A 72,089-nucleotide genomic window follows, 5' to 3' on the forward strand; every position below is an offset into this window, starting at 1 on the left:
ACCAAGGCTGACCAGGGTGCTTGAGTGAAAAGAAACTTCAGTATTTCATGATTTTGGGCTTAAATATTGATAAAAAGAACAATACACATGACAGAACAATCTATATAGGCAGCTATATTTCTCTAGTTTTTTCACATTTTTCTCAATGTCATGTGGAATGAGAATTGAAATTATTTTTTCAATCAAAATACTTTCATTTCTAGCTATTTCTGTGTTTAAGTTCTCAGTTTGACTAGTGTAGTAAGAGTTAACTTCTTTTTTTCTCAAATTTTCCCTTGGAGCCAGTAGTACCTGTTTTAAGCATATTTTACTCATTCACATAATGGTATAATCACAGCTTGAATGAAAGTGATGTGATGATGGATTTTCAATGTTATCAGAATTCTATTCATTTATATCCCAGATGATCTTCAAAGGAAAGTCTTTCATCTTTGTCTGGAAAATTCTGTCAAATTTTTCATTCTGTGCCACGGTCAAATGATGTTTCCAATCTCCAATGGTGCCTTATGGGATAAATACAGAAAGATTGAATTAAATTTTCTGTGAATTTTTATGTTCATTTAAGAGAGAAAATTAAATAAGCACTTGAATCAACTCTTTGATACATAAAATGCTCACAAGGACCTGAGGACTAAATGGAACACCATCCTGGTCTGCCATGCACTGATGGAAGCTTAGGTCCTTGAGCCATCACTGCTGCCAGATCTGCATTTACAGCAAGTGGGGAATGGGAGCTGGAGCATGGAACTGAACACTGGTTCTCCATTGTGAAATATGGTTATCTTGGTCACTGAGCAACTGCTCACTCCTAGACTAGTATTTTTAACAAAGAAACACATAAAAATACTATTTCAAAAGTGTCCTACTAAGTGAACTGCATATGTCACATAATATTGTTCCCAATACAAGATTTCATGTGAGCGTTTCCTTCCATTTTAAATGGAAAGATGAGAGTCCTGAAGCTGAACTTACCAGGGTTCCAAAGATGCCATTGTTGTTTTACTGGTTAGAAGCTTGTGATCATTATTATGAAATTTAGCCCTTTCAAGTATCATATTCTCATATAAAACAAATGTGAGCATTAATATCAGTAGTTCAATCAAGTTATTATTGACATGAAATTACATTCCACTGATGTATTTGTGAAATTACAAGCCAAAGTTGACAATAAGTAACATGAAAGAGAAGCTATACATGATTTAAGTATGAATATCAAGAAGAGTTTCAATAGAAATTTTTCATAATTATTTATAACTTAACTTCCACCACTTAATTACAAGGTTTAATTAAATTAAATATGAGTGAGAACGTCAAATGAGTTTCTGTCAGAGCATTCCCTATGAAAGAAAGGCATGAAAAGAAATTCTTTTCGTATTAAATGTTTGCAATTTCAAAGCAAAGTTTACAAAGCAATTTTCAAGAAAAGGAACATGTGACCTAGATGGAAGTATTTATTAACAATTAATCAAAAGCAATATATGTATAGAAAAAAAACTTGCTGCTTTCCTAAGGTTCACTTTCAGTTAGGAACTTTGCAGTCCTCAACGTTAGTACATTTGAAAAAATTATTGGAAACCCTGGTGAGGTCTTCCAGGCACAAAATGACAACTTTTGGTGACTATACACAATGGAACATTACCTTTTCGCATGTAATATTCTCCTTTGTGTCTTGTTAGTCCTTGACTTTTCGGAACATGAGCATAGTTTGCTTGTGGAATGGACCTCATGTTTTCAAATGTAGCCTGATTGACGATATCATCCACATCCTCTTCACTCAGTTCTTTCCCAAGAAATCTGCTGATCTGAAGCACTGAACCTCTGAGATCCTGAAACAGTAACAGGTTTGAAAAGTTGAGTTGACAAAGAATGAATGAGTTTCTGCCTAGTATACACTGTGATTTGGTGTGTTTTTACTTTGAATGCTCAATTGATTCAAAATATGAAACCAGATCATTTCACATGTACAGAAAGAAAAAAAATGAATATGATTATTTCAAGTATCTGAGGAAAAACATTTTTCATAGAATCGAATTAGGTATGATGCAAAACACTTAATAACGTAAGAGTAGTAGAAATCTTTATCAACATAATAATCCATTTATCTGAAGTAATAATCAGTAAGGAAATCATTGTAAGACTTTTATCTAAAACTGGGAAAAGCACAATACTATTACTTCTGTTGAAAATAATTCTGAAAATATTAAACCTGGAAATCAGGACTTAGAATGAAAGATATTAGAATTTAAAATAAATAAATGAAATAATTTCTATTAGCAGACATCCAAATTTTACATGGAAAAGGTTAATGATAGTCCTAGAAAAATTTTCCTGGTTTTTGGTTAGTAAAAAAACCAAAATGCTAAAAACTAATAATGACCAAATATAAAGATGAAACAAAAATGAATTCAATTTTTTTATGTCAAAATAATTAAAATTATTTGCAGTAAGATTAAACACAACAGTGGTTAATTTTTCATGATTTTTTCAAAACATTAATGAAGACAATGAAATCCAATAGAAATGTTATTTCCATTGAGATATAAAATGCTCAAAGTTCATGCATTAGCATACAGTAACTTTGTTTCCCCATTACATCACCAAGTGATTCACAGTTCCAATAAAATTCCTCTAAATATCTCAATGATGAATTTATAGAAATTGAAAAAAATTGTCACACAGAGACATTATATACTTTACCTCAAAACTTTTCTCTCTGCTTTTCCATATCTTTTTAAATTATGAATTTTAAGGTGCAATTCCATAGGGTCTGGGATTTCCCTACCCTCTCCTCAAATTCCCACTGCCCACTGACCATCTCCATATTGTTACAATAGTTCTTCATAAGCAGTTATAAAAGCCCATTAGTCTGTTATATAAGTGTGCCCTGACATGTCTGGTACAAACAATGTCAGAGAGTCCAAGTTCCCATTATGTAGATATGTCCAACAGCTTCACTGGGAATCCATCTTTGATTTGGAAGTAGATGTGTATACAACATTGTGTCTTTACATCTGGCTATGGTAGTCTCTATTTCGCTGTCACTGTACATTCTCATGAGAAGACATGAAACAAAGTCAACAACATGTTAAAGTTAAAACAGATTAATAGCACCATGGAGCCAAAAAAATGCACCACTGAATAAACAAAGCATGGGTGAGGAAATGAAAAAAATGATGCCACTGTGTAATGTCTCTTGCACTGACCATCAGAGTTGCCCAGGAGCCCTAATAGACACACAGATACTAATATAGAGTTTGGAGCAGACAGGAAGAAGTCAGCTGCTCTGTAATTGCTCTGTCTGGCCTTATTGGTCAGATTGCCAATTTGCCTTTTCCTAGACCTCACCAGGTAGGATGTAGAGTTCAGTTATTCCTCACTTGCTAAGTTATTGAGGATTTCTCTGCTTAGCTGCCTAAGACTGTTCTACTCTTCAACTGTTAATATATGGCTTGTTAGAGTTACAAGACCGTTTTGATTGCCTAGAATGCATGAAGTTGATTAAAATCTTGCTTGAATACTATAAACAGCTAAGTTAAGAAAAAACAATTAGAAAATTTCCATTGATAGTAACATTGCTGTTTTAACTGCTTTGAAACTAGGGTGGGATTGTTTTAGGCGAAGGGGGCGTTAAGTAGTGACTATTTTGTTTGTGACCACTCACCTTTAATTTGGGGGGGATAATAACTATGTAACAAAAATAAATTACTAATCATTATTCTGTAAAAAATATGAATCCGTATAAGCATGACATTGAAATTAAAAGAACAAAACATCAAAACACACATTTTCATTAACCACACCTCTTTGAGGGCATCTGGTTTATTTCCCTGTCTTTGTTTTTTTAGTTTGTGCTGCTATAAATATATGGTTACAGATCCTCTTCTCATGCAGTTTTCCCTTCCTTTGAATCTATTCTGAGGAGTGGGACAGCTGTGTCATATCACAGGCTGAGTTGCACTTTTCTAAAAGCGTTCCATTCCCTCAAGGTCTTCTAATTTGTTGGCATATAGCTGCTTGTCATAGCTCCTAATAATTCTATGAATGTGCAGAGTATCTGTTATATTTCCTTTTTCATCTCTAATGCTGATGATTGGTATCTTCTCCCTCCATTTTTACTTTTTGATTAGTTGGGTCAGCAAGGAATCTATTGTGTTGATTCTCTCCAAGAAGCAGCACTTTCATTGATTGATCTTATGCATTGTTCTTTTAGTCTCTAGTTTGCTTGGGATTGCTTTGCTGTTGTTTTTCTATCTCCTTCAACTGTAAAATCAATTCACTTATTTGGTGTATCTTTTTTTAAGATTTATTTACTTTTATTGGAAAGTCAGGTATACATTGAGGAACAGTGATAGATAGGAAGATTCTCCATCTGATGATTCACTCCCCAAGTGGCCGCAACGGCCAGTGCTGCCCCGATCCGATGTCGGGAGCCAGGAACTTCCTCCAGGTCTCTTACGTGGGTGCAGGGTCCCAAGGCCTTGGGCCATCCTTGACTGCTTTCCTCGGCCTCAAGCAGAGAGCTGGATGGGAAGTGGAGCTGCCAGGATTAGAACCGGCGCCCATATGAGATCCCAGCATGTTCAGGGTGAGTACTCTAGCTGCTAGGCCATGCTGCTGGGCCCCTTATTTGGTGTTTTTTCCAGTTTCTTAAAAATACAGTGATTGAAATAAACTTTCCTCTTAACAGTGTTTTGATTGCATCCCATAAGTTTTGATATGTTGTGTTGATGCCTACATTTGTTTCAAGAAAAGCTCTAATTTCCCTTTTGATTTCCTCTTTACCCCATAATTTAGTACCATGTTTATTAGTCTTCATGTATTTGCATGTTTTCCTTGGTGTTTTGATTTCTTGGTCTCTAGTTTCACTCCACGATGGTCTGAGAAGATGCATGGTGTAATTTTGATTTTTAAAAATTATAGTGGGTCTTTAAATCATGTCTTTTAATTCTTGGACACTTTTTTTTTTTTAGCTTGGCCCAGCTCTTCTTCCATCTTTTTGCTTGTTTCTCCAATGTGACAAGAAATAACTTTCAATTCTGTGATTCCTTCTTCTGTCTCATTCATTCTATTATTGAGATTTTATACTGTATTTTAAATTTGCTCCACTGTTATTAACTTCTTTTTTTTATGAAAATATATATTTTTTATTATTTAACTTCATTAATTACATTGTATTATGTGACACAGTTACATAGATACTTGGGTACTCCCACCCCTGCCCAAACCCTCCCACCATGGTGGATTCCTCCACCTTGTTGCATAACCACAGCTCAAGTTCAGTTGAGATTCCCCCATTGCAAGCATACACCAAACATAGAGTCCAGCATCTTATTGTCCAGTCAAGTTCAACGTCTTCTTAGGTATACCCTCTCTGGTCTGAAGACAGAGCTAGCAGAGTATTATCCCAGTCAATTGAAAGCTCCATCATACCATCAGCAAAAATTTACATCATTATGGAATTAATTGACATAGTAATGAGTAGCCAACATGTTGAAAGTAAATGCGAGTTCCCAGCCACCTTCTGTGACCACCTCACCTATACTTCAATTTAGTTTATACACAACATATAACATTCAAAACATAACATGTTATACATAACATCATATCATCTTAAATTAAGGCAAACATGTGGTATTTAACCTTTTGGGATTGGCTCATTTCCCTTAGCATTATGGTTTCCAGTTTGGCCCATTTGGCCACAAAGAACTGCATTTTGTTTTTTTTAATAGCTGAGTAGTATTCCATGGAGTAGATGAACCATAGCTTTCTTATCCAATCCTCTGTTGATGGGCATTTTGGTTGCTTCCATGTTTTTGCAATTACTGATTGTGCTGCTATGAGCATAGGAGTGCATGTTGGTTTCTCATAAAACAATTGTTCTGGATATATTCCTAGGAGTGCTATTGCTGGATCATACGGTATGTTGAATTTGAGTTGTTTGAATATTCTCCATACTGATTTCCATAGAGGCTGTACCAGCCTGCAGCCCCACCAGCAGTGGAGTAGGGATCCCTTTTCCCTGCAACCTCGCCAACAAGTGTTGTTGGTGCTTTTATTCATGTGGGCCAGTCTTACTGGCGTTAGGTGGTACCTCATTGATGTTTTAATTTGGATTTCCCTTATTGCCAGGGAACTTGAACATTTTTTCATATGTTTATTTGCCATTTGGGATTGTTCCTTTGTGAAGTGTTTGCCCATTTCCCGTGCCCATTTCTTGAGTGGCTTGTTTGTTTTGGCATTTTGGTTGTTTTGTAGCTCTTTGTATATTCTGGAGATCAGCCCTCTATCACCTATGTCGTGTGCAAAGATCTTCTCCCATTCTGTGGGTTGCCTTTTTACTTTGTTGATTGTTTCTCTAGCTGTACAGAAGCTTCTTAGTTTGATGAGGTCCCACTTGTTTATTTTGGTCTTGATTTCTACTGCATTTGGAGTCTTTTTTAGGAAGTGAGGGCCTACCCCTAAGTGTTGCAGTGTGTTTCCAACATTTTCTTCCAAAAGTTTGAAGGTTTCTGGATGTAGGTTTAGATCTGTTATCCATTTAGATCTGATCTTAGTGTATGGTGAGAGATGTGGATCTATTTTTTTGTTTCTGCAGGCTATTAACCAGTTGTCCCAACAGCATTTATTGAACAGATCTTCCCATTTGCCTGGATTGTCGTTTGTCTTTTTGTCAAAGATTATTTGGCTGTATCTGTGTGGGTTTCCTTCTGGTGTTTCTATTCTGCTCCATTGATCTTCCTCTCTATCTTTGTGCCAGTACCAGGCTGTTTTGATAACCACTGCCCTATAGTATGTCCAGAGGTCCGGAACTGTGATTCCCCCTGCTAACTTCCTGTTCTTCAGGATGGTTCTAGCTATCCGTGGTTTTTTGTGCTTCCAGATGAACTTTTGGATCATTGTTTCCAGTTCCATGAAGAATGTTTTGGGCAATTTGATTGGGATTGCGTTGAATGTATATATTGCTTTTGGCAGTATAGACATTTTAATGATATTGATTTTACCTATCCAGGAGCACGGGATGTTACTCCATCTTTTGAGGTCTTGTTCAATTTCTTTTTTAAGTAGTTTGTAGTTTTCTTCAAATAAGTCTCCTACATTTTTGGTTAGATTTATTCCCAGATATTTCATACTTTTCTCTGTTATTTTGAATGGTATCTTGCTGGTTAAGTCTTTTTCCATCTTGGGGCTGTTCGCATACACTATGGCTGTTGATTTTTGTTCATTAATTTTGTGCCCTGCCACTCTACCAAACTCTCGTACAAGTTCTAGCAGTCTCTGTATTGAGTCTCTTGGCTCTTCTACATAAAGAATCATATCATCTGCATATAGTGAGAGTTTGACTTCTTCGTTTCCCATTTGGATTCCTCTGATTTCTTTTTCTTGTCTTATGGCCTCAGCGAGTACCTCTAGGACTATGTTGAATAGTAGTGGAGAAAGTGGACATCCCTGTCTTGTTCCAGATCTCAGTGGGAAGGGTTCCAGCTTTTCTCCATTCAGTATGATGCTGGCGTTGGGTTTTTCATATATGGCTATGGCCGACATAGGAGGAAGACTGTGAGAGAGCTCACAGACAGAGAGGCCTAGAACGCGTAAGTGGAGCAACATAGAACTACACGGAGAAGAACATGAAGTTCCCTGGACAGTGTGGATCCAAAAAAATCCACACAGCTCGGAAGAGCAACCAGGGAAAAACAAAACGAAGGGCAGGGAAGACGACTTTCCGCTCCTGACCTGCTGAGTCACCTTTGAATGCAGCCGCTGAAAGCCGCCAACCGACCCACCCGCAGACGCTGAAAGCCGCCGACCGACCAGCACACGCTGTGGCCGTGAGGACAGGCGGTGATCAGGACCTGCTGGCATCTGCTCACCCTGGTCACCAGGACCCGCCAGGACTCCCCCCGCTGCGTACACCAGGACCCTGAGCCACCGGGACCCGCTGGCATCCGCCCACCCTGGTCGCCAAGCCCCGCCGGGACCTCCGCAGCCTCCAGGTTCCACCCGCCTACACCCGCCGAGACCAGCAACAGACACAGTAGCTGAGAGACGCATCCGCGGCGAGGGTTCCCACCAGAGGAAGAGGCAAACTGCAAGAACCTGAGGTTTGAGTGAGTTGGGTGGGGACAGTGGTGGGTTGGAGGCTTCGGGAGTTGGCCCCCCAGGGGCATGCACAGAGCCTGAACACAATTGGTGCTCGTCTCCCCACCCCTCCCCCCCGAGACTCCAGCATCTAGAGACACCGGGAGAGTGCCTTGAAACTGCCAAAGCTGTGTCTGGGAGAAAGGCAAAAGGCACACTGAATACTCCCCCGTGCCTTTGCGGTGTGGCACTCAGCTGGGCGGTGCTATCCCACAGGAACCCAAGCACGCCTCTGGGCTGGGCAGTCCCGTGCTAGCGCTGGGGCGGTCAGTCCCCTGCAAGCGCTGGGGTGGGCGGGCCTGCGCAGGAGGCGCCTCCAGAGAGCACCTGGAATACCCCACACCCTATAGTCCCGTGCTCCGAGCCTTGTGATCCTGCGCACAGGGGGCGCACACAGAGAGTGCCTTCACTCCCCCACGCCCTGTGGTAGCATACCTGTAGGGGACGAGCTGAGAGTTATTAACTTCTAATACATCAGCTTTCATTTGATTCATTGCTGCTACTTCCTGTGTTAGATGTTTCTTAAACATCTTGATCTCCTGCATGTCCTTCTCATCGTTCAGAAGCTTTATACAAAGCATTATGAATTCTATATCCCCTGTTTTCTTGATGTCTTTCAGAATTAATTCCTGGAGAGCAATATTCATTGTGCCTCAGTCTCTTCTTCTATTGTGGTCATTACAACTCTTGTTGGCAGATTCTTCTCCTTAGGGCAGATATCTAAAATGTATTCCCTACAGGGCTGCAAGTCGATTTTATGTTCAAGCTGTGTCCTGGATTAGGAAAACACCAACTGTCCTAAATAACTGGTTTTTTAGCGGTGCTGATCTTGCCAACCCTTCTCTCTAAGTATCTTCCTTGCTCCTAAGCAAGATCCCAAATTTATAATGCACTAATAGGAAGGGTATTCTGAAGGTGCTATTCTATACCATTGGTAACTTTGCTACAGCTCAAAAATGCCTGCTTATTTCTTTAGGATTAAAGACTTCACTCTATAACTGCCTGCAAATCTTGGAAAATCAGATGCTTGCAAACCCCTCTATGTTGGTCTTTCATCACTCCCCCTTCAGTTCTTAATGGTGTCACATACTTTACTGTTTCTGAGAATATACAAATCCTTTTCCACTTTTTTTGTCTTATTAATGCTTATTTATTAGTTTGCTGTTTCTATGTTATTTTTAAGAAAATGATAACAATCTTACTTTTATATATAAAATTAAATATCAGAAATTAGATATACTTATGAAACATGTGTGATTTTTAGAAATCTTTTTTCTAATAAACAAATATTAAATTTGATATGATTTATTAAATGATTTATGATTTTGCTTGCTGGATATCTGGCCATACTGACATTTTGTGAGACCCATTTTTAAGGTTCAATGATTTTATCTTTCATATTCAATACCTATATTACAGTAATTAGTTTTGGAATAAATCAAGGAATTTGCTGTTTTCATTTATCAATCAATGCACCACTCAGACATTATAGAACAGTGACATTCAGCTGAATTCAGTTTGATTTAGACAGTATTTAAGACCAGTGGTAGCTGTTACTAACTTGTAATCTTGTCCTTTACAGGAAACTTTACGTTCAAAAATCAAGAGAACCTGCATCACAGAACACACACCCACACACACCAACACACACAATTTGGAACCATTAGGCCTATACCTGTAACAGTTTCTTACCCACAGCACAATGTTAATGGTTATCAAAGCATGGCTATTCCAAGGTTGCCTTTACTATTGCAGGTAAGTACATAAAACTATCACAAGGGTGATCATGCATAGGGAGAAGAGAGCCTTGAGGATAACCAGTAATGAAGGTAGAGGAAGGAAATTAGAAACTTAGAAAGAAGCCTGAGCAAGTGGGTTAGATGTAAGGACACCTGGGAGAATGGTGTTTCACTGGAACTAAATATATGTATACACATATATAGATAGATAGATATTTGAATAAAATCATTCTAAAAACAGCATTCTCATCTTACCTTCTTCATCTCCTCATACATCATGAAGAGAATATTGAAGTCATGCCTGTGTTCATACCAGCCTCTGATGTGATCAAACCAAAGACTTCCTGAAACTATCAGAAAGATTGATGTACATGGTCAAGATGTAGCATGCTATTTTTCCAACTTTTGGAATATTTAGAAATCAAAATTAACCCCCTAGTACTGGACACTTGCATCCATAAGCTGCTGAGTGCTCTGGGGAATATTTGCACGGTTTTCATGGTAACCTGCCTCAGCAATCCTATTCCAGGTTTGTAAGAAAGGATCACTACAGAACTGAGTCCAAACAGCTGTGTTTAATTATTTGCTTACTTTTCTTACCTGAAAACACAGGTTTCTATGTCTCTTCTTATTCCCTAACATCTGGAATTACAGTTTATTCTGTTATTGTGGATAAAATATATGAATATAGCTATCTAAATTCATCAGAGCCTGATCGGTCAATGCACAAGTTTCTTGTGTCATTGTTTTTTTTCTATAGTGTGGAATGGAATTGTCCACAGAGCCAATAAGGTTTTTCACAGGTATGTAAAAGTATATCCACAACCACTCAGTAGATGTACTGGTGTACCTGGCTCCAACTATGGATCTAGTTAGCGTGAATTGCTAGAACATTTGTGACTCTTTATTACTGTGATTATATCTTCTAAAAAATATCTTTGCAAACATGATGAAGGCTAAGAATCTACTAAGATGCTGACAAAGTTACTGTCAGAATTTAAGCACTTTGTGGGTTCTGCTCTTACTGCAATTTCTGTTTCTCTAAAATGTTTCCTACATTCAAGAGTTTTGCAATGTAACAGTGTGATGTCAAATAAATATTTGTTGAAAAATAACGTTACCATTTCCATCCAGAAACTTTTCTATGAAATCGTCTATGGTATCTGTAGTTTCAAAAATAGTTAGCCAATTTGAAAAATAAAAGTATGAGACCATAATATCCTTGGGATTTCTGTAGACATAAATAACCTGCAAATGAAAATACAAAACAGAATTCTCAATTATCCTTTCACATTTTTTCCTCAAGATTCACATATTATTTCATTCCATTAATGTATAGTCATTGATTTCAGCCAGTATGCAAGTGAACAATTTCTTTAAAAATTTTTTTATTTTATGGCATGGTTTAATAGGCATTGGGGTTACCCTTCCCCACCCTCTCCCACCCCGCTCCCCATTGTTCTCCTCTCCAGTCTTTCACTAGGTGACTTCCAATTGCCCTCGGAAGTCCAGCATACTGCCACTGAGGTGTCTCCCAACAAATTACAGACTTATCTGTTGTTTCACTGTGAGCCCATCCTTGTGTTGCACATACGGGAATATACTTCTCTCTGTTCCTGCCTGTTATAAATTTTGCTTGCCATTGCAAAAGTGTTTAAATAAGTAATATTATTCACATGAAATTGCAAATATGTTTATAATTCTAAGATACATTTCTAAATCTGACCTTAATTGTGGAGGCATAATTACGTTTTAGATTGCATATAATCTGCATCAACTACATTTCATAAATGTTACTTGTTGTTTTACATAGCAATGAAGATTAGTGAAACCATGCAGAAGTGCTTATGATGCTACAAATAAATACTCATATATTCAAAGGAAGTATTTCTATCTCACAACATGCAACACAGTACTTTCCTAAATGTTTTTAAAAAAAACTAACTCCTTGGTGTCCAGATAAATACATTTTTTGTTCTTGGAATATGAAAGCATTTTTTAAAGAAGAAGACACTTAAGTAAGATGAAAAAATTGAACATAAATGAATATGAAACCTCCAATAAAGGTGGCAGAGCACACAACATACATAAGCACCGTATTTGTAATTATAATATATAAAGCAAAAATTAGGACAATAGTATGAAATAATTTAAAATTGGAAATAAATGTCACTTCATTGAGTAAAATTAACTCATGCGGCTAGTGCAAATGCATAGTGGCTAAATGCTCACCTTGCATGCACGGGGATCCCATATGGCCAGTTTTGTGTTCTGGCTGCTTCACTTCCTATCCAGCTCTGTGCTAGTGGTCTGGGAAAGCAGTAGAGGACAGTCCAAAGCCTTGAGACCCTGCACCCATGTGGGAGACTCAGAAGAAGCTGCTAGCTCCTGGCTTTGGATCAGCCCAGCTCTGGCCATTGTGGTCACTTGGGAGTGAACCAGTGGACAGAAGATCTTTCTCTTTGTCTCCCCTTCTCTTTGTAAATCTGCCTTTGCATTAAAAGTAAACAAGTCATATATATATATATATATATATATAGCCAAAAAACATGACAAGAAGGACTATATGATATTGATGATTGTGCATATCCTAATGAAGATCACTTAAAAATACAAGTTTGCTTGTTCCAGATTGGCAAAGAATGAAAAAAATTTATTACGAGAAAAATATCATGGAAAAACATATTAGGGCAAAGTCAATAGCATTTCCCCTGCAACAAAGTATGCTTCAGTTTTACTTATTTGTGTAGCATATCAAATGTCAACAGTGTAATGGATCAAGAAGCTTCCTAATGAATTCTCAAATTAAAATCTTGCAATGCCATTTTCTAACAATGATATCATAATACTATAGTCAGGGGCAGGGTTCAGTTCATATCCCGAAGCCCCAAAATTAGGGCTATTGGCATGACAAACCATTACACCTGTTGTACCCCTCTAGGAGGACGTTTGAAGGTCAATCCACATCAGACAGTATGAGAGCAACAGCAATGGGTACCACCAAGCATGTATCACTTGTTAGCTGAATAGGGACAACCTTCTCTGTCTCCCTCAGCACCAAAAAACAAGGCCCTGGCTCTCATAATCCACAGGGTGAAAGGTACAAGATACGTAATCTAGGAAACCACATAGTTACTTCTCAGATAAGCAATATTTATATAATTCACTACCACAACACCAGCCTTAAAAGAAATTCTGATGGGAGTCCTACGTAAGAAATAAATATGAAAATATGAGACCACCGAATTCACCAGCAGATGGTTTATACTCAGTAACCAAGCAACAAAATGACAGGTGCTAGCTTTTATTTGTTGATAGGAGGCTTGAATATAAGTGGATTACATTCTCAAGCCCAGAGACTTTTATTGGTGTTGACAGTACAAGAAACTCACATTAAAATAAACATATTCATGGATTTAACAAAGAAAAGGCAGGAAATGAAATATAAAATACAATTGGAAGCAAAAAAAACTAGCTGTCGGCCTATCATCATATTCAAGGAAATATATACTTTTACTTAGGAACTAAAAACAGAGAAGATTATGATAAAAGTTACAATTCATCGCAAAGCTATTAACAGCCATAAATAAATACACCAGTCAAAATTCATCCCTGTACACACAATACTATTACACCTAAAGAGAGATAGGTTCCAAAAGAGTAACAGTAAGTGACTTCAGCGTCTAGCTCTCTTCAATGGACAGATCATCCACAAAGCATAGCAACAAATACACATTGGATTTGTATCACATTATTGAGAAAATAGACCAATGAACATTTGCAAGTCATTCCACCCAAAACTATAGAATGAACATTCTTCTACTTAGATCAACTATTAAGATCAATATCGAGTCTCATTAAATTTTACAAGGTTAAAATGTTTCTTCTCCAAAACAAAGAACAAAACAAAGAAATCACTAATGGGAAGAATAAGAAAGCATTCCTAGATACATGGAGTTTAAACAAAATACTATAGAATGATCCATATGTAACTGAAGAAATTACTACATTCAATTATTTAAAATATTTTTAAATCTATCTATATTTAATTTAGACTAAATTAAACTATTGAATTGAATCAATTAGTTCGATTAAATAATAATTAAAACACAACTTATAATTAGCCATGGGCTACAAAGAAGTATTCAGAGAAAAGCTAGAGCAGTAAGAACTTACAGGAAAAGAGAAATTTCTCAAACAAATGATATATCTAGACTAGAACATATTGAAAGATAAGAATAAATGAAGCCACAAATCAGCAGTGAGCAAAAAAATTCACAAGGATTGTAACAGGTGCAATTCACGTTAAGCATAAAAAACTACAAAAGATAACAATACCATGGCCTGTTTTTTTTTTTTTTTGAGAAGATAAACACAGTGTACAAATATTTATCTACACTAACAGAACAAAAAAGAGAAAACACAGATAAGTAAAATTTGAAATAATGGGTCACCTCATCTCTGGCCATTGCAGCCATTTGGGAAGTGAAGCAACTGAACAAAGACCCCTCTCATTGTCTCAACTTCCCACGAAAAATAAATAAAACTTAAAAAGAAACACAAGCCACCAAGAAATAGACTTATCGTAGGATCTAGCAATCTCATTTCTGTTTGTGTACTCAGAAGTGATGAACATGATGTATCCAAGAGATAGCTGCCCTACCATGTTTATAGCAGGCACCGTTCACAATCACTAAAATACATAATCAACAAAGTTGTCTAATGTCAGAAGAATGGATGAATAAAATGTGGTATACAAATATACTCACACACAATGAGATGTTAGTTCTAGAAAGAATGAAAATCTACAATTTGCTGAAAATATGGACATTACAATGGATGAAATAAATCAGACACAGAAAGACAAATTCCACATTTTGTCCCTTATAAGTGGATTTGAAGCCAAATAAGAAAATAATTTCAAAAAGACCAAGAAACAAAACAAAAATACTTCTTTGTATCAATACTGCTGCAAACATAGTTCTGTCAACACAATTTTTTATTGTATCTTTGCCAAACCATTGGTTAAGAAGGTCATGCCACCATGGTTTAGGTGATTTGCACTTATTTTAGATTTTACTGTGTGTGTGAGAAACGGTGATCTTCATATTTAATTCTTGTTTATAGCCCTTGAATATATTCCCACTGTTATACAGTTATTCTTTTTGTTTATTGAGCAATTCTGGCTGTGGAGCATTTTATCCTTCATTTTAATGGAATTAAAGGTTTGTTATCTCAAAATGAGACAAAAGAAAGAATAGAAATTTAAGAGAAAAGGGGGGAGAGAAGAAGAGAGAGAAAGAGGTGAGGGAATGTAATTAGATTCTTAGAATTGTTTCTGATCTGGCTTACTGCTAGTGCTTCAAAAGTCAATCGATGATGATTCAACTTGTGGTATTCTATTAAAAATACTTTGATGTAACATTTTTATTTAACATTAAAATCAAGGGCATAATATCCCACCAAGTAAAATGTTCAACAAGTAAAAAGCAGAAAGACTTTATATAAGTGGGTATATAGCAAAGGCTACAAGTAATAATTAAATGTGAAGATGATCATTTCACATGTATACAGTAAAATGCAACATAAGCACAGACCGCTCAGATGATGGTAGTATAACATTCTGAATATTGGTTTGACAAAGTTTAAACAAAGCTGACATGACTATGTTTTCAGCAATTTTGATACATACAAAATCACTTTACAAAATTTATGATACAATTCCATAGTACTGGGATTTCCCTTACCCTCTCTTCACATTCTCTTCCCTCCTACCCCCTGATTTTCCCTCGTATATTACAATAGTATAGTCCTTCATAGGCAGTCATAAGTCCATCATTCTGCTATTTAACAGTATCCTGGCATTGTCAATATTTCACTGACTCATAGGTCACACAGTAGCATTACTTTATTTTTCAGGTTCATATTCCTCTTAATTTTTCAGGATAGGAAAAATTTTCTTCTCCACACAAAGGCTTAGAAAACACATTAAGTAAAAGACACGCTAAAAACTGAGCAAAGAATGGAAAACTATGTAAAAGTTTACAGAAATGTATAGATGGCTAATCTTATTTTAGTATTGAACTCTCAAATTACTTAAAACTGAGATTATTTTATCTTGAACATTAGTAAATTTTGATATGCCCCACACTGTTGTGCACATAAGGAAAGAAACATTCTTACACATTCTCTGAGGCAGTGTTGGTTAACACAGCACATAAGACTAAGAAGATAATTTGGTAATAGTTCGAATACTTGGACAAGTTAATATCAATAATTAATTTTATGAAACATTCAACATGATAAAATGTAAAAATATCTCCAGAATTATTAATCAAAACATGCTTACATTGTAGTAATCTACATGTCTACGAAAAAGATATTGCCTTTTGGTTCAGCATACAATAAAGTCCTACTAAGTAATACAATAGTTAGAGCAAATGTACTGTTTCTGTCTGCAAAAAGTCCATGAGTTGTTTTTATGACTTACTTTAGCTTTTTTGTTCTTCAGACCTTTAGGTGCTAAATAATATGGAAGATGGGAAGCAAAGAGACGAGGGGACGGTCTGTTTCCAATGTCCGTTCCAGGGTAACTGTACTCAAAGAAGGGGACTCTGTCAACTGTGTCCACTTTTTCGGTTCTGTTCCGATGTCCCTCAAAGTAAATCAAGCTTAGAATCTGCTGCATCCACAATGTACCTGTCACGATGGAGAATCATATTTTTTTCGTATTTTTAATAATGAAAAAGTATTATCATTTATCTTATGATGATTTAGTGCTATTTTTATCTTAAACATTCCAAATGCATGAATGAGCTCACTTATTTCATGAGGTTTCTTCTGTATTTTACATTTAAGCCAGTGTTTTCCATATCTTACATTAAAGTTAATAAGATCAAGACTTGGGTTTTTATGATTTCATGATAGAAGTGATACTGGTCATTTAAGCAGCGTCTTCTGTTTCTCCCACTTTCAGTTGGATTTGTTAATACTAGGGATGGGGTACTTCTGGTTCTCCATCCATAGACTCCTTTCTAGTACTTTCTCTTTTATTAGAATCAACAAGTTAAAATCATTTGTCACAGATGTTTCAAAAGAAAATTTGTTCCGTTTTAAAGTCTCCATCTTATGAAACAGTTTTATGTTCAATTTCAATGTTGTTATTGACTCTTTGGCCATACAGGTCTGGTGACTAGAGCTTGGAAAATTCTCCATTTCTAATAACAATGTTCTGTGATTCAATAGAATCACACAGTTATATGCCGTTATTTATATAAATGATTACTCTGATTAATTTATTGTTGGCAAGGTGCACTTTAAGTCATATCCGTCACTATTGAAAGCAAAATACAGTGGCACTTTCATTTAAAATATTGTCAACATATTGAAAGAATTGACATGCCAAAGGTCACAGTCTGCAGTGTTAGTAAAGGTCCTCTATTATGCACACAGCCCATCATGAGCATTTATTATATATTCAATTTTGGCCCAGGAGTTTCAGGACTATTGTCAATGTGTTGCTGACTTTACTGAGTGCCCTGCTTCCTTTTGAAGTTAAGTAATCATATGAAGTCAAACACTTTAGTGAATCCTGTCCCTCGTAAGTCATAGCTTGGATATATGAATTTTTACCTGTTATTGGAACCTGTGCACATACATCATACAGAAGCTTTCAAACTTGTATCACCAGGAACCTTATCCCCACAAAACAACCTACTATAAAAAATATTCATTTGAATTATTGGGGCCTTGGTGTGATCACAACAAAGACCTACTGTAACTCATGTTGTACTACATATTATCTTTGGAAAAAAGCCAAGTGTAAATTACAAAATATATTTCTAGTTGCCAGTGGCAATTGATTTGTGTTTCAACAAGTGAATGAATATTGCTTTTTTGAAGGAAGATGAAGTCACACAAGTGTAGCACATTTTTTTCCTGATAAAGCAAAAATGCAGTAAGTTAATTTTTTTCAGAGGTTTATTTCTATTGGAAAGGCAGATTTACAGAAAGCCGGCAAGCTTAACTTGAAGACACAAGAGTGCAACACATTTTTTTCCTGATAAAACAAAAATGCAGTAAGTTACACTTTTTCAGAGATGTATTTCTTTCTATTGAAAAGGCATGTTTACAGAGAGAGGGAGAGAGAGAGAGAGAGAAAGATCGTCTATCAGATGGTTCACTCCCAAAGTGGCTGTAACCTCTGAGGCTAAGCTGATCCAAAGCCAGCAGTCAGAAGTTTCTTAATGGTCTCCAATGTGGGTGCAGGGTCTCAAGGTTTAGGACCATCCTCTCCTGCTTTCTGAGGCCACAAGCAGAGGGTTGCATGCAAAGTGGAGCAGTCAAGTCACAAATCAATGCCCATATGGGATCTAGGCTCCTGGAAGTTGACGGTTTAGCCACTTGAACTACTATTGGGTTGCATCCTTGATTTTGTTTGTTTTTCTTAAGGCTGGAGCTATCTGATCTGAAGACTAAGCTGACATCATTCTATACATAACTGCTACCTAGATTTTAAATACAGCCTTCTATTTATTGAATACTTCATTTGGCAAACAGTTACAGCTTTAAAAGGCAAAATAGGCTGAGGTCATATGTGAACGTGTGTGTGGGTGTCTATAATTTGCCTTGTTTGTCTTAAAACATAAAAAGTCATTTGTCTCTGTCATTGTATTAGACGATTCTGAATATTCATCAAACAACTGCCATTCAATTATGCAGGAAACCACTACTTTTTTCCTGAGATACATTGACAGTGGGAAAACTGCATTTTAAGCTTCACTGATTTCTTTACAATCACAACACAATCCTCTGTGCACCTTTTCTGTTCATCATCCTCAGTAGTTGGTTGAGATTCATATATTTTACATACACAATCCACCATTGCTTGCTAAAGAATCATCAAATATATGTGTAAAGCACTGAAACAAGAAATAGAGTCAGGGTTGTCAAACCCCAAGTGTAAACTACACCCTCCTACAGAGACAGGGGTTCTTACAATGCTTCAGGCAAAGAAGGGCCTCTGAAAGAGCAGAGGGAGCCCTTGCAATTGCTGGGAGAAAGAGCCACAGGCAACAGCCAGGGTATAGAGCATTCATAGCAGCTGGTATTGCCCTACTGAGGACAGTTACTAATTACGGTTCATCTCTTCTCTCTAGATGGCACTGAAAGGTAAAAAATGTTATTGTAATGACAGTGCTTATTTGCTTACATTTATATGGAGTTTCTCCGTATATGCTCCATATACTTTTTGTTATCTTAAGTTTTAATTGACATGTATTATTTTATTATTATATTTTTGACAATCTTTATGTAGTTAATTAGGGTAAAAATGTTCAAGGGTATAGGAAAGTGGATAAGACTATTATTTCTATATTGTTTTCTTCATGTTTAAAGGGGGGGTATTAAGGGAGAAGGCACACCCAATTTCCTCCCCTCCCCATGTCCCGGATGTAGGGCATGCTGCAAGGTTCTTGCTCAAGTGGTTTTGATAGTTCACTAGTTATGAATCACTGCTAATCTTGCCACTCCAAGCACTATGAGGTTTGAAGAGTCCACTAGTTGACATAGTCCATCATAGAGTCTCTGTTTGCCCCATATTTCACTACCAACATATAGCTGAGATGGCTGATGGACCTATTCTGTCTTCTGTCTTTTCTGGTTAGGGTTCTGAGTCCAGCATTTTGATTGGGGAGATCTCCAAAAAATCTTTGTCTGAGGTGTTCTTCTACCAGATTCTTTTTTTTTTTTTTTTAAGATTTTATTACTATTGGAAAGCCGGATATACAGGGAGAAGGAGAGACAGAGAGGAAGATCTTCCATCCGATGATTCACTCCCCAAGTGAGCCGCAATGGGCCGGTACGCGCCGATCCGATGCCGGGAACCTGGAACCTCTTCTGGGTCTCCCACGCGGGTGCAGTGTCCCAATGCATTGGGCCGTCCTCAACTGCTTTCCCAGGCCACAAGCAGGGAGCTGGATGGGAAGTGGAGCTGCCGGGACTAGAACCGGCGCCCATATGGGATGCCGGGGCTTTCAAGGCGAGGACTTTAGCCACTAGGCCACGCCGCCGGGCCCCTCTACCAGATTCTTGTATGTTCTAGTAAGTACAGGGCCCGGCACAGTCCATCGCCCTGATCAGCTGGTTGTTGCAATCATTGGGTTGGTTCTGTTTTCAGCCCCGACTTCCACTGGAACCAATGGGTGTTGCAGTCCAGCCTGGCTCTGCTCGGCACATACTTGGCCCTCACATAAAGCAATAGGAGTTGCAGCCTAGCTGGAGTGACCCACAATAGCTCCCACCATGCCCGCCCCCTACCCTGGTTTGCCAGTATGTGTAGCAGTAGTCCAGTCCAGTCTGTCCCACACCCCATTCGGTTCTCGTACATGTCAATGGGTATTAAAGCTTTGTTCCATCTAACCAGTTCCACTATGCAGCCAACACAGATGCTGTTGGGTGTCTGTCTAGCCACCCCAGCCCCTGTCCTAGTTTTCATGCCCTACCATGGAATTGGTAATCCAAGAGGGAAGAGCCCACTATTTCCCTCCAAGGCCACTCTCAATTCTGGATTGTGCACTCTCCAGGTGGTTCTGTGGTTTAACTTGACAGAAATAGACCCCCAGTGCCAGCTTCTGCCAGCTGATGCTGTGGCTAAGCCCAAACACCCCTCATCCACTCTAATTTATGCTTGCACCAGCAGGAATAATCAGCCCAGCCTGGCTTTTGCCTGATCCAGTCCACATGAAGCCTACAGGTGTTGTAGCCTTGCTTAGTCTGGTCTGTCCCCATCCCAGCTCACGCTCTCCAGTGAGAGTAGCTTTCCAGCAAGGGTACCTCCCCATATTCCCCCTGCTGGCTCCACCCCCTCCCTTCCTGGTTCTCACGCTTGCTGGTTGGGCACTGCGGTCACATCCAGTACAGGCAACCTCACGTTGGCATTCCGTATTGTGCACTAGTTTTTGTTGCAACCAAACCTGGCTCGACCCACACTGTTCTGGTGCTTGGATTTGCCAGTAGATGACGTGAACTGATTCAGCCTGGTCTGCCCCCGACCCATGCCAAATGTATGCCAATGGGTAACTTTCCATGGCCTATTCTGGGCTGTTTCCTATCATGCTTCTTGCGCTTACCTGCAGGGTCTGTGTCCTGCCAGAGGAGTTGCCCAGGTTTCTCCGTCAGAACCTCTCCCAATGCCAGATTTTGCTCATACCAGGGGGTCCATGAGCCAGCCCTACTCAGTTCACCTCCTGTCCTAGCAGGAACAGTGGCTTTTCCTGGCTGGCTTTCACCCCATTCTGGTTCTTGTTGTTGGATGTTTCAGCCCTGTCATGGCTCATCCATACCCACATATAGCTCACACATGGCTCAGTAGGGGTTGAGACCTAGCCTAGTCCATCCCACATCTACCCTGGTCCTTCAGGACACCAGAGGGTGTTGGAGTCTGGCCCAGCTCGGTGCATCCAATCCCAGTCCACACTTGTGCCAAGGGAGACTATGACTGTTTTCTAGTTAGAACGCAGCCCCCATTCCAGCACATGCACCCTTTGGTGGGAACCTCAACCCAGCTAGGGTTGTCCCCTTAGCTCCCCAACCGGGACTGTTCCCAGCCGTAGATCACATGCCTGCCAGTGGTTGCTCTGACTCAGCTTGGCTCAGCCCCTCACCTGTCCCAACCTCTGCCTTAGACACTGTGGCTTAGCGTTCCTGGCTCACGCAGACCAGTAGGTACATGAGCCTAGTTCGGCATGACCTGTGCTCCATGCTGGTTTCTAGTTTTGCTTGTGGGCTAAGGTTTGCTCAGTCCAGACCAGTACATGCCGTTCCATTACCAATTTACACATTAGGCAGCTGTTGGAACTACTTTGCCCAGCTTGTCCGACCCCCAGGTCTGGACCACATGTTCACCAGCGGGAGCTGTGACTCCCCAGGAGTGTTTCCCCCAGGTCTTCCACTTGATCCACTCCCGGACCCAGTTCTCATACATGCCAATGGGTTTAGGCCAGTGCCTGGCGTAGCCTGTCCTCCCATTTGGACTTGTATTAGTTGGTGAACATTGCAGCCCGGCCCACCCCACACCCTATTCAGGATGCACATTTGGGTGCTGCTGCCTTGAGCAGTCCAGACTGTTGCGGGTTCCTTTACCTGTGATTGATGGCAGGCTCCTTGGTCACACCTAGCTTAGTCCATCACCACCGCAACCCTCGAGCCAACCTCTGGGGCTAGAATTTCCACAGGATTTGGCCCACACATCCCTCACAGAATCTACCCCCAGATACGGTTCTTGAATGCTAGTTAATATCATGGCCCTGCTTGATGTGACCCTTCTCCTGAACCATCATCATGTCAGGTAACAGGATATGATTCTGATGGACAAGCCACAAGCCATAGGTTTTGCATGGACTGGTATGTGGTGGTCAGCATTGTTCAGTGATGACAAGTTTTTCAAAGAAATAGTTAATATCATTGGGAATCTTTATGATTGATTCACCTCATAGAAGCTCAGTGGGATCAACCTGGAGCTACCTAAGCAGCAAATTAAAGAACCAAATCCCCATAGCTGCTCGGCTGGGGTACAGCAGGGAGAGCCAGGAACCAAATCGCACACTGGCCTGGGGACAGCTCAACATGTGCACATGGTGGCTGGCATCTGGAATCCAGGCATCAGACACCCTGTCCTGAGAACCTCCAGCAGCCTGGAGGCTGCTGGAAGTTTAAACTCCCAAGCCCAAGGTCGTGCCCCTCCCCAATCCCACTCACCGCCCAATGATGGTGGTGGGTGGGCCCCGGACCTGCCCAGTCACGGAGAACTCCCCCCTTGGTGTACTCACCCTGAAAGGAGCAGCCCCCAGAGCCCAGGCAGGCCCGGGGACTGCTCACCATGTGCACGTGGTGGCAGTCGTCTGGGACGCCTGGTCCTGAGACCCACCAGCAGCTGGGAGGCTGCTGGAAGTTTAAACTCCCAGGCCCAAGGTCGTGCCCGTTCCCAGTCCCATTCACCGCCCAATGAGGGGGCGTGTGGGCCCTGGATCTGCCCAGTCATGGACACCTCCTCCCTTGGTGTACTCGCCCCAAAGGGAGCAGTCCCCAGAACCCAGGCAGGCCCAGGGACAGCTCACCATGTGCATGTGGTGGCAGTCGTGTGGAATCCAGGCATGAGGCGGCCCGTCTGAGACCCACTTTAGTTGACATTTAACAGATTGGATACTTTTCTAATATGAAAGTCCCCTTCTTCCTCCCCACCTCATCCTCTCCCTTCCTCCATTCATTTCCTTGCCTGATTTTATGTTTTTTAATTTTTGGGACAGCTTACTCTTCTTACACTCTATTCATGGCTTTAACAAGCAAGAAGCAAGAAAAAAATTTGGATGAGAATACAGACAAATAGTATCAAAAATAATTGAATAGAAAAATGATTTCACTTATATGCATTACCTTTAAAAGTAATTACAGATCATTGAAACTGCAGTAGGATAGCATGTTAACCACTGGTTTGAGAGAAGTCCAAATTAGAGTTTTACAAAACTGTATTTTTATTTGGCATATGGTTCTATCAGACTTACTTTATTATTGCTTATCTTAAAATGTATTTATTGCACGAATGCAGAGTATGATTGATTTCAGTAAATTAGATAGATAGATTGATTGATTGAAAGATGACAGATGCCTTATCTACTTCTTAAACTCCAAAATGCAGGAAATAACTTACTGAGTTACAACTGTTTTTCTCCTCTCTTAGCAATGAGCCAGAGTCAGAAACTAAAGCAGAAATCATTTATTCAATTCAAATATTACAATGTTGGGGACAAGTATGTTAACTACTAGGTTAAATATCTGACCCCTCTTATTCATTATTGAAGATTGTAAGCAGAGTTTTTCAAGATGACATTTATGGCTCAGCTGTTAATCTGCTTACCATGATGCCCACTTTCTTTATTGAGTGGTATATTAAGGATGCAATTAATGGAGTTGCTTCTGTTCACATAGGAACCTGGGACCATATTCCTAACTCAGTTCTGACTGTGATCTGGCCCAATGAAGTCACTCAGAGCATTTGGGAAATGAGTCAGTGGTTTGCACTGCTTTTCCTCTATATTTTGATCTACCTTTTTCTCAGATTTTACTCCGTGTATCTGTAGTAGTAGTACTGCAATTGTATAAGTAGTAGTAATAACCCTGTGTTCTAACAGCAAAATTTGTAACTGAGTTTTTCAAAGCATAAAATTTGAGTGGTGATTATTTTTACCTTAAATCTATCTCTTAGTGAGCCCGGCGGCATAGTCTAGCACCTAAAGTCCTCGCCTTGAAAGCCCCGGGATCCCATATGGGCGCCGGTTCTAATTCTGGCAGCTCCACTTCCCATCCAGCTCCCTGCTTGTGGCCGGGGAAAGCAGTTGAGGACGGCCCAATGCATTGGGACACTGCACCCACATGTAAGACCTGGAAGAGGTTACAGGTTCCCGGCTTCGGATCGGCACAGCACTGGCCGTTGCGGCTCACTTGGGGAGTGAATCATCGGATGGAAGATCTTCTTCTCTGTCTCTCCTCCTCTGTGTATATCTGACTTAGTAATAAACATACATAAATATTTTTTTTTAAAAAAGCTATCTCTTAGTGATAGAGAAATAAAAGCAATTAAAATTAAAAATACATCTGGTTGGATTTTCAAGGCATACTTACTTTGTCTTGTAATCTAATTTTATTGAGTATGAATCAGGTACATCAATAAAAGAAAACGATGAATCAGGAAAGAATGAATTTGCAAAAAAGCAAACATGTAAATTAATTTTACCACTAATGCTAACTACTAAAAATATACCTACAAAATTTACTTGTTATACTTTCTAATTTATACTTTTAACACCTGTCAAAAGGATAACAACATCTTACACAGCAATAAAACATTTTTGAAAACTGCGCACAATATAATAGGATTTTCCCAATAGAGGCTGGTAAAATGCTGAAACAATGTTAATTCTTATTAACTACATAAGATTCCCTATTAAATATCATTTAAAAGTAAAAAATACTTTGCCCCTATTATTGAGCATATAGTCAACAACTATATCTGCAAGAAATATATTTCTTATATGACCTTAACATCTACTTTAAGAAATTGTCTCTATCAAAATCCTACTCATTTTATAGAAAGGGATTATAAGGCCTTTTTCTCATAATATTCAAGTTTTCTTAATTTAATTTTTAGAGCAATTGATAGGCCTATGGTTTGCTTTTAATCTGTTGTTAAGTTCTGCAACTTCAAACTCTTTTTCTTGGCAGGTTCTAATGTTTCCCTACTTTTCACTTTATATTCTGTAAACTGCATTATATGGTTACGGATTTGTAACATTATAATGACAAGATACTGTTTTTTTGTCACATCCTTGTGACTGATCTTCATATATATGTATATAATGTGCATGCAGTGTTCATACATATGAACATACATGCAGTTTTATTGAAATACATACATTATTGTACATTATATGCATGTTTTGACTGAAATATATTATATATATATATATATATATTTTTTTTTTTTTTTCAGACCACATGAATAGGTAAATTTTTACCTAGCATCTCATCTGGTTCAAATTTTGATTTCTTCATATATTCCATAAGAAATGAAAATATACAAATCATGCTTTTTTCTGATCCTAAATTGTCATTTTAATGTGGGTTGGTTTACTGCTGCCTCTTGAAAATGGATTGCATTTGTACAAGTGTTCTACCAAATCAAAGTGAAGACTGTTATCAGAGGAGCATCTGCTTAAACTTACCTGATTTGGGATATGTGATTACGAAAACATCATCTTCTCTAATTTCAAAGTTTTCTGTATTTTCTACTCTGTTCATATCAGCAATGCTGTTGAAATTATAACCTTTAAAGTTGAATAAATATTTTCCTGTGTTGTTCATAATTTTCACCTGGCAGGAAAAACAGAAACAGAATGACTAACACTTTGGGACTGTTCAACAAATGCCAAGCACAATTTAAATGCCAGGTCTACCAGTTCATTTTCCACATTGCATACATGCAGCAGTTTTAATTTCATAATAATTCAATGTTGCTTTATGGCTTTTATCAATATTTTAGAAATGAGCAAACTAAGAGACTATGAGTTTATATACAGCTTTCTCTATGATATTTCAAGGAAAGTTGAGGAGACTGAGGTGAAGAGAAGTTCAATACATTAATTATGGTTGAACAGCATGTTTGAGCAGACCTGGGAAGATTTGATATTAACTATTTGGTCAGATTCTGTAATTCTAACATAGCACTGCTTAGAATTTATGATTTTATTAGTTACTTTTCAAATTGATACAGAACTAAGAATTTTAATGAATGTAATGTAAACAGTGACTGACTCTCTCACTTATTATATCATTATTGTGACAAAGAGAAGAGGGAAAACAGAAAATTGGAAAAAGAAGAGTTTTGAAAGAGGCTTTATATCTTTTGTTTCCTACTCACAGTTGTTGACATCCTGATGAAGACAATTCCTCTGGATAAAATTTCAAGGAATGATGGGAATTAGCGTGTTACTCACTGTAAATATCCTCTGAAATGTTTGTTTTGGCAAATGAATGAGTTTTTCAAACATTAACATGCAGGAACCAGCGGCATGACCTAGTGGCTAAAGTCCTCACCTTGAATATGCTGGGATCCCATATGGGCGCTGGTTCTAATCCCGGCAGCTCCACTTCCCATCTAACTCCCTGCTTGTGGCCTGGGAACGCAGTCAAGGACAGCCCAAAGCCTTGGAACTCTGCACCTCTGTGTGAGACATGGAAGAAGTTCTTTGATCCTGGCACTGGATTAGCAAAGCACCAGCTGTTGTGCTCACTTGGGGAGTGAATCATTGGACGGAAGATCTTTCCCTCTGTCCCTCCTCCTCTCTGTATATTTGACTTTCCAATAAATCTTAAACAAAATCAACATGCAGGTCAGTTTGCTAAACTAAGTAAGATTCTGTTGACGTTAGGATAATCACATCATGTCTTTGAAGAAATGTCATGGACTTCAACTTGTAGAGATCCTAAGGAAAGCTATGATTTGACATAAATTACAAATACCACATGATGGAAAATATGAACATACAAATGTATTGTATTCCAGAGGAATTACTTCCCTGCACATTTGTATGGCAAGTAAAGTCCTGTAGGTAGAACTCATGATGTTAGTGTTTTACTCAGTTATTCACTTGAACTATTCCACTTTTTAAAATTTTTTTAAAGCCATCTGATTTGTGATTTGCGTGTGAAAAACTGGTTGTACCACTGGAAGCATCCATTTACCTATATATCTTTACTTTTTAAATTTAAACTTAGCAGTGTGTAACGTTCAAGCAAGATTTTACAAAACTTAGTGCATTCTAGGCAATCAAAACAATCTTCTAGCTCTAACAAGCCATAAATAAACAATTGAAGAGTAGAACAGTCGTAGGCAGGTAAGCAGAGAAATCTCCAACAACTAAGCAAGTGAGGACTAACTGAACTCTGCATCATACTTGGTGAGGTCTAGAAAAGCCAAATCAGGAGCCTGACCAGTTAGGTTCAGGCTGAACAGTTACAACCCAGCTGACTTCTTCCTGTCTGTTCACAACTTTCTATATCAGTCTCTCTGTGTCTATCAGAGCTAATTTTGGGGGCTCCTGAGTGACCCTGATGGTCAATGCAAGAGAGAGAATGGGGAGTCAAAGCTGGAACTAAGTGAGGATCAGAGAAAGTTCCTCTCCTGAGTCCAGAAGGAAATTTACAATTCTTTTATTTCTGAGGACCAACCAGGGTTCCTCATGTTACCAGATTCTATGATGAGGGTTCTGGGCTGCTTTAATCCTGTGTGGGAAATCCAATAGGAAATTAGAGACCTCAGAGTTCTGGTTCGAAGAGCACATTCAAATTCCCTGTGGTCTCCTTGGAAGTTGGGACAAAGTCTTTTTCCACTGTTCTTTTAAGTGATCCTCTTTCAATAAAGTACTTTTTAAAGATTGCAATTATTGATGATGCAACTCCTCTCCCTTTTTTAAAGCTGTCTCACCTAATTTAATTGCATGTTAGTTTTACTATATCTTGACTAACATAGCAGTTACCTGCAAAAGGGAAAACACATACATAATCTTCTATATGGTACATACCATGCCCAAACTTGTAAGGTACATCTACTGAGGTTAATTACTCACTCATCCATTAATGGAATCCCTAAGAAGAAGTTAGAGTACATCCACATTTCAAAGAACTAGTTCCAATTACTATGTGTCTATATTGTCCACTTTCACTTATCTGTCTTTAGCAAAGAGAGTCTAAACTATAGACATATTCAGAATGATCAATTTCCTTTATGCCTATGTCAGATGAAGCAACAAATACATTTTGCATGATTCTTGTTCACAACATATTCCTGCGTGTTTTAAAATCAAAACCAGCCAAAAGCAAACAGTAATTTTAAGAACAGTCCTCTGAAACTTTTTAAATGTCCTTGCACATGCTTTATTTTCTATGAGAGAACTAAAGATGAAAAAATCATCATCAATATTTACAACTTCCAGTTAAAAGGAAAGCATCAGCACTTTGAAAGATAATTCAAAATCCTATTTGTTACCGTTTTTCAGTAAATTTTTTCATCCTTCCACAAAATCCTTGACCAACTGCACACTGTAATTCCCTATTACAGTACTTTTCAGTGCAAGCTCTTCAAAGTAATCAGTATTTTATCTTCAGCTGCACAAAAACTTTGGGAAACAATTTTCACAACAACATAGAAAGCAAGCAATATGTATAACTTAAACTTAAACCTGCATAACAGACTAAAGCTTCTTTTAATTTACTTAAATAATGGATATTTGTCTGTCCTTGTCCTCATGTAACCACTGGAATGTAAATTGGCCTTTACTCATCTGTTGCTCAAGTCTTTGGTAATGATTTTCAGATTGATATTGATTTTTGGATTCCACTATGAAGAACATATTCCTGGAAGTTTCTTAACCTTTAAAAAGTACAAATTTCCACTGAGGAATCATTCGAGTTTAATGTGGGGTTAACACAGACTTGTATTTTTGAGAATATCTCTCTTGCTTCTCACGATATTTGTAACTTGAGAAAATATTGTAAAAATGTCCATATTTGTGAGGATAATGTAATATGCAATATAAAAACCAGCTGGAGTATTTTACTTATTACAATGATTAGCTCAGCCACATATTTTGGTTGCAAAACTTATCTTCATGGGACTAACAGCTTTAAGGTTTTGGCAGATGTGTTGGATTTTAATTTTTTTCTTTTGTTTTAATGAAAAAATCTGCTGTTATTTAAGAAACAAATAACTCATTCCGTGTTAACATAAATAATATGTGTTTATGCAAATATGTACTTTTTCCAATATGAAAACTCAATGAAAAAAAGTTTTTCCATTTTTTGCAAGGGAAACAATTAAATTCTCATATCTTTTCCATAATTCACTTTTTCATGATTCAAGATAATTGGTTTATTATGTAAGTGGGATACTCTTTGACAATATGCAAATTCTCAGTCACTTGTAACTTCTTAATTGTTGATTGCAAAGCATGAGTTGAGACTGTATCAATAATCATTTTGTACTGTTTCAATAAAATCTATTGATTTACCTTATATTTTAAATTAATTTTTGTGAAATAACATTTTTTCTTGGATGTTTTTATTTATTTAAGATGAGAAAGTTTCATGTGTGTCAAATACACCCTGATTGAAGAGCATAATGGTGCTTTCCATTCTACTCTCCCTACCATTCAAGTGCCCAATACTCTTTCCTTTTTTATTTCTCTTTTAATTTTATAGAGACACATTATCAGCTTATTTCATAAGCACAAGCTTTACCCCTCCACCAAGACTTTACAGATTACGTACTAGTGACATATCTATATTCATTTTCTGATTTTGACAACTCCTTCCCATTTCATTGAAAACACATGTGCTCCAGAATAAAATTAGTAATTTGATTGTTCATTACTTACAATTCTTAAGTAAAACTCTCGTGCTTCCCCTTTTAGCTTAATTAAAGAAAACAAATTTCTATGATATATTTTGGTCCTACAAATTTGATTAATATTAAGCTGTCAAACAGTTTTGCATGTCATTCCTTTTGTACATTTTGATCAAATACCAGCGATTTTAAGGTTGTTTTAGTGCCATTGTGAAACATTTTTGAAATTATATACAACAGGGCCCGGCGGCGTGGCATAGCAGCTAAAGTCATTCTCTTGAACGCCCTGGGATCCCATATGGGCACCGGTTCTAATCCCGGCAGCTCCACTTCCCATCCAGCTCCTTGCTTGTGGCCTGGGAAAGCAGTCGAGGACGACCCAATGTGTTGGGACACTACACCCACGTGGGAGACCTGAGGTAGGTTCCTGGTTCCTGGCTTCAGATAGGCACAGCTCTGGTCATTGCAGCTGCTTGGGAAGTAATCAACAGATGGAAGATTTTCCTCTCTGTCTCTCTTCTCTGTATATCTGTCTTTGTAATAAACATAAATCTTAAAAAAAAAAAAGATTAGTTATTCCTTGGGTTCGGGCCTTGGGTTTGGGGGCAAGTGCTGCTCCCCACAGTATGGCAGGTGTGGGGGGTGCCTCTGCCTGGTAGGACCCAATGCTGGGGAATCACGCCAAAGACACTGCTGGAAGGCAGTGAACGAGTCCTCGGCCTCCCCCAGGACCTAAGGGAGCTCTTTCCTCAGGGTAAGTGCGCCATGAGGGAACTTGGGAACTGGGTTCAAATTCCTAACACCGCCCAGCTGCTGATAATATCTTGTGGCTGGGTGAGTTTGGGAGGGGTTCAGGCCTTGGGTTTGGGGGCAAGTGCCGCTCCCCACAGTGTGGCGGCTGTGGGGGGTGCCCCTGCCAGGTCGGACAAAATGCTGTGGATTCACGCCAAAGGCACTGCTGCAAGGCAGTGAAAGAGTCCTCAGCCTCCCCCAGGGAGGCCAGTGCACCATTGGTGCCAGGCTTTGCCTGCTTGCCGCCTGGTGACCTGCTCTGGGGTTTTTAAGATATGTTTGCGACCTGGGGACACCCATGAGTAAGTCCAATTTTAGTGTAGGTGAGTAGTGAATCTTGGGTGATTCCCAGTGACAGGGTCATGGAAGTTTTAGGCATGTGTGGGGACTGAGACCTGGTGGTTTGGAGGGAAGTACCCTGGAGACAATTTTGGTTAGACAGATACACCGGCCCAATTAGGAATACAGAAATGGCCTGTTAGCCTAGAACATCGCTTATCGTCACACACCAGCCCACACCAATGCTATGGATGGTGGCCTCTTTGGCAGTGATGGGTACCATTACCCAGCTGTGTGGTGGAGTGATGGAGTGGTCACATTTGGCAGGGTCAAGACTGTATCCAGCACGCGAGAGAACTTGGTCTGGGGGTAGACTCTATGGGGTTGTGTGGGCCCAACCCTGTGGAAACACAAGTTCCCCCTGGTTAGCTCGCAAGCTGGGGTTGGGATGGACTAAGCTAGATGTGACCATGCCACCTGCCATCACACACGTGTGCAGGAACCCAAAACAGTCATGGCAGGTCAAGGCAGCAGCACCTGAATGTGCATCCTTTAACAGGATGTGGGGTGGGCCATGCTGCCACTGGAAGGGGAAAGAATGGGCTGGGCTGAGCTAACCTTAACTCACAAGAAACAACAGAAATCAGGTTGGAGCACAGGTCATAACAAGTAGGTCCTTGCACCTGCTGATCTGCATAAGACAGGGATGCTAAGCCACAGCATCTAAGGGAACAGGACAAGTGAGGGGCTCTACCAAGTTGAATCAGAGCAACCACTGGCCTTCACGAGATCTAAGGCTGGGAATAGGCCCGGTTGGGCAGCTAAGGGTATACTCTAGCTGGGTTTAGTTTCTCACCAATGAGTGCATGGGCTGTAAATGGGGCTGCGTTCCAATCAGGATACGAGTGTAATCCCACTTGGCACAAGTGTGGACTGGAAATGGAAGCACCAAGCTGGGCCAGAATCCAACACCATCTGGTGCTCTGGAGGACCAGGGGAAATGTATGACAGACTAGGCTAGGTATCAGCTCTTACTGAACCATGTGTAAGCTGTATGGGGGTATGGAAGAGCCATGGCTGGGTTGAAACATCCAACAATAAGAACCAGATTGGGTTGAAGAACAGTCAGTAAACACCACTGTTCCTGCTAGGACAGGAGGTGAACTGAACAGGGCTGGCTCATGGACCCACTGGTATGCACGAAACCTGGCACTGGGAGAGTTTCTGATAGAGAGACCTGGGCAACTCCTCTGGCAGGACACAGTCCCTGCAGGTAAGTGCAAGAAGCACAACAGGAAACAGCCCAGAACAGGCTATGGAAATTATCCCACTGGTATACACATGGCATGGATTGGGGGCAGACCAGGTTGAACCTGTTCACATCACCTACTGGTGAGTCTGAGCACCAGAACAGAGTGTGGGTCAAGCCAGGTTCGGTTGTGACACATACTAGTATGCAATAAGGAATGCCAAGGTGAGATGAGCCGTACCAGATGTGGTTGCAGTGCCCAAACAGTACATGTGATAATCAGGGGGAGGAGGCAAAGCTGACAGGGGAACGTGGGCTCCCCTGCCGGACAATTACTTCCATTGGAAAGCATGAGTCGGGATGGGGGCAGATCAGACTAGGCAGGGCTGTAACACCTGTGGGCCTCATGTGGACTAGATAAAGGAAGGGACACGGTGGGCTGACTGTTCTGACTGGTGCAAGCAAAAACTAGAGTGGGTGAGGGTTGGTTGGGCTAGCCGCACTACTAGCTGGCAGAGGCTGGCACTTGGAGCTAATTGTATCAATTCAAATGCCAGAACTACCTGGAGAGTGCATAATCTGGGAGTGAGTGTGGCCTAGAAGGGAAATAGTGGGCACCTCCCTCGGGGCTACCACTCTCATTGGACAGCACGAACACCAGGACAGGGGCAGGGGTGGCTGGACAGAAGGGCACCTGCCAGTAGGTGTGTGGGCTGGATAGTAGGTTGGTTGGGTTGAGCTGGGCTTCAGTGCCCATCGACATGTGAACGGGATGTGGGACAGACTTGACAAGCCTGCGGTGCATACTGGCAAGCATGGGAACCAGGGTACGGGGCAGAACTGATGGGGGTTATGGGGAGTCGCCCCAACTAGGCTGCAGCTTCAACCGGTTTGCGTGAGGACCAAGTATGAAGTGGGCAGGATCGAACTGGACTACAACACCCGCTGGTTCACGAGGAAGACAGGGCTGGAAACAGAACGAATCTAGCAATCCCAACAACGAGCATGCGCATAAGCTGATTGGTGTGACGGATGGTGTCAGACTCTGTACTAGCAAACTCGAGCAAGAATCAGGTCTGGGATCATCTCAGACCAAGTTTCTTTGGTGATCCCTCCAACTGAACTGCTGATCTTAGAACCCCAACCATGAAGAGACTGTCAGCCAGTGGATTCTGAATACGGTTCATTGCAATTGGAACTGAGAGACTGGGAGCAATCCAGAACTGATGAACTATCAAAACTGTTTGAGCAGGACCCTCAGAGCACGCCTCGCATTGGGGATCTGGGATGGGTGGGAGGTTGGGTGAGGCTTTTCCCTTTGTTTTTTTCCCTGACCCCAGATACAGGGAAAAATGATATTGGTGTGGAAACAATGGTATTACCCACTTTCACCCTGTAGCCCTTGACCCTTTGTTCCCTAATCAACTAAATAAGATTAGTAAAAAATAATTTAAAAAAATTAAAAAAAAAAGGTAAAAAAAATAGTTACTCCTCACTGGTGTATTGAAGATTTCTCTGCACGGGCCCGGCGGCGTAGCCTAGCGGCTGGGGTCCTCGCCTTGAAAGCCCCGGGATCCCATATGGACGCCGGTTCTAATCCCGGCAGCTCCACTTCCCATCCAGCTCCCTGCTTGTGGCCTGGGAAAGCAGTTGAGGACGGCCCACTGCATTGGGACACTGCACCCGCGTGGGAGACCCGGAAGAGGTTCCAGGTTCCCGGCTTCGGATCGGCGCGCATCGGCCCGTTGCGGCTCACTTGGGGAGTGAATCATCGGACGGAAGATCTTCCTCTCTGTCTCTCCTCTGTATATATCTGGCTGTAATAAAATGAATAAATCTTTAAAAAAAAAAAAAAAAAAAGATTTCTCTGCACACCCCTCCTAAAAATGTTCACCAAAACTGTTGACATATTTCTTGTTAGAGTTATAGAGTTAGGCTACCCGAAAAACAGCCAGGTTCAGCAAAATCATGCTTCTACGCTACAAACTGCTAAATACTAAAATTTAAATAGACATTAGACAGCTGAATAGTAATCTATAGCCATTTGAAGGTATATAGAACCCAGTTGTATATAAACTAATAATTGAAATGTCAATGTAGAAGTCACAGGATGTGGTTCAGAACATGCATTCCTTTTTTCCCCCTCTTATAACATATTGGTTACTCAATACCAAGTCAACCAATTCCATAACAATATAAATTGTTACTGATGTAATGTCAGGGCTTTTAATTGATCAGGATGATACTCTGCAGGCTCTACTTTCAGACCAGAGATGGTCTCCCCAAGAAATTGTTGAACTTATCTGGACAAGAAGATGCTGGACTTTACATGCTTGGTAGACGCTTGCAATGAAAGAATCCCAACTGAATTTGAACTGTGGTAATGCAATAAGGTGGAGGAATGCACCATGGGGGGAGGTTTGGGGCAGGGTAGGGGGAATCCCAGTGCCTATAAAACTGTGTCACATAACGCAATATAATCAATAAATTAAATATATATATATATATATATATATATATATATATATATATATAAAGAAAAGAGTGCATAAAGACAAGAAGAAGCTTCTTGTAAAGGCACTCTGTTTATAGAAAGGCTGAGTTGTCGTGATCCCTTTCACTGCCATTTAACAAAAGAACAAAAATACAATTAAATCAGCACTAGGTGTAGGTGATGGTAACTAATGCAAGTTTCATTACAAGATTTCATAAAGAATGTATGATGTATGCCTTTACAAACTTCTTTCATTTATGAGCTTTCCTTTGTAATTATGCATTTTTGCTATTTGAAGTAATATTAGTTTACATTTACTGAAAATTGATTTTTGATGTAAGTAAATCACTTGTCACAATGTAACTACATGTGCTGCCAACTGTTGAGTTCCAAGCTTCAGCCAGATCACTGTAGCTTTGATGGAGTAATAGCTTGCTGAAAATACTTTCTCTGAAGAAGAATAATACTAATATTTTTAGGATTGTTGTTGCAATCATTCTTTTATAATGAAGTAAAAATGAAACAATTGGATGTTGTGCAAAACTTGGTATGATTTGTGTATAAATAAAGAAGGCACATTTTCTGAGTTGTTCATTAAGAGCATAATGCTGCAGTGGTCCGTGCCTCATCTTCTTGTCTTCTCTACGATCCATGGAACCTTAGCAAGCTCTTGAGTCAGCTGGATCTGATCTCTGGCATACACACATCCATACATATATACATATAAAAGAAAAATGACAAGAAATAATGAATATTGCAATAAATAGAAAAGTTCTTTAAGTGAAACCTCTATAATGACTCCTTATTATTATTTGTTGTTGTTATGTTTACATAGTTTTCTTCTTTCTGAACCTGAGGGAGATGGGAGAGATATGGGCGAGGTGCTCTGATAGGGCCTAGGTCTGCAGGTTCTGATCTTTGGACCACTCTGCACAGTGGATGCTGGTTGCATGAGCCAATGCCAAAGGGACAACTATCATATGTCATCGCTGATATAGGCACCTCTTTTTCCTCTCTAAATCTGATCTTCCTTTCCAATAAAATCCAAAAGAAAATTTTTCAAAAATGGTACTCCAAGTCAATTAAATAGCAGAATACAAAATCAGCATGCAAAACTCTGTAGCTTTACTGTATAGATTAATTATCAACCCGTGGAATGTGCAATCAAGAAAGAAATCTTATTTACAATAGACACAAAATCAAATATCAAAGAATTAATTTAACCAAAGAAGTGAAAGACATTTACAATGAAAATGATTAAGCATTGACAGAAGAACTCATCAAGAACACAAACATTTAGAAAGATCTGTCTTGCCTATTGCCTGGGTGAAGCTTTACAATTAAAACATCCATTCTACCTAAGTCAATATGTAAAGTCAACGCATTTTCTATCAAAATATCACTGACAATTTTATAGAATTAGTGAAGACAATACTAAAATTCATTTAGAATCAAAACAGACATAGAATAAGCAAGATAACGCTGTATAAGAAAAATTGAGCAACAGATACACAATAACTAAGGTCAAAGCATACCATAAAGCTATATTAATTAATTAAAACAGCATGATACTGACATACAAGCCACTACCTAGGTCAATGCAAAAGGACAAACTGCAGAATTTAATCCACATATATTTAGCAATAGTTTGCAACATATACTCAGGCCATACATTGGCACAAAGATAATCTCTTCAACAAATGGTGCTGGTAAAACTGACTGTATGCATAGAGAAAAGTTAAACTAAATCTATACGTCCACATATACATGAAAATCAACTCAAGATGGACCAAAGACCTAAGTTTAAGACCTGAGACCCTGAAGTTGCTGGAAGAAAATATAGGAAAATTACTCTGAGTTCTGTGTGTTGCTGAGAACTCCTTTAACATGACATTCAAAACTCAGACAACAAAAGCAATATTAAATGAAATACTTTTCTTGAAATAATTACTTTTCAAACACTTAAAATCATCGCACTGTTTTCACACAGAGACTAAACAGGCCCAAAACAGCAGACCCAAAACAAAATAAGACAAAACAAAATATATAACAAGGAAGAATAGTGATAATTAACTCTAAAAAATTAACAAAGTAGAAATAATAAATGTTAACCAACTATTGAGTTGTATGAATACGAATCATGAAAGGCTCTATCAAAAATAAAGTGGCTGAACAGAAAAAAATTAAGTCCCTGCTGAATGCTTCCCAAGAGATAGATACTTCCTCTGACAAGACAGACATAAACTAAATATGAAGGGATAGATGACATTCCATGGACATTAATCAACACAGCAGAAGTGCTATAATTCTATCATGCAAAGTAGACTTAAAATTAGAAACTTTATTGAAAGGGTTACAAGTTCAGCTCACCAGTTAGAAAGCACACCAATAAAAAAAATTCTTTCCTTTATCAGAGTGCCTGGATTTGTATCTTGGCTCTTTTAGGATTGTCACTTCTTGCTTGGGATCCTGGACCCAAGGTGTGATGACATCTCCCAAAAGAAAATGGATACAGGGCATGCAAAGGCAAATGAAGCAATGCACATTTTGTTGAGTTTACAAGCATTTTTATACTAAAACATTTTGCAGGAAAGGCCAGTAACCTACTTGTTAACTATAGAATATCACACCAGCCTCTCTAAGGTATGTTACATAGGTTGGGCAGCAATTACCAGGCTTTATGATAACAGCCTAGCAAACATGTGTTACAGCAACCAACAGGTTAACAAAAAAGGACCATTACAAAGCTCTGTCTGTACTCAGATACCCTAGGCCACAAGCACTGAAAGAAGAAGGACAGTTAGGTGCCACAGCCCCATTCTTGCTTCTGCAGAGAGACTGCTGCAGTCCCAGCAGGAAGCCTGCTTCCTGCCAGCACTCTTAGTCTGCTGAGAATGTATGAGACTTGGTCTCCTTGAGCATCTGGTGGTCCTGTTCAGAGGGCAAGACCCCCAAATATTCTGGAAACAAAAATTTGTACCTCAATTAACTGTGTCCCTGCCACCTGTGGGAGATCAGGATTGAATTCCAGGTTTCTGTCAGTAATCAGTGCAAACCTCAGCAGTGGTGAGCATTAAAAAACTAAACCAACAAATAGAAGATCTCTCGTTCTTTCTTCTTCCTCCCGCATTTAAGTCACATTAAATAATTTAATCAAACACCATAGAATTAGTGGATATTAATGCATAAGTCCAATCAAAATGTTCAAAAGGGTATATAATTATTTTAAAAATTTAGCACGAAAGTATGCCAATCATATAAAATAACTGTTGATATATGTAGATGAAAGCATGCATTTAATAAATTAACTACCATTGCATGGCTTCAATACCCAAATGCATCAACAAACATACCTTCAAAATATAATCTGAAAACTAAAATAATTAAAGAATCTGAAATACCAACAAGGCAAATAGAACCAGTCCATCTTTTGATAACATCATTTTTAATAATCGCAGAAGGCAAGAGTCTTCTTCATTGCATACGGAGCACTGCCCAAGACAGATCATGTGTTAGACTACTGAAGTCTTAATAAATTAAATAAAGCTGAATCTATACTAAGTATCATTTCTAACAATGGTGTGATAGTACTATCAAAATAATCGGAGAAATTTCACAAAATTCATATAATTTAATCATAGAATCAGTAAAAAATTTAAAGTGAGATTTAGAATTTCTTGACACGGATTATGGTACATAGACAGCATTTCACAAGCACTTGGACAGAGTAAAGCCATTAAAGAAGAAAGCATTCTGCAGTAAACACAAACATTATTAAAGGAAGATGTGCCATAAACTATGGAACATTGTGCCCTACAGAAACTTCCACATTTGGCATGCGCCAGCCCACCAATTGCGACATCTGGAGAGTGACTGACCAGTGAATGGGAGATTCTCTATCTCTCTTTCATACACACTGTCTTCTCTCTTTCTCTCTCTTACCTTCTTTCTGTGTCTATTCTTCATTTGTGATTTATAAAATATATTAGACTAATAAGAAAACTTATAGAAGTGGAGTATATAAAAATGCATGAATTCCCATTTGTCTATAGACTGCCAAGATTGAACATGAAGAAACAGAAAAGCTTAATATGCAAATAAGCTCTGATTCTTAAGAAAAACATGGTCCTCAAAAGACAAGCCCTAAACTAATGACCTCTTTAACAAATGTAACAAACATTTAAAGAATGAGTATCAGCTATTTCCAGACAGTTTGAAAGGTAGTACAAGAGGAATAAATAATTCAAAAGAGATTCTGTGAGACCAACACAATTCTGATCTCAAAACGAGACAGACACATTTTTTAAAAATAAAGTATATGCAGACTAATATTCCTGAAGAAAGTAGGAAAAAATTCAGCAAATTACTATCACATTTAGAAAAGTAGCACAGTAATGTCTCTGTGTTAAGTGTTATTTTTAATTTTCTGTATCATTATAAATTTTAACAAGTAAAGGATTATGTGTGTGTATGTGTGCCTATGTACATATAGACATATATGCATATGAAGAAATAAGAAAACAGTGTTCATCCAAAAATCAAAATTTTAGGCAACATACATAAATTAATAAACATAATACAAAACATTAGCAGAAATAAAGTAAAAGCTGTATTGTCCATTAAATATATTTGATGATGTTTGACATCTCTCCACATTAAAACTTTCAAAATACTAGTTATGAAAGTACTATAGGGTCCCAATATAACATCAACATAATTTGCAATATTATGGAATTGACATGGTTTTGAGTAACCAGTATGTTAAAAAAAAAAAAAAAAAGCAAGTCATAACCACAACCTATGATTAGCTCATTGACATTTCAATTTTAGTTTATATTGGGACTCTTAATTGACTGTGATGATATTCTACCAGCTCTAACTTCGGACCAGAAATGGTCTCCCCAAGAAACTGTTCAACCCATCTGGTCAATAAGTAGCTGGACTCTATGCTTGGTATATGTTTGCAAGGAAAGAATCTTGATTGAATTTGAACTGCAATACTGCATCAAGGTGGAGGAATCCACTGGGGGGAGGGGAGGGGAAGGGGTGGGAAGATTCCCAGAGCCTATGAAACTGTCACATAATGCAAAATAATTAATGAAAAATATATATATAATAAAAAATAAATCTTTAAAAAAAAGTACTATAGGTACACAACAAATGCCATATGCTTCAATTCATATCAAGTCATACTCAACAGGAAAGCTGACACTTTTTATTTTGAGATTTTGAAGATATAATAAGAACATGAACAAGAAAAGATACCAACATGATAAACACATACACTACTAATAATTCTATGCAAATATTGTTAATAGGAATCATAGGAAGTGAAATTAGAATAAGAAAACCAATAAAAGGCATTAAAATTATAAAGACAATTTTAATTTGCTTGTATTATATACAGAATACTCTCAGGATTTACGATGGCCCAAATAAGGAAAATTTGCTAGATTAGGGGAATGGCATTGCTAAAATAACAATATTGCTGCATCGAAAAGCCAGAATTAAACCTCTGTGTTTATAGTCAAATGATAATCAATCAAGTGCCAATCACAATAAAGTGCCAAGCAAAGGGAGGAAAGAAAATGCTTTTAATAAGTTGCATTGGGAAAAGATGAATAGTGTTATGAAGAGTAATGGATTTATTCACTTATCCCTTGTTATACTCAAAAGTTGGATAACAATCAAGGGAATATATAAAATCAGATTTGAACCTATGTAACACCTAGAGAAAATTTTGTCAGATCGGTCTGCACAATCATAGGCTGAACATGAATGAAAATGCAAAAGTATGTAAATGGCATAACACCAGATTAAAAGGTTCCTACGCTGCATGGAAACATTCAACAAGGTGTAAAGAGTCTTTGTTATTGTTACTTACATAACCGTCTTTATGCATGTGCAATGTTTCTTCTGGGCTGTACTTCCCATCCTGACAAATACCTTCCCCAACAACTTCACACAGTTTAAAAATTCCTCAAGCAGTGGGCATATCATGGAAATGAAGGTTATGTGATATTCTAAGAGCCAATTTTGAGACACATAATGAAAGACAGGATGAAGTTTGGCAGGAAATCTGTCATGTAGATCATGTCAATTTAACTCATTTTGCAGCTCCCTTTATAGCTGCCAAAACAGTAGGGTACCATGGTTTGTATTGTTCATTGACTTTTACTTGCTGTATAAAAAATGTGCTGAAATACTCAGTCTTTCCTTAGAGCAGTAATCATATCATTTTTTATTGATCAAAACAGAGTCACAGACATTGTCTTGTTTCATTGCCAAAACACTTTGGATAGCTTGGGCCTCTTTAATGTTATTCCAAAGGAATTCTCCAGAATGAGCTGGATGTTGCCCAGATAAGTGGGAGCCACATGTGAGGAGAAGTAAGATTATTGGGGTAACTTATATGAGGGATTCTTGACTGGAGAAGATGGAAATCTGAGCAAAGCTGCAACAAGATTTTTCTAGTCAAAAGGAAAGAAAGTTTGCAAGGATGTACAATCATTCAAAGAGATAGCACCTTTCTGGATATCTTTCAAAGATGATTAGAAGATAGATAGGTATCTTTCAAGGAAGAGATCAAGATACAGTTTGACAGTCAAAATGATGATTGCATATGGACAACTCTATACATTTACTGTGATCTATATTTGATTACAACCTATAGGAAGAAAGGGGTTCCATTAAGGAGGGAGAAGGAAAGAGAGAGAGGTGCAAGTGCATTTTGAGAATTGCACCTATGAAATACATGAATTCTGAAATCTGTTTTTTATATTAGTGATACTTCAATATTAAAACCAACAACCTTTGAATTTTCACCTTCATATAAAAAATAGGGAAGGTCAGGAACAGGAGAAAAAAATAAAAGGATTATCCTTCTGAATCAGAAACCTTCGGTTTGTGACTGGAGTTGTAGCACAGCAAATTTAGCCACATTTTGTGTAATCAGGATCCCCCTGTTGGATCTCAATTTCAAGGCCTTCTGTCTGATCCAGCTTCCTGCTAATGTACATAGAAAGCCAACCATTCTAGTAGTTATTCTTGCCTACCCGAGTTACAATGACATTATCATGTAGAAAGGTGGCACCAGTTATATTCCATGTCAATGCCAGAAAAAAGACTGTAACTCAAAAACATGAGAAGAAACAAAAAAAGGGAATTACATAATGCTTAAAAAAAATCAATTCTACAAAAAGAAATGACTATCCTAAATGTATATGCACCCAAAGCCAGAGGACATGACTATTTAAAACAATTGTCAATGGAGCCAAAGGAGACAGGATTCCAACACAATGAAATGGGTACTTCAACACCCCCACAGTCTTCGATACAAAAGTCAGCTAAGGTGAAGATTAACAAAGAAGTAACAGAGTTAATCTACACTATGAAAAAATGAATCCAATTGATTACTACAGACTTTTTCACACCAGAGTTGCAGAATGCACGCTCTTTCAATCAGCATGTAGAATCTACCCTATGATAGACCATGTGTTGGGCATAAAACAAGCTTCAGCAAACCTAAAACAGAAAAAAGACCATATATCCATTCAGACCACATTGGTTTGAAGCTGAAAATCATCGAATCAAGAATCTCTAGGGGTTCTGAGTCCATGGCTCAGTTGCTGAATCTTCAACTTGCATGAACTAGCATCCTTTATGTGTGCCAGTTGGTGTCCCGGCTGCTCCACTTCCCACTCAGCTCCATGTCTGTGGTCTGGGAAAGTAGCAGAGGACAAACTGAAAGTCTAGAGATCATGTGCCCCTGCTGGAGTCCCAGAAGAAGCCCCTGGCTCCTGGCTTTGGATCAGCTCAACTCTGGCCACTGCTACCACTTGAGGAATGAACCAACAGAGAGAACATATTCCTGTCTCTCTTCTCTCTGTAATTGCTGTCGTTCCAATACAACAGACAAAATGTAAGAAATGAATATGTTGGAAATACAAAAATGCATGGAAATTGAGCAACAAACCACTTCCTGGATTTGGGTCATAGAAGACTCAAATGAGAAATCATTTCAATCCTGAAAATCATTAACACACATCAGAAAAATCATTGTCCAGGGCCGAGTGGGATTTACTGTTAATATGCAGGAATGATTTAATATAAGCCCAGCAACTAATATGATGCATCATTTAAGAAGATGAAGTATAAAATCCCTATCATTTTCCCAATAGATGCTGAGAAACATTTTGGTAAAATACAATATCGTTTCATGATAAATATATAATACCTTAGACAATATGGATATAGTTGGAACTTTTCTCAAATGGATCAAGCATCTGAATGTACTACATGACATATCATATTACCAGATGATAGTATTAGAAAAATTCTGCAACGTATAGGCCAAGGCAAAGACTTTTAAGTTGCAGAGGGTCTTTTTCAGAAATCATCAAAAGCTTTCTCTGCATTTATTGAAATGATAATGGTTTTTATTGTTCATCATTCAATTCATTGGTTTATGACGTTTACATGTTTGCAAATGTTGAAACACCCTTGCATTTCTCTGAAAAATTTCATTTGTAATGTATATTCTGTTTGATATGGATTCAGATTCAATTTTGCTAATATTTTGCTCAGAATCTTTGAGTCTGTGTTCATAAATTATATAGGTAGGTTATTTTCTTGTATCTTCTGTTTGTTCAATTGAGAGTCATGCTTGCTCATAAAAGGAATTTGATAGAGTTCTATCATGTTAAAGATATTGAAACACTTTGAAAAGTGGTACAATTACTTCCTCCTTAACCATATTTTATAATTTAGTAGTAAAGTCAGCAGACCCTGGAATTTTCCTTAAGATAAGAATTTTGTTTACAACTTCAATCTCACTGCTTGCTATGAATCTGAATAGATTGTATCTTCTTCAATTCTCTTGGCAGATTATGTGTGTACAGGATTCACTTGGTTTTCTGACTTACTAGTATACATTTATTTGGAGGATATTATAATCCCTTGCATTTTAGGGATTTTATTTCAGCGTCTCCTTTTATAACTTTACATATTTGGGTTTTTTTAAAGACTTATTTATTTTTATTGCAAAATCAGATATATGGAGAGGAGGAGAGACAGAGAGGAAGATCTTCCATCTGATGATTCACTCCCCAAGTGACCAAAACATCCGAATCTGAGCCAATCTGAAGCCAGGAGCCAAGAAACTCTCCTGGGTCTCCCACTTCGGTGCAGGTTCCGAAGGCTTTGGACCATCCTCAACTACTTTCCCATGCCTCATGCAGGGAGCTGGATGGGAAGCAGTGCTACAGGGATTAGAACTGGTCGAAGAGATCAGCCACTAGGCTATCACACTTGGCCTGATTTTTCATCTTTAGCAACTGTCTTTTAAAGTTCTTTGCCAAATTCTTTTTTTAAAATAATGATGCTTGATAGTTATGATAGTTATACTATGATAATTATGATAGCTGATCAGGGTGGGAAGGATCGAGGGTTAGAAAAAACTGGGTTTGATCACTGTCTCCCAATTTTCTATTTCTTATTCCTGTATCTTGTGAAAGGGTAACATTAAGGGAAAAAGCCATACCCAGATTCCCAACTGCCCTAGCACCCAGTGTTGTGGAACATTTGCCCATTTGTTAAATGAGTGGGTTTTACTTTTGCCACTGTTGATTCTTTTTTAAGATGCTGCTATATTTTGAATAGTAATCCGTTTGTTGCATAGGTAGCATGCACATATTTTTCCCATTTTCTTGGATATCTCTTTACTCTATTGATATTTTCCCTTGTTGAGCAGCAGTTTCTGAGATTGACATGCCCCTAATGTTTATTTCTGTTTCTTTCTTGTTTTTTTTTTTTTTCTGTACTTTGGGAGATTTATTCATGACGTTGCCCTCTTCACCAAAGGTGTGTTGAAATATTTTCTGTTTTCTTCCATCAACTTTTTTGTCTGAATTATTCAATGAATGTCTTTGATCTATTTTGGCTTGATTTTTGTTTGTAGTGAGAGCTATGGATTGAATTTCATTCATTTATATTTTGTGTGGTTGTGTGTGTACTCACAATGCTCAATTTTTCTCACAGTGTTTTTGAAGACATTATTTTTATTTCACTACTATGCTCTGAACAATTTTTATGAAAAACAGCTGACTGCATTTAATTATTAATGATTAATTATGTGGAATAATTTTTATACTCTTTATATATATGTTTCATTCATATATATATAAATGTCAGTTTTTCTACTAATGGATTACTATTTAATAACTAAAGTATGCTTTGACCTTAGGTATTGAGTTGTCCATTTTTCTTGCTCAGAATAACTTTGGCTACTCTGGATTTTTGTGATTCCATATGAATTTTAGGATTTTATTCCCTGCTTCTGTAAAGAATATCATTGACATTTTAAATGGATTATATTGAATCTAAAAATGGTCCTAGGCAGTGTAGACATTTTAATCATAATGACTCTTTGTAATCATGAGCAAGAAATATTGTTCCATTTTTGTGTTCTTAATGATTTCTTTCATTGGTGTTTGACAATATTAGCTGTAGGAATCTTTGTTTGTTTAAATCCACTCTTAAATATTTGATATTTTTATGGCTTTTAATGCATGGTATTTCTTTCTTTGTTAGTTTCTCTTTCAGTGACTTTATAATTAGATATATAAAAGGCTACCATTGGGCCCAGCGGCGTGGCATAGCAGCTAAAGTCCTCGCCTTGAATGCCCCGGGATCCCATATGGGCGCCGGTTCTAATCCTGGCAGCTCCACTTCCCATCCAGCTCCCTGCTTGTGGCCTGGGAAAGCAGTCGAGGACGGCCCAATGCTTTTGGACCCTGCACCCGTGTGGGAGACCTGAGGTAGGTTCCTGGTTCCTGGCTTCGGATCGGTGCGCACGGGCCGTTGTGGCTCACTTGGGGAGTGAATCATCGGACGGAAGATCTTCCTCTCTGTCTATCCTCCTCTCTGTATATCTGACTTTGTAATAAAATAAATCTTTAAAAGAAAAGGCTACCATTTAAAATTTCTTTTCTATGTGAAGATTTACTGATTCGAGCTATGAATTCTTACTGCTTTTTGGTCTTTCCATGTATCATGTCATTTCCACACATGGATAATTCAACTGCCTGTTTTATTATGGTCTGAGGCAGCTAGTTCAGGGTCTTGAAAACCAGAGCTTGGAAGCCAGACCTCCTCTGCCAGATAATCCCTTCTGTCCACCTGTGAGTCAAACGATACTTATCATCACCTCAAATGTGAAGAGAGAGGTATTGCATTGTTGTTTAACCTCTGGCTTCTACCACCCCATAAAAGCCCATGATGGTAATGTCTAGCCTCGTGGTCTTACCCTCCTGCTGCTCTCCTGCTCCAACTTTAGGACTCCTGAGATCCTGCTTGCGCTCTTGGTTGCTGAGGATGGACAGTAATGAGCATGGTCTATGTATGTCTGAATTTTTCATCCTCTGTTCACTACATGAGAGAGTAAGCGAAAGTGCAAATACTAAAAGGCTTTGTTTTCTAATCTGTGTACTTTCTTTTTTTAATTTTTTTTTAAAGATTTATTTATTTTTATTGCAAAGTCAGATATATAGAAAGTAAGAGAAACAGAGAGGAAGACCTTCCGTCTGATGATTCACTCCCCAAGTGGCTAAAATAGCCAGAATTGTGCCAATCTGAAGCCAGAAGCCAGGAGTTTCTTCCGGGTCTCCCAAGCGGATGCAGGGACCCCTGGCTTTCGGCCATCCTTTAATGCTTTCCCAGGCAACAAGGAGGGATCTGGATGGGAAGTAGAGTTGATGGGATTAGAACCAGCGCCCATATGGGATCCGGGCCACGTTTAAGGCAAGGACTTTGGTGGGGAGCCATGCAGTTGGGTCGGATGGCATGGGTGTGTGATGAGCACTGCTCCTTGGTTAGCAAGGCTACGAGGAGTTTCTAGCAGCGAGGCAAGGCCCGGCGGAATGTCTCTGGTCACCTCATTGCTGCCTCACCACGTTGTATGGACAATCAATTACCTCTCTGATGTTTCATAGAATTCTCCTTAGGTGGTTGTTGTTTTTCTGCTAATGTGAAGTGATTCCTGTAACTAGTATGACACCTCAAATTGATCAATCATGTTATGATAAAAACATCTTTAGCGACGTAAGGCTATGACATAGAGCTAAAAGTATACAATAGTACAATTGAGCTCACAGTGTCTCCAAACATCCTGTTAGGTGCCTACTTTTGTCCTGGAATTTGCCCTCGTATAAGTAATGTTTTCCTTAAGAAATGGCTTGATAATATCTTGCAACTGATGGCAATCATGAAGGTACAAAGAGTTTGTTTACCATGCGCCTCGAACTGTTACAACATATGATATGACGCATTCTAGTTTCTCACCACAGAAAGCAAAAGTATATGGGGCATCTTCTAAAGGGAAACAAATGTGAACCCCCCTCAAAATGGCTTAAAATCTCTATCGTATATTGGCACTTATGTTTAGGGAAATAAAACAGTTTATAAAAACTTTTGTCTTATATTGGCACTTATATTTAGGGAAAGAAAACAGTTTATGTAGATAAAAGGAAGTTTCTTGTAAAGGCCCTCTGTAGATTGGCTGAGCTGCCTGGATTCCTTTCACTGCACTTTAACAAAAGAACAGAAAACAATTGAATCAGCACTAGGTGAAGGTGATGGTAATTAATGCATGACTTGATTATAAGATTTAGCAAAGAACCTATGTTATATGCTTTTATAAGATCCTTTCATTTATAATATTTAAATTCTGTACTCTTAATATTATTATCAATCTTAATTTGTGTTTAGTAGAAATTGATTTTGAGTATAAGATTACTTTTGAGTATAAGTAAACTACTTCTCACTATGTAACTGCATGTGCTGCCAACCGTGGAATTCCTGGCTTCAGCCAGGTCACTGCAGATTTCAATGAGTAATGGTTTGCCAAAAATGTTTTCTTTAAAGTAAATAATATGTTAGGATTGTTTTTTGCATTTTTTAACCATGATATAAAAATGAAACAATTGGATATTGTGCAAAAGTTTGTGATGATTTGTGTATAAATAAAGAAGGCAACTTTCTGAGTTGTCCATTATGAGCATCAAGCCATAGTGGTCCGTGTCTTATCTTTTCCTCTTACAGTCTCGCTGATCAACGCATATTTGCAAGCTCTCAGTCAGCTGGAGCTGGTCTCCGGCAGACTTTAGCTGCTAAGCCACTGCCCCGGGCTCTAAATTGTGTACTTTCAAGAGTTCCTCAAGAGGTGTGGACAGAGCAGCCAGAAAAAGATGAATGTTGTCAGCTTTGCAAGTGTGTCCAGGTTGTTTGCTACAAGCCTGTTGTGATAATTTCTATTACAAGGGAAGCTAAACATATCTAGTTTAATCGATGGATTTGACAATTACAAACATTTTTTCTCTCAGGGTTTCAAATTAGACTGGATAGTCACTATAAGTATTAATTTGCTGAATTCTAGTGGGCACTACCTTTACTAAGTTTGGTTAACAAAGAGTTTTTAATACATCTTATCTTGTCTCCTGTGATCTCTCTTAGTCCGGACCTGCAGCACACGACGCTCAAACCCTGAGGGTGGACTGGTTTGCCGGGCTGCTAGCCCAGGCTGCTGGCCCAAGAAACACACGGACACACGTACTTGGTGGAAAAGAGTGCCTCATCTCTTTATTTTACTCCTCATGTATATACCTTCTTCTCTAGTGGAGAGGGGAAGGGGACGGGTTTCCTGGAAGTAATATCTTCGTTGAAGCAGGGAAGGAACTAATCATCCATATTGAAACAGAGGAAGAACTAATCATATGAACAGGAACAAGGGTGGTTCTATTCCGCTTGCTCTACACAGGATGTTCTGGCCTAATATCCTGCTTGCTGTGACCCTGCTTGCCCAAGGCAGGCTGTGCAATGCAGCAGGTTGTAAGGCAGGCCAAGTCTAAGGCCCTTAAGTCTGAAGCTCCTAACATCTCTTGCCCCTAGCAGCCCTTTGTCTAGTTTGGTACTCCCTACTTCTTTTCCCTGATTTTTATTATTGCTAAAACTGATAATAGAATAAGCATGGCTAGAGAAATCACCCTTGTCTTGTTCTAGATCTCATAGAAAATGCTTCCAGCTTTTCTCCATTTGTGTATTGTTGACTGTAGGATTGTGATATATAGCCTTTAGAGTTGTTTTGTAAAGATTTATTTATTTTTATTGCAAAGTCAGATATACAGAGAGGAGGAGAGACAGAGAGCATGACCTTTCCTTCCATGAATCATTCCCCAAGTGACCACAACAGCCAGTGCTGTGCCAAACCGAAGCCAGTAGCCAGAAACTTCCTCCTGGTCACCCATGCGGGTGCAGGGGCCCTAGGCTTTGGGCCATCCTCTAATGCTTTCCCAGGCCACAAGGAGGGAGCTGGATGGGAAGTGGAGCTGCCGGGATGGAATGGAAGCCCATATGGGATCCTGGCTCATTCAAGGCGAGAACTTTAGCTGCTAGACCACGGTGCTAGAACCAAGATCTGAATTTTAAGTATGGTTCTTCTATTACTAATTTGCAGAGGATCTTTGTCATGAAGTTTTTTTTTATAATCTTATCAAATGCTTTCCCTGCATCTATTGAAATGATAATGTATTTCTGTTGTTCATCATTGAATTGATGTGATTTATGATGTTTACATGTTTGGAAATGCTGAGACAGCCTTGCATTACTGGAAAACATTTTATTTGTGATATATCTTCTTTTTGATATGCATTCAGATTCAGTTCACTGGTGCTTTGCTGAGAATCTTTAAAATCTGTGTTCATAAACGATCTAGCTCTGTTATTTTCTTGTATTTCCTGTTTGTTCAATTGAGAGTCATGCTTGTCTCATAAAAAGGAATTTGATACAGTTCTATCCTGTTAAAGATCTTGGAATAATGTAGAAGTGGTGGAGTTGCTTCCTCTTTGACTGCAGTTTATAGTTCAGTGTAAAGCCAGCAGACCCTGGAATTTTCATTGATGTAAGAATTTTGTTTACAACTTCAACCTTGCTGCTTGCTATGGATCTTGTTAGATTGTTTATACCTTCTTGAGCTAATCTTAGTAGATAATATTGTACAGGACGTGTCACAGTTTTCCAATGTGCCTGCTTACACTTATTCATAGAAGTTTGTTGCAGAATAGTGGGCAAGATGGCCAACATACAAGGAAGACTGTGAGGGAGCTCACAGACAGAGAGGGCTTGAACGCGACAAAAGCGTAAGTGGAGCAGCATAGAACTACAGGGAGAAGAACGTGATGTTCCCTGGACAGTGTGGAGCCAAAAAAATCCACACAGCTCGGAAGAGCAACCAGGGAAAAACAAAACAAAGGGCAGCGAAGATGACTTTCCGCTCCTGACCTGCTGAGTCACCTTTGAGTGCAGCCGCTGAAAGCTGCAGTCAACCCGCAGACCTCAGGACTCGCAGACGCTGTGGCCGTGAGGACCGGCGGTGATCGGGACCCGCTGGCACCTGCTCACCCTGGTCGCCAAGCCCCGCCAGGACCTGCACCAGCCGCTGCCTCCAGGTTTTATTGGGACCCGCCGGGACCCGCACCGGACACAGTAGCCGGGAGGCGCAACCGCGACAAGGGTTCCCACCAGAGGAAGAGGCAGACTGCAAGAACCTGAGGTTTGAGTGAGTTGGGTGGGGACTGTGGTGGGTTGGAGGCTCCGGGAGTTGCCACCCCAGGGGCATGCACAGAGCCTGAACACCCTTGGTGCTCATCTCCCCGCCCCTCCCCCCCCGAGACTCCAGCGTCTAGGGACACTGGGCGAGTGCCTTGAAACTGCCAAAACTGTGTCTGGGAGGTGACGCACAGTGGTCCTGTGCACTGAGGAGAAAGGCAAAAGGCACACTGAATACTCCCCCGTGCCTTTGTGGTCTGGCACTCAGCTGGGCGGTGCTATCCCACAGGAAACTGAGCACACCTCTGGGCTGGGCAGTCCCGTGCTAGCGCTGGGGCAGTCGGTCCCCTGCAAGCGCTGGGGTGGGTGGGCCTGCACAGGAGGCGCTTCCAGAGAGCACCTGGAACACCCCACGCCCTATAGTCCTGTGCTTGGGAGACACACCAGGAGCGCACTGCGGACCCACGTGCAGGAGGCGTTCCCAGAGAGCACCTTGAACCTCCACGCCCTGCAGTCCCTGGCACTGGGGACACACCGAGATAGCACCTAGAATCCTCCGAGCCCTGTGATCCCGTGCACAGGGGGCGCGCACAGAGAGTGCCTTCACTCCCCCACACCCTGTGGTAGCATACCTGTAGGGGACGAGCTGAGAGTGCGCTTTGAATCCGCTGGGCCCTGGAAGTGGCGCCCTGAGGTCCAGTGTTCTGGAGACGCACCAAAAGTGCCTTGAAAATTCCCATAGCCTGCTACTCCACGCCTGCAGACTCCGATCTATACAGGATAGTGCTTGGAGACCCCTCAGCACACTGGTGCCTAGGTCTCTCAAAAAAGAAACACTAACGCAATGGGAAGAAATACCAGAAAAGGTAATGATCCAGATGAGAGAGCCAACACCCTACCAATAAAGGATCAAAAGCCAATGTCTATTTCGGAGATGCGAGATGAAGACATAGAAGATCTACCAGACAAGGAATTCAAAAAAATAATGTTAAAATATGTCAGAGACAATGAGAAGAATTGGGAGGACTTCAAGGAATTCAAGAACAACATAGTCGCAGAATTGCAACAAATGAAAAGTAAAATCCTTGACTTAGAGCACAAAATTGAGAGCCTAACCAACAGAACAAATACAGCAGAAGAGAGGATCTCTGAAACAGAAGATACACAAAACGAACACACCCAGTTCATTAAACAGCTGGAGACAACTCTGAACAAAGCCAATAAGACCATACAAGAAATGAAAGACAACCTCAGAAAATCGAATATTAGGATTATTGGCCTTCCTGAAGGAGCGGAAAAAGAGTCAGGAATGCAAATGGTGCTCGACGAAATTATACAGGAAAACTTTCAAAACACTTGGAACATGAACCCAGCCCAAATCCAGGACGGTCAGAGGACTCCCAGGAGATATGACCCAAAGCGATCTTCACCCAGACATATGGTGCTCAAGTTCCACTCCAACGAAGACAAAGAAAGAATCCTGAGACAAGTACGAAGCAGAGAAAAGATCACATACCGGGGAAAACCAATCAGAATCACTGCTGACTTCTCTGAAGAGACTTTACAAGCAAGAAGAGAATGGACAAAGATCTTCCAAATCCTGAATCAGAACAACTGTCAACCAAGAATATTGTACCCAGCAAAGATCTCATTCGTATTTGAAAACGAAATCAAATACTTTCATAACAAAGAGAAATTAGAAGAATATGCCAGCACAAAACCAGCTCTACAAAATCTCCTTAAAAATGCACTAAATCCAGAAAAAAAGGAGGTGAATCATAAGCAAAGATGGCAAACAGGAAGTCCTCCCCACTAAAGTCCACACAAGGAAGGGCAATTACACAGATATCAACACCCACAAAAACAAGTATGGCAGGGCAAAATCACAACCTCTCAATTTTAACTCTTAACACAAATGGCCTGAACTCACCAATCAAAAGGCATAGATTAACAGAATGGATTATCAAGCAGCACCCAACTATCTGTTACCTACAAGAGACACATCTAACCAGAAGAGATTCGAAGAAGCTGAAAGTGAAAGGTTGGAAACAGATATTTCATGCCAATGGATGAGAAAAAAAGGCTGGGGTAGCTATCTTAATTTCAGATGATGTGGACTTCAATCTGACACACATCAAAAAGGACAGGGAAGGACATTATATATTGGTGAAGGGACTGATCCATCAGGAAGTAATTACCATTGTGAACATATATGCACCAAATTCAAACGCACCTAGCTACGTGAAGCAGTTACTCACGGACTTAAGGGGAGACATAGATATGCACACAATAATAGTGGGTGATCTTAACACCCCACTAACAACAATAGACAGATCAACAAAACAAAAACTCAACAAAGAAACAACAGAGCTCATACAAACAATAGAACAACTGGACATGATAGATATTTATAGAATTTTTTACCCTAAGGCCACAGATTATACATTTTTTTCAGCAGTGCATGGCACCTTCTCCAGGATCGACCACATGATAGGACACAAAGCAAACCTAAATAACTTCAAAAAGATAGGAATCATACCATGTACCCTCTCAGACCACCACGGAATGAAATTGGAAATCAGCAATTCAAAATGCCCCAGGAAATACAGAAACTCTTGGAGGCTGAACAATATGCTATTAAACGAACAATGGATCAGAGAAGAAATTAAAGATGAGATCAAAAAATTTATGGAAACCAATGAAAACTCTGACACAACATTCGAAAATTTGTGGGACACTGCCAAAGCAGTGCTACGGGGTAAACTCATCGCAATTGGAGCTCATGTCAAGGCAGAAGAGAGGCGCCAAATACAGGAACTAAACGCACACCTCCAGGAATTGGAACTACAACAGCAGAAGAGCCCCACACACAATAGGAAACAAGAAATCATCAAAACAAGGGAGGAAATTAATCAGATAGAAATAAAAAAACGATACACAAAATCAATGAATCAAAAAGCTGGTTCTTTGAGAAGATAAACAAGATAGACACCCCACTGGCTCGACTGACAAAGAAAAAACAAGAGAAGGCAAGAATTAACAGCATCAAAGATGAAAAAGGCAACATAACAACAGACACCGCATCCATTAAGGACATAATTAGAAATTACTACAAAGCACTGTACTCCAACAAATCAGAAGATCACCAAGAAATGGAAAAGTTCTTAGACTTCTACCACCTGTCAAAACTTAGCCCAGAGGCAACAAACGACCTAAACAAACCCATAACTGAAGTAGAGATTGAATCAGTGATTAAAGACCTCCCAACAAAGAAAAGCCCAGGCCCAGACGGCTTCACTCCAGAATTCTACAAAACATTCCGAACAGAACTGACCCCAATCCTCTACAAACTCTTCAAAACAATAGAAAAAGAGGCAACCCTTCCAAACTCATTCTATGAAGCCAACATTACCTTAATCCCAAAACCAGACAGAGAACTAATAGAGAAGGAAAACTACAGACCTATCTCTTTGATGAACATTGATGCTAAGATTCTCAACAAAATCCTAGCCAACAGAATTCAAAAACACATCAGACAGATCATTCATCCAGATCAAGTAGGATTCATCCCTGGAATGCAGGGATGGTTCAACATTCGAAAATCTATAAATGTGATACACCACATCCAAAAACTGAAAAACAAGAATCACATGATAGTATCAATAGATGCGGAAAAAGCTTTCGACAAAATCCAACATCACTTCCTACTAAAAACCCTAACCAAGGTAGGCATAGATGGAAAAATCCACAACATAATTAAAGCAATATATGAAAAACCCAACGCCAGCATCATACTGAATGGAGAAAAACTGGAACCCTTCCCACTGAGATCTGGAACAAGACAGGGATGTCCACTTTCTCCACTACTATTCAACATAGTCCTAGAGGTACTCGCTGAGGCCATAAGACAAGAAAAAGAAATCAGAGGAATCCAAATGGGAAACGAAGAAGTCAAACTCTCACTATATGCAGATGATATGATTCTTTATGTAGAAGAGCCAAGAGACTCAATACAGAGACTGCTAGAACTTGTACGAGAGTTTGGTAGAGTGGCAGGGTACAAAATTAATGAACAAAAATCAACAGCCATAGTGTATGCGAACAGCCCCAAGATGGAAAAAGACTTAACCAGCAAGATACCATTCAAAATAACAGAGAAAAGTATGAAATATCTGGGAATAAATCTAACCAAAAATGTAGGAGACTTATTTGAAGAAAACTACAAACTACTTAAAAAAGAAATTGAACAAGACCTCAAAAGATGGAGTAACATCCCATGCTCCTGGATAGGTAAAATCAGTATCATTAAAATGCCTATACTATATAATTTGATTGCGATTGCATTGAATGTATATACTGCCAAAAGCAATATATACATTCAATGCAATCGCAATCAAATTGCCCAAAACATTCTTCATGGAACTGGAAACAATGATCCAAAGGTTCATCTGGAAACACAAAAAACCACGGATAGCTAGAACCATCCTGAAGAACAGGAAGTTAGCAGGGGGAATCACAGTCCCGGACCTCTGGACATACTATAGGGCAGTGGTTATCAAAACAGCCTGGTACTGGCACAAAGATAGAGAGGAAGATCAATGGAGCAGAATAGAAACACCAGATGGGAACACAAACAGGTACAGCCAAATAATCTTTGACATAAAGACGAACAACAATCCAGGCAAATGGGAAGGTCTGTTCAATAAATGCTGTTGGGACAACTGGTTAATAGCCTGCAGAAACAAAAAAATAGATCCACCTCTCTCACCATACACTAAGATCAGATCTAAATGGATAACAGATCTAAACCTACATCCAGAAACTTTCAAACTTTTGGAAAAAAACGTTGGAAACACACTGCAACACTTACGGGTAGGCCCTCACTTCCTAAAAAAGACTCCAAAAGCAGTAGAAATTAAGACCAAAATAAACAATTGGGACCTCATCAAACTAAGAAGCTTCTGTACAGCTAGAGAAACAATCAACAAAGTAAAAAGGCAACCCACAGAATGGGAGAAGATCTTCGCACACGACATAGGTGATAGAAGGCTGATCTCCAGAATATACAAAGAGCTACAAAACAACCAAAATGTCAAAACAAACAAGCCACTCAAGAAATGGGCACGGGAAATGGGTAAACACTTCACAAAGGAACAAACCCAAATGGCAAATAAACATATGAAAAAATGTTCAAGTTCCCTGGCAATAAGGGAAATCCAAATTAAAACATCAATGAGGTACCACCTAACGCCAGTAAGACTGGCCCACATGAATAAAAGCACCAACAACACTTGTTGGCGAGGTTGCGGGGAAAAGGGATCCCTACTCCACTGCTGGTGGGGCTGCAGGCTGGTACAGCCTCTATGGAAATCAGTATGGAGAATATTCAAACAACTCAAATTCAACATACCGTATGATCCAGCAATAGCACTCCTAGGAATATATCCAGAACAATTGTTTTATGAGAAACCAACATGCACTACTATGCTCATAGCAGCACAATCAGTAATTGCAAAAACATGGAAGCAACCAAAATGCCCATCAACAGAGGATTGGATAAGAAAGCTATGGTTCATCTACTCCATGGAATACTACTCAGATATTAAAAAAAAAACAAAATGCAGTTCTTTATGGCCAAATGGGCCAAACTGGAAACCATAATGCTAAGGGAAATGAGCCAATCCCAAAAGGTTAAATACCACATGTTTGCCTTAATTTATGATGATATGATGTTATGTATAACATGTTATGATATGAATGTTATATGCTGTGTATAAACTAAAATTGAAGTGTAGGTGAGGTGGTCACAGAAGGTGGCTGGGAACTCGCATTTACTTTTAACATGTTGGTTACTCATTACTATGTCAATTAATTCCATAATGATGTAAATTTTTGCTGATGGTATGTTGGAGCTTTCAATTGACTGGGATGATACTGTGCTGGCTCTGTCTTCAGACCAGAGAGGGTATACCTAAGAAGCTGTTGAACTTGACTGGACAATAAGATGCTGGACTCTATGTTTGGTATATGCTTGCAATGGGGGAATCTCAACTGAACTTGAGCTGTGGTTATGCAACAAGGTGGAGGAATCCACCATGGTTGGAAGGTTTGGGGACCCAAGTACCTATGTAACTGTGTCACTAATACAATGTAATTAATGAAGTAAAAATAATAAATAATTAAAAAAAAAAAGAAGTTTGTTGCAGTTCTTTGCAGTTTAGTGGTGCCTATTGCAATGTCTCCTTTTCATTTCGAGTTTTAGTTATTTGACTTTTTTTCTTTTTTCTTTTAGTCTTGTCAGAGGTTTGCTTAATTTTCTTAATTTTTTCTAGTGTTGACTTTGTATTTTGCTGATGATTTAGGTTATTATTGCTCACTTCCTGCTGAAGTCTTTGTGATGCATCACTGAGTCTAGTTTGAGACAATTCTCTTTTTTAACATAAGATATAATGCTATAAGCTTTCTGCTTCATAGTTGTTTGGCTACATCTGATAGATTTGTTATGCTGTGTTTTCCTTTTCACTTATTTGCAGCAACTTTCTGGCACTGACACTGTGATATAACAGGCTAATCATCAGCTAGTAGGCCCCATATCACACATGCATTCTGGTTTGTGTTGTGTGGCTCTTTTACTTCCAATTCAAAGGGTGTCCCTGACTATGACCTGGGAAGGCAGTTGAGGATGGTCCCTTCACCATCATTGGAGATCTGAAAGAAATTCTAGATTCCAGATTTTAGTTTAGCTCAGTACCAGCCATTGCAGCCATTTAGGGAACAGGTGGAACCTCTATCTTTCTCTTACTCTTCTCTATGTAGATAGGCCTTTCAAATTTAAATATCTCATTGTAAAAGATATTTTTATTTTTTTAATTTCTGCAATGATGCATTGATCATTAAGTATCACCTCATTAAATTACCAAGTATTTATGAATAATTGTTCTTGTACTGATTTCTAATTTATTTCCTTCAGAGTCTAAGAATTTATGTGGAATAATGTCAATATTTGAAAATTGCCTGAGACTTGATTTGTGACTTAACCCACAGTCAATCCTAGAAAATATTCCATGTGAATGATGAGATGAATGGTTATATCCTAGCTGCTGTGTGATACGTCCCTCAAATATCTCTAGGTCCATTTACTTGATAATGTTGTTCACCTCATCTTTATTAATTTTCTGTCTGGATGAACTGTCAGTTGCTAAGAGTTGGTTGTGAAGTTCAGCAACTTTTGGGGACTGGCTCCTTGGCTGAATACATTAATCCTCCTCCTTGTGTTGACAGCATCCCCTATTTGTGCCAAATCTTGTTTTTGCTGCTCCACTTCTATGCAAACTATCAACTTATGGCCTGAAAAAGCAACAGAAAATGGCCCAAGTCCTCGGGCCTGTGCACTCCTGTGAGAGACCCAGAAAAATATCCCAGCTCCTGACTTCAGATCCATTCAGCTCTGGCCATTGCAGCCATCTGGGGAGTGAACCAGCAGATGGAAGATTTTCTTTCCCTGTCTCCCCTTCTCTCTGTAAATCGGCCTCTCAGATTTAAAAAAAAAATAGCTTTCTAAAATCAGAAACTTCATTTTATTGGTGTTTCTCTTTCATTAGATTTAATAACATTTGCATGTATATATATATGTATATATATGATTGCTCTCTTTTCTTTTGAAATAAACATTTTTATAAAATAGTTGTCCTTTATTTCGTTGTAGAGTTTTAATGAAGTCTGTTTTTATCTAATATCAAGATGGTTACTGCTATATAGTTTTGGTTCACACTTGAATGGTATGTCTCTTCTATTCCTTCATTTTTAGTTTGTGTGCTATCCTTGTAAAGTGAAATTCTTACAGTCAGCATATATTGGGGTCTTGTTTTTCCACCCATTCGTCTAGACAGTGCTGCTTTGACGGAAAATTTGTTCAATCTAAACCAAGACTAATATTTCAGATAAAACCTAAGACTTGCCATTTTGTTGTTATTTGGATATGCTATTAGTGAAACGGATGTCATAAGCATGTGTTAATTCACTGCGTTACAATGTCAGCCTCAACCCATTAAGGTTTGTAAGCTACTTTATTGCTTTCATGCTGCTGTTTTCATCTGAGAATTATTTATAATTTCACCTGTATTTTTCTGGTTAATGAAAATGATTTTATTTTAAATGTAAGACATTGTGTGCCACATCAGTATGGTAACATATGATGAACAGATCTATTTTTTCCAAATTATTTACCTTTTCTTTCCATGATTCATTTTATTTTATTTCTACAAAGGCAAACACTTTCATGTGGTTTTATATGTTCACTTTTTTTTAAAAGATTTATTTTATTTTTATTACAAAGTCAGATATACTGAGAGGAGGAGAGACAGAGAGGAAGTGGAGCTGCCGGGATTAGAACCAGCGGCCATATGGGATCAAGGCGAGGAACTTAGCCACTAGGCCACGCTGCCGAGCTCCTATATGTTCACTTTTAAAAACATAATCATGCTTCCCTCCATATTGAACATGATTAATCCCTCCTTGATATTTCCTATTTAGTATAAAATTACATTGTTAAAATGATATATGCTTATATATATTATTTCTCTATACAATTTAAAATATGTTTCTACTTTCACATTTACTCTGAAAGCACAATTTAACATAGAATTAGAGAAATAAAATACCCACCACCACAGGGATCTTTTTCTGGGTTTAGGTCAGACTGCAGGGACTGCCAGGACATACCAAGGCTGACCAGGGTGCTTGAGTGAAAAGAAACTTCAGTATTTCATGATTTTGGGCTTAAATATTGATAAAAAGAACAATACACATGACAGAACAATCTATATAGGCAGCTATATTTCTCTAGTTTTTTCACATTTTTCTCAATGTCATGTGGAATGAGAATTGAAATTATTTTTTCAATCAAAATACTTTCATTTCTAGCTATTTCTGTGTTTAAGTTCTCAGTTTGACTAGTGTAGTAAGAGTTAACTTCTTTTTTTCTCAAATTTTCCCTTGGAGCCAGTAGTACCTGTTTTAAGCATATTTTACTCATTCACATAATGGTATAATCACAGCTTGAATGAAAGTGATGTGATGATGGATTTTCAATGTTATCAGAATTCTATTCATTTATATCCCAGATGATCTTCAAAGGAAAGTCTTTCATCTTTGTCTGGAAAATTCTGTCAAATTTTTCATTCTGTGCCACGGTCAAATGATGTTTCCAATCTCCAATGGTGCCTTATGGGATAAATACAGAAAGATTGAATTAAATTTTCTGTGAATTTTTATGTTCATTTAAGAGAGAAAATTAAATAAGCACTTGAATCAACTCTTTGATACATAAAATGCTCACAAGGACCTGAGGACTAAATGGAACACAATCCTGGTCTGCCATGCACTGATGGAAGCTTAGGTCCTTGAGCCATCACTGCTGCCAGATCTGCATTTACAGCAAGTGGGGAATGGGAGCTGGAGCATGGAACTGAACACTGGTTCTCCATTGTGAAATATGGTTATCTTGGTCACTGAGCAACTGCTCACTCCTAGACTAGTATTTTTAACAAAGAAACACATAAAAATATTATTTCAAAAGTGTCCTACTAAGTGAACTGCATATGTCACATAATATTGTTCCCAATACAAGATTTCATGTGAGCGTTTCCTTCCATTTTAAATGGAAAGATGAGAGTCCTGAAGCTGAACTTACCAGGGTTCCAAAAATGCCATTGTTGTTTTATTGGTTAGAAGCTTGTGATCATTATTATGAAATTTAGCCCTTTCAAGTATCATATTCTCGTATAAAACAAATGTGAGCATTAATATCGGTAGTTCAATCAAGTTATTATTGACATGAAATTACATTCCACTGATGTATTTGTGAAATTACAAGCCAAAGTTGACAATAAGTAACATGAAAGAGAAGCTATACATGATTTAAGTATGAATATCAAGAAGAATTTCAATAGAAATTTTTCATAATTATTTATAACTGAACTTCTGCCATTTAATTACAAGGTTTAATTAAATTAAAAATGAGTGAGAACGTCAAATGAGTTTCTGTCAGAGCATTCCGTATGAAAGAAAGGCAGGAAAAGAAATTCCTTTCATATTAAATGTTTGCAATTTCAAAGCAAAGTTTACAAAGCAATTTTCAAGAAAAGGAACATGTGACCTAGATGGAAGTATTTATTAATAATTAATCAAAAGCAATATATGTATAGAAAAAAAGCTTGCTGCTTTCCTAAGATTCACTTTCAGTTAGGAACTTTGCAGTCCTCAACGTTAGTACATTTGAAAAAATTGTTGGAAACCCTGGTGAGGTCTTCCAGGCACAAAATGACAACTTTTTGGTGACTGTACACAATGGAACATCACCTTTTCACATGTAATGTTCTCCTTTGTGTCTTGTTAGTCCTTGACTTTTTGGAACATGAGCATAGTTTGCTTGTGGAATGGACTTCATGTTTTCAAATGTAGCCTGATTGACGATATCATCCACATCCTCTTCACTCAGTTCTTTCCCAAGAAATCTGCTGATCTGAAGCACTGAACCTCTGAGATCCTGAAACAGTAACAGGTTTGAAAAGTTGAGTTGACAAAGAATGAATGAGTTTCTGCCTAGTATACACTGTGATTTGGTGTGTTTTTACATTGAATGCTCAATTGATTCAAAATATGAAACCAGATCATTTCACATGTACAGAAAGAAAAAAAATGAATATGATTATTTCAAGTATCTGAGGAAAGACATTTTTCATAGAATCTAATTAGGTATGATGGCAAAAACACTTAATAATGTAAGAGTAGTAGAAATCTTTATCAACATAATAATCCATTTATCTGAAGTAATAATCAGTAAGGAAATCATTGTAAGACTTTTATCTAAAACTGGGAAAAGCACAATACCATTATTTCTGTTGAAAATAATTCTGAAAATATTAAACCTGGAAATCAGGACTTAGAATGAAAGATATTAGAATTTAAAATAAATAAATGAAATAATTTCTATTAGCAGACATCCAAATTTTACATGGAAAAAGCAAATGATACTCCTAGAAAAATTTTCTTGGTTTTTGGTTAGTACCAAAAAACCAAAAAGCACTTTCATTGATTGATCTTATCCATTGTTCTTTTAGTCTCTAGTTTGTTTTTTTCCCCCTATTGCTTTGATTATTTCTTTTTTTCCTACTAACGTAGGGATTGCTTTGCTGTTGCTTTTCTATCTCCTTCAACTGTAAGATCAATTCACTTATTTGGTGTTTTTTTTTTTAGATATATTTATTTTTATTGGAAAGTCAGGTATACATTGAGGAACAGTGACAGATAGGAAGATTCTCCTTCTGATGATTCACTCCCCAAGTGGCCGCAATGGCAGTGCTGCCCCGATCCGATGTCAGGTGCCCGGAACCTCATCAAGGAATCCCACGTGGGTGCAGGGTCCCAAGGCCTTGGGCCATCCTTGACTGCTTTCCTCGGCCTCAAGCAGAGAGCTGGATGGGAAGTGGAGCTGCCAGGATTAGAACCGGCGCCCATATGAGATCCCAGCATGTTCAGGGCGAGTACTCTAGCTGCTAGGCCATGCTGCCGGGCCCCTTATTTGGTGTTTTTTTTTTTTTCAGTTTCTTAACATATACATATATTGAAATCAAGTTTCCTCTTAACAGTGTCTTGATTGTGTCCCATAAGTTTTGATATGTTGTGTTGATGCCTACATTTGTTTCAAGAAAAGCTCTAATTTCCCTTTTGATTTCCTCTTTACCCCATAATTTAGTACCATGTTTATCAGTCTCCATGTATTTGCATGTTTTCCTTGGTGTTTTGATTTCTTGGTCTCTAGTTTCACTCCACGATGGTCTGAGAAGATGCATGGTGTAATTTTGATTTTTAAAAATTATAGTGGGTCTTTAAATCATGTCTTTTAATTCTTGGACACTTTTTTTTAGCTTGGCCCAGCTCTTCTTCCATCTTTTTGCTTGTTTCTCCAATGTGACAAGAAATAACTTTCAATTCTGTGATTCCTTCTTCTGTCTCATTCATTCTATTATTGAGATTTTATACTGTAGCTTAAATTTGCTACACTGTTATTAACTTCTAATACATCAGCTTTCATTTGATTCATTGTTGCTACTTCCTGTGTTAGATGTTTCTTAAACATCTTGATCTTCTGTATGTCCTTCTCATCATTCAGAAGCTTTATACAAAGCATTATGAATTCTATATCCCCTGTTTTCTTGATGTCTTTCAGAATTAATTCCTGGAGAGCAATATTCATTGTGCCTCAGTCTCTTCTTCTATTGTGGTCATTACAACTCTTGTTGGCAGATTCTTCTCCTTAGGGCAGATATCTAAAATGTATTCCCTACAGGGCTACAAGTCGATTTTATGTTCAAGCTGTGTCCTGGATTAGGAAAACACCAACTGTCCTAAATAACTGGTTTTTTAGCGGTGCTGATCTTGCCAACCCTTCTCTCTAAGTATCTTCCTTGCTCCTAAGCAAGATCCCAAATTTATAATGCACTAATAGGAAGGGTATTCTGAAGGTGCTATTCTATACCATTGGTAACTTTGCTACAGCTCAAAAATGCCTGCTTATTTCTTTAGGATTAAAGACTTCACTCTATAACTGCCTACAAATCTTGCAAAGTCTGATGCTTACAAACCCCTCTATGTTGGTCTTTCATCACTCCCCCTTCAGTTCTTAATGGTGTCACATACTTCACTGTTTCTGAGAATATACAAATTCTTTTCCACTTTTTTGTCTTATTAATGCTTATTTATTAGTGTGCTGTTTCTATGTTATTTTTAAGAAAATGATAACAATTCTTACTTTTATAGACAAAATTAAATACCAGAAATTAGATATACTTATGAAATGTGTGTGATTTTTACAGATCTTTTTTCTAATAAACACATATCAAGTTTGATATGATTTATGATATGATTTATGATTTTGTTTGCTTGCTGGATATCTCCCATACTGACAAATTATGAGATCCATGTTTAAAAATTCAATGATTTTATCTTTCGTATTCAATACCTATATTACAGTAATTAGTTTTGGAATAAATCAAGGAATTTGCTGTTTTGATTTATCAATCAATGCATCACTCAGACATTATAGAACAGTGACATTCAGCTGAATTCAGTTTGATTTACACAGTATTTAAGACCAGTGGTAGCTGTTACTAACTTGTAATCCTCCTGTCCTTTACAGGAAACTTTACGTTCAAAAATCAAGAGAACCCTCATCACAGAACACACACTCACACATACCCACACGCACAATTTGAAACCATTAGGCCTATACCTGTAACAGTTTCTTACCCACAGCACAATGTTAATGGTTGTCAAAGCATGGCTATTCCAAGGTTGCCTTTACTATTGCAGGTAAGTACATAAAACTATCACAAGGGTGATCATGCATAGGGAGAAGAGAGCCTTGAAGATAACCAGTAATGAAGGTAGAGGAAGGAAATTAGAAACTTAGAAAGAAGCCTGAGCAAGTGGGTTAGATGTAAGGACACCTGGGAGAATGGTGTTTCGCTGGAACTAAATATATGTATACACATATATAGATAGATAGATATTTGAATAAGGTCATTCTAAAAACAGCATTCTCATCTTACCTTCTTCATCTCCTCATACATCATGAAGAGAATATTGAAGTCATGCCTGTGTTCATACCAGCCTCTGATGTGATCAAACCAAAGACTTCCTGAAACTATCAGAAAGATTATACATGGTCAAGACGTAGCATGCTATTTTTCCAACTTTTGGAATATTTAGAAATCAAAATTAACCCCCTAGTACTGGACACTTGCATCCATAAGCTGCTGAGTGCTCTGGGGAATATTTGCACGGTTTTCATGGTAACCTGCCTCAGCAATCCTATTCCAGGTTTGTAAGAAAGGATCACTACAGAACTGAGTCCAAACAGCTGTGTTTAATTATTTGCTTACTTTTCTTACCTGAAAACACAGGTTTCTATGTCTCTTCTTATTCCCTAACATCTGGAATTACAGTTTATTCTGTTATTGTGGATAAAATACATGAATATAGCTATCTAAATTTATCAGAGCCTGATCGGTCAATGCACAAGTTTCTTGTGTCATTGTTTTTTTTTCTACAGAGTGGAATGGAATTGTCCACAGAGCCAATAAGATTTTTCACAGGTATGTAAAAGTATATCCACAACCACTCAGTAGATGTACTGGTGTACCTGGATCCAACTATGGATCTAGTTAGCGTGAATTGCTAGAACATTTGTGACTCTTTATTACTGTGATTATATCTTCTAAAAAATATCTTTGCAAACATGATGAAGGCTAAGAATCCACTAAGATGCTGACAAAGTTACTGTTAGAATTTAAGCACTTTGTGGGTTCTGCTCTTACTGCAATTTCTGTTTCTCTAAAATGTTTCCTACATTCAAGAGTTTTGCAATGTAACAGTGTGATTTTAAATACATATTTGTTGAAAAATAATGTTACCATTTCCATCCAGAAACTTTTCTATGAAATCGTCTATGGTATCTGTAGTTTCAAAAATAGTTAGCCAATTTGAAAAATAAAAGTATGAGACCATAATATCCTTGGGATTTCTGTAGACATAAATAACCTGCAAATGAAAATACAAAACAGAGTTCTCAATTATCCTTTCACATTTTTTCCTCAAGATTCACATATTATTTCATTCCATTAATGCAAAATTATTAATTTCAGCCAGTATACAAGTGAACAATTTCTTTAAAAATTTTTTTATTTTATGGCATGGTTTAATAGGCATTGGGGTTACCCTTCCCCACCATTTCCCGCGGTCCCCCTCCCCATTGTTCTCCTCTCCAGTCTTTCACTAGGTGACTTCCAATTGCCCTCAGAAGTCCAGCATACTGCCACTGAGGTGTCTCCCAACAAATTACAGACTTATCTGTTGTTTCACTGTGAGCCCATCCTTGTGCTGCAAGTATGCGGATATACTTCTTTCTGTTCCTGCCTGTTATAAATTTTGCTTGCCATTGCAAAAGTGTTTAAATAAGTAATATTATTCACATGAAATTGCAAATATGTTTATAATTCTAAGATACATTTCTAAATCTGACCTTAATTGTGGAGGCATAATTACATTTTAGATTGCATATAATCTGCATCAACTACATTTCATAAATATTACTTGTTATTTTATGTAGCAATGAAGATTAATGCAACCATGCAGAAGTGCTTATGATGCTACAAATAAATACTCATATGTAAAAAAGGAATATTTCTATTTCACAACATGCAAAATATTAGCTTCCTAAGTTTTTTTAAAACTTTGTTCTTGGAGGGCCCAGCGGCCTGGCCTAGCGGCTAAAGTCCTCACCTTGAAAGACCCGGGATCCCATATGGGCGCCGGTTCTTATCCCGGCAGCTCCACTTCCCATCCAGCTCCCTGCTTGTGGCCTGGGAATGCAGCTGAGGACGGCCCACTGCATTGGGACCCTGCACCCACGTGGGAGACCCGGAAGAGGTTCCAGGTTCCCGGCATCGGATCGGTGCGCATCCGCCCGTTGCGGCTCACTTGGGGAGTGAAACATCGGATGGATGATGTTCCTCTCTGTCTCTCCTCCTCTGTGTATACCTGGCTGTAATAAAATGAATAAATCTTTAAAAAAAAAAAAAACTTTGTTCTTGGAATACGAAAGTATTTTTTGAAGAAGAAGACACTTATGTAAGATGAAAAAAATTAAACATGAGTAAATATGAAACCTCAAATAAAGGTGGTAGAGCACACAACATACATAAGCAGTGTATTTGTAATCATAATATATAAATTAAAATCATATAAAGTGAAATCATATAAAGTGAAATCATTAAAAATTGTAAATAAATGTCACTTCACTGAGTAAAATTATCTCATGGTGCTGGTGCAAATGCATAGTGGCTAAATGCTCACCTTGCATGCACGGGGATCCCTTATGGCCACAGTATTATGTTCTGGCTGCTTCACTTCCCATCCAGCTCCATGCTAGTGCCTGAGAGAGCTGTGGAAGACAGCCCAAAGCCTTGAGACCCTGCTCCCATGTGGGAGACTCAGAAGAAGCTGCTCTCTCCTGGCTCAGATCAGCTCAGCTCTGACCATTGTGGACACTTGGGAGTGAATCAGTGGACAGAAGCTCTTTCTTTCTGTCTCTCCTTTTCTTTGTAAATTGCCTTTTTATTAAAAATAAATAAATCTTAAAAATATGTATATGGCCAACGAATATAACAGGAAATACTATGTGATATTGATGATTATGAATATCCTTTTTTTTTAAATGATTTATTATTATTGGAAAGCCAGATATCCAGAGGGGGAGGAGAGACAGAGAGGAAGATTTTCCATCCGATGATTCACTCCCCAAGTGAGCCGAGCTTGTGAGCTCTGATCCAAAGCCGGGAACCTCTTCCTGGTCTCCCACACGAGTTCAGGGTCCCAAAGCTTTGGGACGTCCTCGACTGCTTTCCCAGGCCACAAGCAAGGAGCTGGATGGGAAGTGGAGCTGCCGGGATTAGAACCGGTGCCCTCATGGGATCCCAGTGCGTTCAAGGCGAGGACTTTGGCCACTAGGCCACGCCGCCGGGCAAGATTGTGAATATCCTAATGAAGATCACTTTAAAATACAATTTTGTTGTGCCAGATTTGCAAAGTATAAAAAAACTTATAAAAAGATATCATGGAAACTGGAAACCATAATGCTAAGGGAAATGAGCCAATCCCAAAAGGTTAAATACCACATGTTTGCCTTAATTTAAGATGACACGATGTTATGTATAACATGTTATGTTATGAATGTTATATGTTGTGTATAAACTAAAATTGAAATGTCAATGAGATGGTCACAGAAGGTGGCTGGGAACTCGCATTTACTTTTACCATATTGGTTACTCATTACTACGTCAATTAATTCCATAATGATGTAAATTTGTGCTGAAGGTATGTTGGAGTTTTTAATTGACTGGGATGATACTGTGCTGGCTCTGTCTTCAGACCAGAGAGGGTATACCTAAGAAGTTGTTGAACTTCACTGGACAATAAGATGATGGACTCTATGTTTGGTATATGCTTGCAATGGGGGAATCTCAACTGAACTTAAACTGTGGTTATGCAACAAGGTGGAGGAATCCACCATGGTGGGAGGGTTTGGGGAGGGGTGGGGAGAATCCAAGTACCTATGAAACTGTGTTACATAATACAATGTAATTAATGAATTAAAAATAATAATAATAATAAAATAATGACAAAAAAAAGATACCATGGAAAACCATACTAGGGCAAAATCAGTAACATTTCCCCTGCAAGAAAGTAAGCTTCAGTTTAATGTATATGTGTTGCATATCAAAATATCAACAACATAATGGATCAAAAAGCTTCCTAATGAATTCTCAAATTAGAATCTTGCAATGCCATTTTCTGACAATAGTATCATAATACTGTAGCTAGAACCAGGGTTCAGTTCATATCCCAAGTCCCATAATTAGGGCTATTGGTGTAACAAAGCATTGCATCTGTTGTACCCTTCCAGGAGCACCTTTGAAGACCAATCCATCACAGACAGTATGAGAGCAACAGCAGTAGGTGCCACCAAGCATGTATTATTCGGCTTGTTAGGTGAATATGGAGTGAATAGTGGAAAACACATTGATGACATGAACAGGCTTGTTTTTCAAAAGAGAAAATTCAAACGGCTAATAAGCATTTGAAAATAATGCTCAGATTCACAATTCATGAAGGAAACGCAAATACAAACCACGATGAAGATTTATCTCAACCCAGTTTGAATAACAAACCTACAGAATTCAGAAAACAATAAATGCTGGTAAGCATGTTGGGAAATAGTTACCCTATCCACTGCTGCTAGGCATGTAAACTAGTGGAAACATTATTAGAAGGCAGTTCAGAAATTTCTGAGATATCTGAATAGATCGCTCATATAAACCATATACCCAAATACTGGGAATTTATTCAAATGAAATGAACACAGCATATCAAAGAGTTATTTCTATTTCCATTATTTTAAAAAAAATTATTCATTTTTGTTGGAAAGACCGATATACAGAGGAGGAGAGACAATAAGGAAGATCTTCCATCCCCTGGCTGGAACTAAGCTGATACAAAACCAGTAGCCAGGAGCCTCCTCTGGGTCTCTCACATGGATACAGGATCCCAAGGTTTGGGCCGTCCTTGACTGCTTTCTCAGGGCACAAGCATGGAGCTGGATTGGAACCAACGACCAGAAGGGATCCCAAAGCATTCAAGGCAAGGACTTTAGCTGCTGTATTACCACATTGAGACCTTCTATTTCTGTTTTTAGCAGCCCAATTCACACTAGCTAAGTAATACTTTAATCCAAATGCTCATCAACAGATCATTATATAAGAAAATACATAGCACATTTACAAAATACTGCTCAGAAAAGAAAATAAGAAAACATTCTGCAGCAAAATGTATGTAACTAGAAACTATTATATTTGTGAAATAAGGCAGTTCCAAAAAGATAAATGAATATCTTGTTTTTCCTGGTCTGTGATAACTAATGCACAGAGTACAAAATATGTATTCTTTATAAGTGTTATTGACATTCTGATATTTGGATATCATCACAGTGTCAATGCTCCTGAGAAATGCAAGGTTTCCTTTTTTCTTTTTTCTATGTGCTGTGTACTGATGTCTTTATCTGATTGAGTGTGAAGTCTATGATTGTGAAATAAAATAAAAACATATCATTATAGAAATTAGGAGTGTGGAAGTGCACCCCTGAACTAGTCCCTCAGATGCTCAAGAAACCCAGAGCTCATACAGTCACAGCAGACTGAGAATGTTAGCAGGAAGCAGATTTCTGCATGGGACAATGGCTGCCTCACTGGCCAAGCGCTGCGGATGAGCAGTGTCTCCCTGTGCCTCCTTCCTCATTAGTTGTTGTAACTGAGTAGTTCCCCTTCCTTAATTAATTGGTTTGAATGTCAGTCTGTTCCTGAAAAACATTTACATCTTTGACAGCACGGTTGTCACATCTTGGTTACCAGTCTCCTCAGAGGGATCATCCACATGGGGCAAATATTGAAGGTAGTTACCAGGGAGGGAGGATTTGTGTGGGGAATGCAGGCAAGGGAGAGGGTAGGGTGTAGGTTTTGCTATGCTGCTAAAACTGCATATTAAAATATGTTCACTTCATATTTATAGACAAATGGAACTGGAAGTGAAGAAGAAACACACTTTTGCTCTAGCTATATACATTTTAAAATTAAGAACATGGTTATAGTAATAAGGTGCATATTCTATTTAAATGTGTAATTCTGTAACACAAATAACCTACTATAATTACATTAAGACAATATAACCTAAACAAACAAATGATAAGCAATAGGACTGACACAGTAATGTGGCTTGCATAAGGAAAAATCCCAGGCTTGACAGCTTAAATACTGAATGGTATAAACTATTTTTAAAAATTTAATCCAGTATGTATACAATTATTTTCATATATTAACCAGGGCATAAAACTGCAAAATGCAATATAATGATGAACTCACAAAGGGCCAAGTGTGTGTTGGGCAGAATCAGGCTGGACTGTAACACCCTTTGCTTCATGTGGAAGACAGGTTTGGAAACAGAAATGACCCACCAAATGCAACCACCACCATATGCATAAGCTGATTGGCATGACAGACTGTGTTGGACCCTTTACTGGCATTCAAACACAAAAATCAGGTGTGGGATCACCTTAGATGAAGTTACTTTGGGGATCCCTCCAACTGAACTGCTAACTGCAGAAGCCCAATCATGAAGAGAGTATGTCAGCCAGTGTATTCTGAAGAGATTTCATCCTGCTTGGAACGGTGATATTGGCAGCATTTCAGAATTGATGGACAATCAAAACTGCATGAGCATGACCCTCAGAGCATGCCCCATGCAAGGGACCTTAGATGGGTGGGAGGTTGGTTGGGGCTTTTCCCTTTATCTCTTCTGTTACCCCAAAGACAGAAATACAATAATAATATTAATGTGGAAACAATGGTCTTACCCACTTTATACAGCCCTTCATCCTTTGTGCCTTAATCAGCCATGTAAAGATTATCAAAAAAAAAAGACATCAGATACTTAATACACACAAAACATCAAATCTTTAGCAATATATCTATGAAAATAATCTCGAAAATCACTTCAATGATATCATAACATTCTGATGAAGAAATCATCAAAGACAGAGAAATGTTAAATCATCCCTTGACTATGGATGGTAAGAATCAGTTTTCAAAAATGGTATACATCAAGCTATTTATACATTCAATCCATTCTCTATCATAATTTTAATGACATTCCTTACAGATAGAATAAGAATTAAAATTTAGATGGATTCATAGATGTGATAGCATCCTACAAAACCAAAGCAAGTCAAACAAATAGGAAGCATTGCACTATCTTATCTCATAGCACAATGCAATTATTTAAAAAGTTGCATATAATTGGCAAATATTTAAACAGAACAGAAAAAAAAAAGCCAGAGACATTAATCTATACCCATAAATACAACAGAGTTTTGAGAAAAGATTGATTTTAGTTTAGACAATAGAGTACGGAAACTTTCTTCAGTGAATATTATTTGATCAGATATTTTAAAAATGCAACAGCTTCCTGGCTGCTGGTGGGCCTCAGGATGGGGCATCTCATGCCTGGTTCCCACACGCCAACCTCCATATGCACATGATGAGCTGTCCCCGGGCAGCCAGTGCACCATTTGGCGCCAGGTTCTGCCTGCTGGCCAAACGGCCAGGCAGCTCTGGTGTTTTGGTTCTTTGAATTGCTGCTTAGGTAGCTCCCACTGTGCTTCTGGGATCTGAGTCAATCCTAAAGATTGCCAATGACAGTAACTCTTCCTTTGAAGAACTTGTAATCACTGAACAATGCTGAGCACCGAACACCAGTTCATGCAAAAGCTAAGGGTCACGGCTTACCCAGCAGGATATCCTTTTACCTGACATGATGATGCATCAGCAGACGGGTCACATTAGGCAGGGCCATGACATTAACTAGTACTCGAGAACCATATCTGGGGGTAGATTCTGTGGGGGATGTGTGGGCCACACCCTGTGGAAATTCTAGCCCCACTTTTTAGGTCAAGAGTTTGAGTGGTGATGGACTAAGCTAGGTGTGACCAAGGAGCCTGCCATCAATCACAGGCAAAGGAACCCGCAACAGTCTGGACTGGTCAAGGCAGTAGCACTCGAATGTGCATCCTGAATAGGGTGTGGGGTGGGTCAGGCTGCAATGTTCACCAGCTCATACAAGGCAAAATGGAAGGCCAAACTGAGCTGGGCACTGGCCTAAAACCCATTGGCATGGATGAGAACTAGGTCGGGAACTGGATCAAGTGGATGAATTGGGAAACTCCCCTGGTGAGTCATAGCTCCCGGTGGTGAACATGTGGTCCAGACCTGCGGGTCGGACAAGTTGGGCAAAGTAGCTCCAACAGTTGGCTAATGTGTAAATTGGTAATGGAACAGGATGTACTGGGCAGGACTGAACAAACCTTAGCCCACAAGCGAAACTAGAAGCCAGGATAGAGCACAGGTCATGCCGAGCTAGGCTGTTGCACCTACTGGTCTGCATGAGTCAAGGATGCTGAACCACGATGTCTAAGGCAGAAGCCAGGACAAGTGTGGAACTGAGCCAAGCTGAGTCAGAACAACCACTGGTATGTGCGTGATCTATGGCTGGGAACAGGCCTGGTTGGGGAGCTAAGGGGACATCCTAACTGAGTTGAGGTTCCCACCAAAGGGTGCGTGGGCAGGAATGGGGGCTGCTTTCTAACTAGAAAACAGTCGTAGTCTCCCTTGGCACTAGTGT

At 38.7% G+C, this 72,089-nt stretch overlaps 2 protein-coding genes across 2 annotated transcripts in view; both read right to left on the minus strand.

Annotated features, from left to right (window-relative positions):
• Positions 1 to 384: 384 nt before the first annotated feature.
• LOC101516384 (amine sulfotransferase-like) lies at positions 385 to 25,790 on the minus strand. The gene is made up of 6 exons (XM_012930469.3): positions 25,652 to 25,790; positions 16,366 to 16,574; positions 10,997 to 11,123; positions 10,131 to 10,225; positions 1,640 to 1,826; positions 385 to 503 (listed from the first exon to the last, which is right to left on the minus strand). The coding sequence occupies exons 1-6, from the start codon at positions 25,788 to 25,790 to the stop codon at positions 385 to 387; spliced, it is 876 nt and encodes a 291-aa protein (XP_012785923.2).
• A 33,556-nt stretch (positions 25,791 to 59,346) lies between these two features.
• The window catches only part of LOC131481649 (amine sulfotransferase-like), a 25,042-nt gene continuing 12,299 nt past the window's right edge, over positions 59,347 to 72,089 (minus strand). Inside the window, 4 exon segments of the mRNA XM_058671302.1 lie at positions 59,347 to 59,465; positions 60,603 to 60,789; positions 63,854 to 63,948; positions 64,718 to 64,844. Coding sequence (XP_058527285.1) covers positions 59,347 to 59,465; positions 60,603 to 60,789; positions 63,854 to 63,948; positions 64,718 to 64,844 — 528 coding nt within the window.

This window comes from Ochotona princeps, chromosome 1, assembly GCF_030435755.1.
Source record: "Ochotona princeps isolate mOchPri1 chromosome 1, mOchPri1.hap1, whole genome shotgun sequence".
NCBI classification, from domain to species: Eukaryota; Metazoa; Chordata; class Mammalia; order Lagomorpha; family Ochotonidae; genus Ochotona; species Ochotona princeps.

What these genes read in the sequence shown, in the direction of transcription:
- LOC101516384 (XM_012930469.3), bottom strand. Translation starts at nt 25,790, where the DNA reads ATGAACAACACAGGAAAATATTTATTCAACTTTAAAGGTTATAATTTC. An exon ending in AATCACATATCCCAAATCAG is followed by an intron (nt 16,575 to 25,651) that starts GTAAGTTTAAGC and finishes CCATCGTGACAG; the next exon opens with GTACATTGTGGATGCAGCAG. An exon ending in AGAATATTACATGCGAAAAG is followed by an intron (nt 504 to 1,639) that starts GTAATGTTCCAT and finishes TTATCCCATAAG; the next exon opens with GCACCATTGGAGATTGGAAA.